Consider the following 72,089-nt stretch of genomic DNA (forward strand, 5'->3'; position numbering starts at 1 on the left):
AGGGGGCGCCAACGTGACTTCCCAACGGGATAGCACATCTACAAAAGGAAAAGTGATGGCGTTACTTTGTGAATCTGAAGAGAATCTGGGAGAAGCTTCTGCTGGCAGCTCATGCCCTTGCTGACATTGAAAACCCAGCTGATGCCAGTATCACATGCTCCAGGAATCTGGCCATTCAGCCAAGCTGTGCTGAAGTTTGCTGCTGCTATGGAAGCTACTTCCATCGTGGGGTGTGTCATCCACTCCTGTAATCATCACTAACCAGATGCAGGCAGCTTCTGCCCTGTCTTCTGTGCTTACAGACCCCAGGGGTGACCACCAGTCTCACAAAGGCGTCTTACAGCAACCCGCCTACTGTTGCTCCAGGTCACACAGACTTTCCCCTGTGCTGTGTGGACACTGCCACCCCCACAGCAAGAGGGGAGCTCCTGGGGTCTGATGTGGCCATACTGGCCTGGGGATTCTGCACCTGTGAGGCTCCATCTCAGGTGCGCACTTGTGTGAGGTCAGATCCTGTCTCTGCTTCATCAGGGATCCTGAAGAGACTGAAAAGGAAGAGCAGGTGGCGCTGATAAGTTTGAGACTCAGGAGGAATTTCAGAGTGAATGAATCACTCCAGGTCCCGAGTTTATTTCTACTCAACCGCAGGTTGCAGACAGGTCTGCAGGCACAGATGGCCACAGTGCCTTCCAGCAGCTGCTCCTGGAGGACCACGGTACTCTGCTCACCTCTGAAGGCTGGTCTACAGCTGCTGTGGCTCAGGCCACTGACCCGGCAGGAACAACAACCACAGTGATCTTACACGGCTCCTTCACATACTCTTAAAGAGAAAATGTAAATGAGGTCGGTGGAAAATAAATAGTTTCTTGGGAAAAAAAAAAAGCCCATGAATAAGAATAGCTGATCTGAGCCTCAGAAGGGCTGGGAGCCTAGTATAGTGCCACACAGACACAGACAAACTGTTGTTTGGGTCCTGGTTCTGCCACTTACTTGCTACAGAACTCTCAGCAAATTACCTAGCTATTTGGAAATATCAGCCTCACCTGTAAAACATAAGCTCCATGAGGACAGGAACCATGTTTGAGTTGATCTAATGCCTAGCAAACCTGGCACTATGGTACTTGATGACAAATCATACATAGTATGGAAGCAGTGTACTGAGAAAGAAAAAAGGAACAGCCCCAGACATTCAGAACCTGGCTTGTATTCACAGATTGGCTGGAAAAGGAAGATTAGTTCCTGCAGGACCTGGCAGTTGGCTTGTATGGCTGTGTGCTTAGGAATGTGACAGGTTATGTCCAGGCCAGATCCTGAAGGGTCTTTTTTCTATGCAGAGAAATTTGAATTTTCCGTATAGATAATAATCCAGAGCAGAGACCTTTGGAGGATTAAAAGCAGGGGAATATAACAAGATCAAACTTAAACCTTGGAAGGATGGGGTGTGGAAATAAGAAGGAATGGGGGACTACTTAAGTTCCCTACACAAGACATGGGAGGCCTTCTCTGATCACAAGGTAACCTTGCTTATTCCTTGAAATTTGGGGTGAGAAGACAGAAAAAAAAACATATGGTTGCCCTCTTCAAATATTTGAAATTCTGTCATAAAAGTGATTATATTCTTTCTGAGCTGCTCTAGGATCAAGGTATAAAGTCATTAAGTGCACTATTGGGGAGCACTTTCTTTTTTTTTTTTTAATTTTATTTTATTTTTAAACTTTACATAATTGTATTAGTTTTGCCAAATGTCAAAATGAATCCATCACAGGTATACATGTGCTCCCCATCCTGAACCCTCCTCCCTCCTCCCTCCCCTGGGGAGCACTTTCTAATAATAAGTGGTCTTAAAATAACATAGGCTTCTTCACAATTACTTCTTACATTTCTTTCTCATCTATTCAACAAATATTCATTGGAGCAGTTATGATGTGACAGGCATTAGGCATATAACGGTGAGCAAAACAGACAAAGGCACTGCCCTCAATGGAAGTTACTCTAATTTCTTTGTGTAATGTGGTGCCGTGAACGGATAACTTTTATATAATCATTTAACCAAGAAGCAAGCTCCCAATAGGGATATCTCAAGAGTGGCTTCGAGTGAGCTCTGGCCAAGGAAGGATGATAACCCAATAGTAAAAAGTTATAAAGTCTGTGTTAAATCTCAGGAGTCATAGGACGAGAGAGCCCCCTATCTCCTCTCTTGGATCCATCCCACCCGTTCGGCCGGCGCTCCGCCCAACGTTGCCCAGCGCCTTCCCCTTCCTCCGCCCCCACCCGCAGCTGTGAGTCTCGTCTCGCGACTCGCGGGATTTCGAACCCTTCTATCGCGTGATCTGCACTGTACCGGCGTCAGCTCCGGCGGCTGCTCACTGGGCTACTGAAGCTGGTCTTGCTGCAGATTTTGAGCACGTTTGGGTCAGGCCCAGTGGTGTTAAGTAAGTTCTGGCGGCCGAGTTCCGCGCTGCAGTCTCGAGGGTCTCTGAGAAGAGACCCGGATGGACTCCCTGGGTCGTGGGCCGACTTCGGGCCGCTTGGGCGCAGCGTGTGCGCCGCCAGCAGGAACTCGCGTGAGGTCTTACCGCGGGGTGCGGGGTCAGGTCGGGGTGGGTGGCCCGCAGGCCCGGTGACACCGCCCGCGGACTTCTGCAGTGGGTTCTAGGCGCGTCCGCAGCAGGGTTTGGGGCTGGTGGTGTCCGGGACGGCCCCGGCCATTTCTGGCCCCTCCTTGAGTTCGCCGGGGTTGGCGCCCAAGTGACACCTGAGGTCAGCGCCCAGTTTCCTGGCTCCGAGGGTCTTGCATATGGGATCCTCCGCCAGTCGCTTCTTTCTGTTACTAAGGAAATTACTTCTTCCAGAGATTGCAGGTGGAATGGGTTTTTCTTATTTGCTGCTGTACGAGGCTTGGCTGTCTTATACAGAAAAGGCAGAAGGAAGATTTGTATAAAGGAGTGAATAGAAAAATGTCTAAATTTCACTATTCTCTGTCCTTGAAATCAAGGTGTACAGAAAAATGGAGTATATGACAGACCCCGTCAAGCACACACCTGGACATATGTGAGTCGCGTCCCTTTTCCCCATCCGCACTAAATTTTAAAACGTTAAAATGAGTCTAAAATTTACTGTGGGGAAAAGCTTTTCTTTTAGGGGGATTCTTTTGTCTTAAGTGGGAAAAATGAAAAGCCTTGTTTCCTGGAAAAAACGAGTTCGTTTTTCGCCAGAAAGTTTGTTGTGGTAAATACTGTTTTAAAAGTGTTAAAATAGTCTCTGTACACTCTTCTAGATTGGCATCAACCATTGGCCATATGTGGCTTTTTAAATTTCAAGTAATTAAAATGTAATAAAACGATTCAGTTCTATTACCCACGTTTCAAATCCTCAGTAGTCACATATGCCTGGTGGCTACTACAGTGGACATTAGTGATCATAGAACTCTTATTTTGGATAGCTCAATGATTTTTAAATACTTTGTTCCCAATACACCTAGGGTTATGATGCTGCCATCAGTTATACTGATACTCTTCCATCCTTTTTACATTTTGGCAGTCCTGGTGCTATATTGAGACTTTAAAAAAATTCTTGCCTTTGGACTATAAAGCTGTCTAATGAGTACTGTTAGTTATTTAGATTCTCTAGACCTTTTTTTTTAACCTTTTGTATATCAGTCATATCTTGAGGCTTTTTGGAATTGTGGCCATATTTTTTTTTTCCCTCAATAATCTAAGGTTTTTAAAAATCTAGTGCATCTTTGAAGATTGCTCTAAGTCAGGTTTTTAAAAAGTGCAGAGATACTATGGCCTAACTTGAAGACTTTGGTTGGTTTGTTAATTTTATTATTACTTTTTATTGAAGTATAGTTGATTTTTCAGTGTTGTGTTAGTTTCTGCTGTACAGCAGTGTGATTCAGTTTTATATATAAACTGTGACTCAGTTATATATATATATTTCATATTCTTTTCCATTATGGTTTATTATAGGATATTGGTTATAGTTACCTGTGCTATACAGTGGGACCTTGTTTATTTTATATATAGTAGTTTGTATCTGCTAATCTCTGTTTGATAGTTTTTAAATCTAACTAGTACACTCATGAAATGTAACTTGAAAAAATGTATGCTTTATTTAAGCTTGTGCTGCGATTGTGGTGTCCCAATTAGTCCAAATCCTGCTAACATTTGTGTGGCTTGTCTGCGAAGCAAAGTAGACATCAGCCAAGGCATTCCGAAACAAGTCTCTATATCTTTCTGCAAACAATGCCAAAGGTATAGTGTGATACTTTTTTATCCTACTTAAAGTTGAAATTCATATATAGGAGAGCCACTAGAATATAGTGAGATTAAGATACATATACTAAAGTGCATGTTACTGAGATTTAAGTTTTATTTATGGTGTCAAAGCTAGAGATTATAGAATTTGCAATTTTGTAATGTAGTTTTCTAGTTTTCCCTGCTAATGTGGTAAAAGTTAGTATAAAGGGATTGAATCTGTTTTTTTTCTGTTAAGGGATTAAAAGGTTTGATATGTATAATTAATACATAAAAGTTCATGTTTTCAGGAGTGAGAGCAGATTTTAAAGACATAACTGTTCCAATTACCATGAAGTTTTTGTTTTTCCCTTCAATCACTCGAAGCCATATATAATAAAAAGCACCTTATATTTAAAAGTAATTTGGCAATGTGTTTTAAAAATCATATGTTAATGTTCCTGTGTAACTAAAATGACTATGGCTAATGGAGAAAAAGCTCAGTATATCATGTCTAGGATGATCAAAAATTTGAAGGCAAACTTAAGTTAATGTTTTTTATATTCTTTAGCTGTTGCATAAATAGCTTATGTCTAGTCTGCTATTGAGTAATACAAAACTGCCCATTGGGGCTACCCATAACGTTGTATGTCTGTGACTTCCCAAGTGGATTAGGACTCTAGTGGTGCGTAACTTTTTTGGGAGGGAGGGGTTCATGAATCCCTTTAAGAATTTAAAAAGTGCATTTCCCCAGAAAAATACATAAAATATGTACATAAATATAAAAACAGGAAACTTGTATTCTGTTTCAGGGAGATTATAGTTTGTAATCTTGGTTGATATGAGGCTTAATCTGTAATATTCTCTATTCTTTATAGCGATGTGGAGTGAGAAAAACACTAAATTCCTCATGAACTGGGTCTCTGAAACTTGGCCACTTAACCTCTCTAATGCCTTAATTTCCTCATCAGAATGAGGGGGCTTTATTAGATGACATATGAAACATTTTCTAAATCTAAAAACTTGGCTTATAACAAAGGGACCTTTGTAAGTAAGGTATTTCAGTGAACCTTTAAAAGTGAAAATCAGAATATTTACTTAACGAGTATGAACAAAGCATTCACATAATACATTTAGAAGTATTATGTATTTAACAAACATTTGTTGAGCATTTACTATATGCTAAGCAGTGCCCTAACTCCTTGCCTGGTTGGGCTACAAGACTTCAAGTACATACATAAAAGATTTTAATTTAGTCAGGTTTTATGTAAGATTTTAAATTTTAAAATTTAAAATTTGAAAATTAAAATTAAGATTCGTGTGTTAGTCATTCAGTCATGTCTGACTGTCTGTGAACCCATGGCCAGTAGCCCACCATGTTCCTCTGTCCATGGGATTTCCTAGGCAAGAATACTGGAGTGGGTTGCCATTCCCTTCTCCAGGGATCTTCTCTACCTAGGGATCAAACCTGGGTCTCCTGCATTGCAGGCAGACTCATTAGTGTCTGAGCCATCAGGGAAGCCTGAAAAGGGATTTGAAGTACGTGAGTAGTCTTGAGCTCTTATTTATATATAGTATTAGGTACTAATTTACATTTTTTTGGGTATGTGAGAAATAAGCAGTTCTTAAGCATTTTATTTGTACACTATAAACCATTTTAATGCTATTTTGAGATGAGTTTTTATCCATGTTTCAGAACATAGCTTCAGGAAATTCTTCGCATTTTGTCATCATAGTAATTCTTATTGGTGCTTGAAGTAATAAGACCTTTTAATAAGTTATTACAGATTGACTTTCTCAAATACTCAGAATTTCACCTTTTTAACTAAACTACCGGTCTAATTGAAAGTTTCTGAACCTATTAAAGTATGTTTGGGTTAAGTGCCTCAGATCAACCTTAAGTAGTAGTATATCTGGTTAATAATCATTGTTGTGTCTTCATATTTAAATGAATTTTTTTTTTTTTATTTGCTGAGAGATACTGAGTTTCAATATGGTACCTTTTCTCCTAGGTATTTCCAGCCACCAGGAACTTGGGTACAGTGTGCATTAGAATCCAGGGATCTTCTTGCTTTGTGTTTGAAAAAAATCAAAGCCCCTCTGAGTAAGGTAGGTCAAATAGCTAAAAATCAGTTTTTGTAGGTGTATGTGGGTGTGGGTGTGATTTAATGTCTCATTTTCAGATAATCTTTGTGTGAGTAGATTTTAGAAAATAACTGTTAAATACTACTGTAGGTAAGCACACTACTACACATGTTGTTTTCATCTTTCAGTTTAGTCGCTCAGTCGTGTCCGACTCTTTGCGACCCCATGAATCTCAGCATGCCAGGCCTCCCTGTCCATCACCAATTCCCAGAGTCCACCCAAACTCATGTCCATCGAGTCGGTGATGCCATCTAGCCATCTCATTCTCTGTCACCCCTTTCTCCTCCTGCCCTCAATCCCTCCCAGCATCAGGGTCTTTTCCAGTGAGTCAGTTCTTCTTATGAGGTGGCCAAAGTATTGGAGTTTCAGCTTCAACATCAGTCCTTCCAATGAACACCCAGGACTCATCTCCTTTAGGATGGACTGGTTGGATCTCCTTGCAGTCCAAGGGGTTCTCAAGAGTCTTTTCCAACACCACAGTTCAAAAGCATCAATTCTTCGGCGCTCAGCTTTCTTCACAGTCCAACTCTTACATCCATACATGACCACCGGAAAAACCATAGCCTTGACTAGACGAACCTTTGTTGGCAAAGTAATGTCTCTTTTTTCAATATGCTATCTAGGTTGGTCATAACTTTTCTTCAAGGAGTAAGCGTCTTTTAATTTCATGGCTGCAGTCACCATCTGTAGTGATTTTGGAGCCTAAAAAAATAAAGTCTGACACTGTTTCCCCATCTATTTCCCATGAAGTGATGGGACCAGATGCCATGATCTTTGTTTTCTGAATGTTGAGCTTTAAGCCAGCTTTTTCACTCTCCACTTTCACTTTCATCAAGAGGCTTTTTAGTTCCTCTTCACTTTCTGCCATAAGGGTAGTGTCATCTGCATATCTGAAGTTATTGATATTTCTCCCGGCAGTCTTGATTCTAGCTTGTGCTGCTTCTAGCCCAGTGTTTCTCATGATGTACTCTGCATATAAGTTAAATAAGCAGGGTGACAATATGCAGCCTTGACGTACTTCTTTTCCTATTTGGAACCAGTCTGTATATATTCTTTAATGGAAATGAAAGTCCTTTTGCTTTAAAAGATTTAGTATAGAATCAAACTTTTTAGTTGATTGAGAACCTCTTTTGTGCAGTTATCTTTTATGAAAATATATACGACCATCACTAAACATAATTTTGGAGACTATAATAATATTAGGGCTATGGTTTTCAGTTTTTAAAAAAATTTTCATTACTCTGGAAGGAAGATACCTGTACTTATTATTTAAAGTCAGTACATAAACATCTCCAAAAACCAAACAGGGTTAGTTAGTCTAGTTAGCCTCTCTACATAACGCTTTCAGTTTTCTTTATGCTAAATTTTATGAATTATTTCCACCAGCTATGTTTTTAATTGAAATGGACTCTTTTGGTTTGAAGGCCTTCAGATTCTCTTATCCTCTGAAAAAATTTCGTGTAGTAGTTCTTTGAAGTTTCTCTCTTTATTTCCCTTGTTTCTTTCTCCCTGGAGTTCTCATTAGTCAAATGTTGGCCTACCAGCTTAAAACTTTGTGAAGTGCCATTTTGCCCTTGTATTGTCTTTAATCCTTTTTTCCCTTGTGTTCCTGGCAGTTTCTTTTATCTTCTAATTTTTGTATGAATTTTTTTCAGTACTAATAGTTTAAGTTTAGAATTTTTAATGTTCTTGATTCAGTCTGTTGAATATTTCTGAAAGTTTAATTGTTGTTTTTATACTTTCCTTCTGTTCCCTGATTTGTCTCAAGTTTTTCTTTTTTTTTTTTTCCCCCTGGAGTCAGTTTTTTGTGTAACTTGGTCTTTTGCTTTGATTCCTCAGGCTTTTGTCAAATGTTCTTTAATAATTCATTAGCATTTCACAGATGTTTATTAAGTGTCACCCTTGGGCCAGTCTGCTTGTGGTGTCAGAAATATGGCAGTGAATGAGAGAGGAAAAATCTCTGTCTTAAAGACCTTTTATTTTGGTTGAAGGGGAAGGTATGGAGTGGGCAGTAAACTAAATAAATAAGTATATTAAAAGGTATAAATTCTGTGGAGGAAAAATTGAGGAAGGGGATCAGAACTGCTCACGAAGAGTTGCAATTCAAAATAGAGTGGTTAGAGGAGACCTCATCGATAAGGTGATCCTGCTGCTGCTAAGTCGCTTCAGTCGTGTTCAACTCTGTGCGACCCTGTAGACGGGCAGCCCACCAGGCTCCCCCATCCCTGGGATTCTCCAGGCAAGAACACTGGAGTGGGTCGCCATTTCCTTCTCCAATGCGTGAAAGTGAAGTTGCTCATTTGTGTCTGACTCAGCCTACAAGGCTCCTCCGCCCATGGGATTTTCCAGGCAAGAGTACTGGAGTGTGTTGCCATTGTCTTCTCTGAAGGTGATATTAGAATAAACATTAAAAGCAGTAAGGGAGGAGGCCACAGCTTAGAGAAGAGCATTATGGGTAGCAAAATAAGTGTAGAGGCCAGGGACAGGAGCATACCTGTATGGTTAGAGTGGAACTGGGAAGAGAAAGTACTTGGGGGTGAACTAGGGAAGACTAGGTGAACTAGTAAAGTTCAACTAGGGTGAACTAGGAAAGTCCAAGTAGGTCAGGCCTTTTGGGCCCTTTTGAGGACTGGTTTTTACTCTGAGTGGGGCTCCCTTGGTGGCTTAGATGGTAAAGAATCTGCCTGCAATGCAGGTGACCCGGGTTCGATCGCTGGGTCGGGAAGATTCCCTGGAGAAGGGAATGTCAACCCATTTCGATATTCTTGCCTGGAGAATTCCATGTGTTTAGAATAGATATGAGGGGGATGGGGACCTTTAGGAAGCGATTGTAGTAATAATGAGAAATGATATTTGAATCAGTAGTAGAGGTAGTGAGAAGTGGATTGATTGTGGCTCTGTTGTTGAAGGTAGTCAGTAGGCTTTATTGATGAAGCTGGATGTATGCTTATGAGTTGAAAGAGTCAAGGGTGACTTCTATGGCTCTTGAGCAACCAGGAAAAAGTTGCTGTTAGTGAAGTAAGAAAGACTTCAAAAGGAGGAGGTCAGGTGGGAGAAATCAAAACTCATCTCAGGTGGTACTTAGCTGTTCATTAGACATGGAAGCAGAAACAGTGGGGAGCTGGATGAATAAGCAAGGGCATGGTCTAGACTGAAGATAATGAATTTGGGGATGTATATGGTATTTAAAGCTATGAAATTGGATGAGATTTCCTAGGGAGTTTAGAGAAGGAGAAATTTGAGAACTGAGTCCTGGGATCCTTTGATGGTAAAAGTTTGAGAAGATGAAAAAAAAATCAGTCATTACTTCTCATTAGCTTCTCAGTTCAGTCACTCAGTCATGTCCGACTCTGACCCCATGAACTGCAGCATGCCAGGCCTCCCTGTCCATCACCAACTCCTGGAGTCCACCCAAACCCATGTCCTTTGAGTTGGTGATGCCATCCAGCCATCTCATTCTCTGTTGTCCCCTTCTCCTCCTACCCCCAATCCCTCCCAGCATCAGAGTCTTTTCCAATGAGTCAGCTCTTCGCATCAGGTGGCCAAAGTATTGGAGTTTCAGCTTCAACATCAGTCATTCCAGTGAACACCCAGGTCTCATCTCCTTTAGGATAGACTGGTTGGATCTCCTTGCAGTCCAAGGGACTCTCCAAGAGTCTTCTCTAACACCACAGTTCAAAAGCATCAGTTCTTCGGCACTCAGCTTTCTTTATAGTCCAACTCTCACATCCATACATGACCACTGGAAAAACCATAGCCACCGCTTCTGTGCCGTCACAGCCTCATTAGCTGTAGGGAGAGCTATATATATATAATCAGAAGATCTAGAAGGTGAAAGGAATGTTCTGGAAAGAGATTGAGGATTTAGAATGTTCTTTTGTTAGTGAATGTTGAATTCCAGAAGCCACAATAAAAAGGTTTTCAGGATTTGGGGAGGAGTGTTGGATGGGACAGAAAAAGGCATATGTGTTACACATGGAGATTGGAGTGTGGGAGATGAGCAGCTGGCTCAGGTAATGGTAAAAAAAGTTAAAGGGTTCAGTAAGTTGTATTAGTCCTGGTTGAGGACAGATAGTGTGGTGAGACTGAGCTGGGGAATGGTGAAGCAGATCTGTTTCTCTCTCCACTCCTACAGATGGAGATTGGAGGCTGAGGAAAGGGCAGTCTTATACAGGCCCATGAAGCTTCCTTGAACTGCCGCAGATGGAGACTGAGGGAATAAACAGCTCTCTGTCACCCTTTGTACCTGGTGACTTGTCGACTGACTACTAAGCTTTAGTTTAGGGGAGCCAGCCATGTGAGGAGGGTTTTACTCTGGACTGCTGTATTTATACTAGCTTATCTACTTCTCACCAGACAGGTCTTGATAAAATTATTATCTGCCTGCTGATGTCTCCCAAACCTGTTATCTATCACTCAGATTTCTCCATAGAGCACCAGAGCAAATGTGTATATTTCACTATCTCCTGAACAGCTTCACTTAGATATCTCAGATAAATCCTCTTGAACCTAAGTGTCTGAAACCAAATACAGCACATTCCTCTGCTATATTTCTCTCAGTCCTCAAATAATCTCTTTTTTATTTGTGACAGAAAAATAGTGTTACCTTGGTGTCCAAGCTGGATCCTTGACTATCATTCTAAAATCTTCCCATATCTATTTGCTATTAAATCCTATAGATTTTATCTCCCAAATATCTCTTGGCTTGGATCCTTCTGCTGCTATTATTTTCAGCCCCTCAGTTCAGGTTACCTAAACTCCTGCTCAAATTAATGAAACAATTTCTATTTTTTGTTCTCGAACCTCCTTTATTAAAACACTCATTTTAGCCATATGAACTGCATTGAGTTTGTCACATAGGGCGAACTGTTTTTGGCTTTTGCTGACTGCTGATTTTGCAGTGAGTTACCATTGTGGATTCAGTAATCAGTGCGTGAGACTCCTTCTGAAGAATGAATGTCCATATATATTTTTTAAGCCACAAATTTACTATAGAGAGAATAATAAAAGTAGAAACCTTTGTTCATGAGATTTCTAGTAGATGATCAAGTCATCAGCTCTTTGTTTTCTCCTAAAAAGTGTACTTTGAATTAGAAAAACTACTGTTTCTAGGGGAAAGGAGTTTTTTTCCTTTTTAATTTTTGCTTGAATTATTTGCTTTAATATAGTCACTAGATTTTCACTTGCTCTTTTTGTTGCCATACCTCTGATGGTTTTTTTTTTTTTTAATTGGTGATGTTGGGTAGATTAGTCACAGGATTGCTTAAGCGTCTATGAAGTCTTTTTATTTTGAGTTTTTCTTTCATCTTTTTTCTCTTCAGAAGGGAACTTATGTTTCTTTTTGTTTGTGTTTTATTGAAGGTACGGCTTGTAGATGCAAGCTTTGTTTGGACTGAGCCTCATTCTAAGAGACTTAAAGTTAAACTGACTATTCAGAAAGAGGTAAGCTATACATAATTTTTTCGGCATGGTTAAAGTGTAGGTAGTGAAAATACGGGGCTATTGGTAAATTATGACTTGAGAGCTTAAAGAGAAGCAAATAACATTCTTAATTTTAATTCTTTGTTTTGTTTTGGATCATCTGCAGAAATGATCAGGTCACTAGTAGGACCAGCCTTTGTTCGTGATTAGTGGGCTAAGTTAATTTTCTCAAAGTCATTTTTATTTTAAATAAGATTGAAGTAAAAACATGAGCTAAGGCAGTGCTTCTCAAACTTGGCTGATGATTATGACTCACAGTGACTGAATCAAACTGGATTCACCTGGATATAAGACCCAGGAATCTATAAAACTTCCCAGGTGATTTCTGATGATTGGTTAAGTTTGGGAACAATTAAGGAATGACTTCTTTGAGAGTTTTCTTTGTCTCCTAAGGATGAATTTTATACACACACGCATATATAGGTATAGTGAGAGTGAAGTTGCTTGGTCATGTCCGACTCTTTGCAACCCCATGGACTGTAGCCTATCAGGCTCCTCTGTCCATGGGATTTTCCAGGCAAGAGTGCTGGAGTGGATTGCCATTTCCTTCTCCAAGGGATGTTCCCGACCCAGGGATTGAACCCGGGTCTCCCGCATTGCAGGCAGATGCTTTACCGTCTGAGCCACCGGGGAAGCTGAAAAATGTGTTTGCAGGTATGATTACTTGCAAAGTGAAGTGAAATGAAGTCGCTCAGTCATCTCCGACTCTTTGCGACCCCATAGACTATAGCCTACTACACTCCTCTGTCCATGGGATTTTCCCGGCAAGAGTACTGGAGTGTGTTGCCATTTCCTTCTCCAGAGGATCTTCCTGACCCAGGGATCGAACCCAGGTCTCCCGCACTGTAGGCAGACGCTCTACCATCTGAGCCACCAGGGAGGTACATATATATGTATATATAGCTTTAAACAATTTTTTTATATATATATATGTGTATATAGCTAAAAAAAATCTTCAAAGAATATCTTACAACCACTTCAACCCAAAGATATATTTGAAATGTTAATCTAATAAATCCTATGAATTAAACCTATATATGTTTCTGGAAATAGTATAACTTAACGACTTTAAATGTAACTTATTTATTACTAATGTCCTCAAAGCATTCATAGAAAAAGATTTTAAGTTAAATATTAAAGGATCTTCTTTTGAGAAAGGAAAGAATGAAGAAGTGGATTGTTTTCTTTGTCAGGTGATGAATGGTGCCATCCTTCAGCAAGTGTTTGTGGTGGATTATGTTGTTCAACCCCAGATGTGTGGAGATTGCCATAGAGTGGAAGCTAAGGATTTCTGGAAGGCTGTGGTTCAAGTCAGGCAAAAGGTAATGAGAGAAAGATGATATGTGAGTCCTCCATCTGTATTTTGCCTTTGTCCATTATAAATAGTGGGTAAAGCCTTCTCCTTTCCCTTCTTTCCAAGTTTAGTTCAGGCACCAAGGATATTCCAGGTCTTTGGGACATTCACCTTTAGAAAAAGATCACTGCCACATTTTAGATAATCTTTAGATTGTTTTAAAAATTATTGTGCTATCCTACATATAAAGGAAATCTGGAAAAAAAAAAGGGATACATGTATGCATATAGCGGATTCACTTTGCTGTACAGTGGAAATTAACACAACATTGTGAAATAACTGCGCCAATAAAAATTAAAAAAAATTAGTGTGCTATCTGTAGGTGCCTTTTTTTTTTTTTTTGCATTTCATCTGTTAATCTAATAACTCATTTATGTTTAGACTTTGCACAAAAAAACTTTCTACTATCTGGAACAGTTGATTTTGAAGTATGGGATGCACCAGAATACACTTCGTATCAAAGAAATTCATGGTGAGTTAAAATTTAAAGCATTTGAAATGATTTCAGGTTTTACCTATCTTAAGGAGTCTTTTATCATTACTGATAATATCTAGAATAGGACTGTCCAAAAGAACTTTCTGTTAAGAAGAAAAAAAATCTGAATTCTTTTTCTGCATTATCCAACTAATATGATAGCCACTAGTCATAAGTAGCTGTTGAATATTTGAAATATGATTAATTTTTTAGATAAAAAATTTTAATTTTTTTTCTATTTTAGTTTATATTTACACTAAATGGCTACCAAATGAGTAAGCCAGTAACTGCAATAACAGAATGTAAAGTGGTAGAAATTTATCAAAAACTTGTTTTATGCAGAATTCAGTTTCTTCTTGAAAAGAAATTATTTTTGACATGTGTTGTAATATTTTTGTTTTTCATATGCCTAGTGGCATTTGTGATGCATACATTGAATCAGAAGGGTAAACTCAATAATAATAAACAGTGATATACAAATGATATAATTAGATTTCTTGAAGGTGGAATTTTAAAATACTTGCATAGTTTCATAATGGCTCCTCAGAGTGTGTTCTGTCTTAGCACTTATTATTTATTAGTGTAGCATACTTACACAGACTAGTTGATGGATGAATATTTCTTTAATAATAGAAAATGTAAGTATTTAGCAAATACTTCAGTCTCTTGCTAAAAGTGAATGTTTTTAGTTGTAGGACATGTACATAGTTTTCCTAGTTGTTACAGTACGGGTTTAGAGATAGCTTTTCTTGAAGGAATGACCAGATTCTTGTGCTACTTATTTTAAAAGTGTAAGTTCCTCTTTTACTTACTGATGTGTTATTCATTTATCTCATATGTCTTGAAGAAAGTACTTAAAAGTATGGTTTGGGGTCTCTTAAATGGGGTGAAAAATACCAGTTTTGTCACCTGGAGAAACTCTTTTAAACTTTGTATCTGATTTGAGTGCATTACCAGACATAAGGTTAATAGTCAAAATCTGTGGAATGTAGCAATAGCAGGTAAAGTACTTTGCTACCTGTTTAACATGGTGTCTGCTATTTGTGGCTAGCCATCAGGCAAAAATGCACTTTTGTTCTGAGTAACTTGGAAATTGGGATCCTAATATTCTAGCAAAGGAAACAGAAAACTCGGATTATTGTTCATCACCATGGCAGAAATATCCTCACTTAATTTTTTGTAGCGAAAGACGTGGATACATTCTGAGACATATTTTTGCAGTCACTTTCAAAACCAAAAATGCTGGAAGTGTAACAATCCTTTTTTTCATCCAGAATTAAATCTGTTTTTTTTCCTACTGGTTCTTGGTTTGATGTAAATTAATGTTTTGTTAATTTGCTTGTAACTGTGTTTTTAAAATCATCATAATTATAAAAATTCATAAAATTTTAAATTAAAAATTCTAAAAATTATAAAGAAAACAAGCTTTTATGAATAAAGGACCTCTGTTCCATTTATCCACTTGTTATTCCCAGATATAGCCCCTTAAAACAGGATATTACAGTGTTTATTCTGTATATCAATTGTGATAACATTGGTTTCTCCTCATATTTGAGATGGTTCTGTAACATTCTATGACTTGCCATCTTACTATATTTAGAAACCCTTCCACATCATTGCATATAATCCTGTTTCATTATTTTTAACTCTGTGGTTGTATATTTGTTAATCATTGTGTTTTTAATTATTTAGTTGTTTCCTATTAATTGGCTTACAAGATGTTCCAGTTTTTTGCTACTAGAAGCAGTACTGTAGCAAACATCTTTATGTTTGTGCATAGCTAGTAATTTTTCTTTGGGACTGAGTTCAAGAATTGAAATTACTGGACAAGAGTTTGCAAATGTTAAATTTTTACGTGTGCAACTAGATTGTTTTCCAAAATAGTCCCATCGCTTGTGAGAATTTCTGTTTTACCAAACACTTGCCAGTACTGCATAAGATTGTATTGGGCTTTCTAATTGCTGTTCTAATGAAGAAAATAATGGCATCTTGTTTTTATTTTCATTTCCTTGATTACCGAGGGTTAACATTTTCATATGTATTGGCTGTTTATCTAATATGAATTATTCTTTATATATCTAATTTTTCCCTGTCTGTTATAGAGGATATCAATCTCATGATGTGTGTATTTATATACAGAGAGAAGCATGCAGAGCATGCCCTTGAGTGTGAGCTGAGAGAGCAGATACTTACTGTTTCATGTCTTCTCTTATCTAAGCTGTTCATATTTTAGTCATATGAAGACATGTGAAAGTCACTCAGTCGTGTCTGACTCTTTTTAACCCCATGGATTTTACAGTCCGTGGAATTCTCTAGGCCAGAATACTGGAGTGGGTAGCCATTCCCTTCTCCAGGGGATCTTCCCAACCCAAGGATCGAACCCAAGTCTCCCTCATTGCAGGTAGATTCTTTACCAGCTGAGAGCCACAAGAGAAGCCCAAGAATACTGGAGTGGGTAGCCTGTCCCTTCTCCAGTGGATCTTCCCAATCCAGGAATCCAACCGAGGTCTCCTGCATTGCAGGCGGATTCTTACGGAAGCCGATTTTAGTCATATAGCTACTAAGGAATCCCATTTTAGTCATATAGCTATGGCTTATGACTTTCTGTCTTACATAGGATAGAATCTTTCTATCTTTCTTTAATCTTTCTATCTTTATACTCTCAAGATTATTTTTAAAAAGTAGATTTTTGCTTTACTTTTTGGATCTTTAATCTTACCTGGTATGACTTTTTCCCAAAAAGTTAACTTGCATTGTCTCAATACTTACCTACCAAGTAGTCTCTTCTTTACTCACTGATTTAAAATATCTCCTTACTTATATATACTAAATTCCTTAATACACATCCCGCAGTTCTAGTTTATTTTGTCTCATTGCTTTTATTACAGTATGTAAATTATACTTCATAATATGTACCCTCTTGTTAATTCTTTGGTAAAACTTGGTTGATAGTAAGAGCATTAATTGTGGAGCCAGATTTTGTGAATTTGAATCTCTTTCCCACCATGTTTTTGCTGTGTGACCCTAGGTGACCTGGTGCATAATCATGTTTTTTCATTTCTTTTCTGTATTTCTTTGGCATAGTTTTCCTCATCAAGATTTTGAATGATTCTCACTTTTTTTTTTTTTCCCAGAGTATTCTATACTTTTAGTTATTGGGGATGGCGGTTTTTACTACATTTTCTGTCATTATTGCTATTATTTTCGGGAAGCTCTTGATTTTATAGGTTGATCTTTCTGAAATTTCTTAATATAGCACTAATGGTTTACGTTATATTCTTGTGTTATTACATAATACTCCTGGTTTACTAGGTAAATTATTATTTGTATACAATGATAGTTTTATTTCTTCCTTTATGGTATTATTCCCTCTTTCTCTCCCCTTTCTTTTTTCCCTCGTGTCTAGGAGTGGAGAACAGCATTGAGTGGTAATGTAACAGGCATTATTGTCTGTCTGTGTTTCATCCCTAAATAGAATATTTATTGAGATTTGTATTTGGTTCATATGCATACATAATTATATTTAAACTGTTCTCTCTAATATTGCTATTTGTTATGTTAGTGATATAGAAGCAGTCAGTTTTTTCTCTTTCTGCATGGTGTTAATCAACATCTTTAAGTTTAATAAGTACCAGCCCATTAAGCCATTCAGTTTGGTATGAGGAGAGGGAGGAAGCAAAACCTTTTCAAATCCTTATGTTAGGATGTTAATTTTTTTCAGGTATTATACTGCTTCTTGAATCAATTTTAATAGCATTTTACAAGGAAATACATGTCATTTGGGTTTTCACATACTTGGCATAGAATTGAACATTGGGTGTGTGTATGTGTGTGTGTGTGTGTATCATGGTCTTAAATCTCATCCATAACTCATCATTATATCTTCTTCATTGTTGCCAATGTTTGTCTTTTCTCATCTTCTTTCACTTCCTCTCTCTCCCCACTCCTATCAGATTTGCCAGAGTTTTGTCTATTATAGTAGTTTTTTCTAAAGAGTTAGCTTTAGTTTTATCAAAAACACAAAGTCTTACTTTTTTCTTAATTTTTGTTTTTATTACTAACTCCTTCCACTTAAAATTTTTTTATTGAAATAGAATTGTAAAATTCACATAAAACATTAGTTTCATGTATGCAACATACTGATTGGATATATGTGTATATTGTTGACTGATCACCCTATGTCTGCTTAACATGCATTGCCATACATAGCTATACAATTTTTTTCCCTTCTACTTTCTTTAGTATTTTTTATTTAAATTAATTGAAAGCTTAGCTTATTTTAAGTTTCTAATATATAGATTTAAAGTTAATAAATTTTCTTCTGAGTATCATATTGGCTCTGTAGCTGGTACTTAAAGCTATATTTTTCCATTTTTTTCTCAGCAAGCATTAAGCTATTTTATTTTCTTGAGTGCCTACCTAGGTGTAGAATTGCTGAGTCATATGGTAAATTTGTATTTATCGTTATAAGAAGCTGCCATTTTCAAAGTGGCTGTATCGTTTTATATTCCTGTCAGTAGCCTTTGAGGGTTCCAGTTTCTACATCTTGACATCACTTGCTATTGTTTCTTTGTATAAATAGCTATTGTAGAAGGCGATGGCACCCCACTCCAGTACCCTTGCCTGGAAAATCCCATGGATGGAGGAGCCTGGTAGGCTGCAGTCCATGGGGTTGTTTAGAGTTGGACACGACTGAGTGACTTCACTTTCACTTTTCACTTTCATGCATTGGAGAAGGAAATGGCAACCCACTCCAGTGTTCTTGCCTGGAGAATCCCAGGGACAGGGGAGCCTGGTGGGCTGCCGTCTGTGGGGTCACACAGAGTCGGACACAACTGAAGCGACTTAGCAGTAGCAGCAGGGGATGAAGTGGTGTATCATTGTGGTTTAAATTTGCTTTTCGCTAATGACTGATGATCTTAATTGTCTTTTCATGACCTTACTATCATTTCTGTATCTTTTTGGTAAAACAAGCAGTTTAAATTTTTGCCAGTTTTGATTGTGTTGTTTGTCTTAAGTTGTAAGATTTATTAAAATGTACACTAGATTTAAGCCCTTTTTCACGTAAGATTTGTTAATATTTTCTCCTGGTCTATATTTTCATTTTCTTAATGGGTTCTTTCTTTCTTTCTTAATTATGATAAGAACACAACATGAAGATTACCCTCTTAAAATTTTAAGTGTATGGTAGTGCATAATACCTTATAGTTGAGTAGGTATAATGTTATATAGCAGATCTCTAGCTGAATCATCTCGTTTGATTGAAATTTTATGCCCATTAACTAATCACTCCTCATTTCTCCTTTCTCTCTGGCAACCATAGTCCCACTCTTACTCTATGCTTTTGACTATTTTACATACCTCATATAAATAGAATCATGCAGTATTTTTCTGTGACTGGCTTATTTCACTTAGCACAATGTTCTCAACGTTCATCCATGTTGTTGCACGTTGTAGAATTTCGTTCCTTTTTAAGGCAGAATAATATTCCTTTGGAGGTATATATCACAGTTTATCCATTCATCTGTTGTGGAAACAAGCTAAATGTCCATTTTCTTAGCTATAGTGAATAATACCTCAATAAACATAGGAGGTCTTGATTTCACTTCTTGTGGATAAATACCTAGAAGAAGGATTACTGTATCATTTGATAGTTCTGATTTTAAGTTTATGAAGAACGTCTGCACTGTCTTCCATAGTGACTGTACTGTTTAATATTTGCCTTAGTAGTAGTGTACAAGGGTTCCAGTATCTCCATGTTCTCACTAGCATGTGTCTTTTTTTTTCTTTGATAATAGCCATCCTGAAGGCAGTGGAGTGTAAACGCATTGTGGTTTTGATTTGCATTTCCTTGATGATTAGCATCATTGAGCTTTTTTCATATATCTGTGCCATTTGTACATCTTCTTTGGAGGAATGTCTTATTCCTTTCCCATTTCTTATTGGCTTTTCAGGTTTTTTTTTTTTTTTTGCTGATGAGTCATAGGAATTCCTGATAGATTCTGGAGATTAACCGCTTTTCAGATACATGGTTTGCAAATATTTTTTCCCATTCTGTAGGTTGCCCTTTTAATGTGGTGATTGTTTCTTTTGCTGTGTGTGAGCTTTTTTAGTGTGATGTAGCCTCAGTTTATTTTTCTTTTTGTGTCATCCATGAAATCATTTCTAAGACTGATGTCATGAAGCTTTTTCCATATTTTCTTCTAGAAGTTCTACAGTTTCAGGTCCTAGTTTGAGTCTTTTTAATCTGTTTTGAGTTGATTTTTGTTAATGATATAAGAGTTCAGTTCAATCTTTTGCATGTGGATATAGAGTTTTCTCAATGTCATTTGTTGACAGTATTATCATTTTTCCACTGTGTATTCTTGGCACACTTGTTCACGATCAGTTGACTATATATGTGTGGATTGATTCTGTAGACTTGCCTTTTTGTCTCTACCACACTGTTTTGATGACTGTAACTTTGTAATGTGTTTTGAAATTAGGATATGTGGTGCCTACTTACAATAATGTCTTCTGAATCATGAAAGTTTTAAAATCTTTGTATGTGAATATTTTATGAATATTCTATCAATTTTTTGAAAATAATAGGTATTCTTTCTTGGACCATGTTCTATAATCTCAGTTAAATCAACCTTGATAGTTGGTTCTTCAAGCTCTTTGTATCCTTCCTATTTCGGGTCAGTTTGGGCTTCCATGGTGGGTCAGATGGCGAAGATTCCGCCTGCAGTGTGGGAGACCTGGGTTCGATCTCTGGGTTGGGATGATCCCTTGGAGGAGGGCATGATAACCCACTCCAGTATTCTTGCCTGGAGAGTCTCCATGGACAGAGGAGCCTGGTGGGCCATAGTCCATGGGGTTGCAAAGAGTTGGACACGACTGCAGTTTGGCACAGCACATTTTGTTTTTTGATCATTTTGGTTTTGTTAGTCTTATACTAGTCTCCCTCAATGATTGCATGTGTTAACATTTGTCAGTTTTTTCTTTTTAGTAGTTTATGATTTCTGTATCTCAACACTATGCTATTACATGCATTTCTGTTGTTTTCATGGTGGATTGTTCTGTTTATTACATAGAATACCCTTTTTTGTTCTGTTTAATATTTTTCTGTTCCCTTTGACCTTGAATTTTGTCTGAAGTTTAAGTTATGAATCTTGTTTTGTTTTGTTTGCTTTTGTCTGATTTATCTGTCCTTTTGTCAGAGAAATCTTAAGTGATATGGCATTCCTAGTGTGCTGTGGCAAGAAAATTATAATTTAATTATTTAATATGCATTTAATTTGTGATATAGTCATATTAGTAGAAGAAAATCTTTACAGTATTACTTTAATATGGCTTTTTTCTTTAAAAGATGGTCTGGATTTCTATTATTCCTCAAAACAACATGCTCAGAAGATGGTAGAGTTTCTTCAGTGTACCGTCCCTACTAGGTATGTTCTGAAACCTACATGTGATTAAATCCAGGCAACAGGGAATGAACGTAGGTCACATCCATTCTTCAGGCTTAGGCAGCTTACCTTAAACTATGTAAAACTATAGTAGGATTACTTACACAATTAGTAAGCATTTGTTGGATAAGCTACTTTTAACAGAAGTATTAGCCAAAGAGCATTAAGAATCTTTGGGGAGCTAGACTCAGTCTGTGATAGTAAGCACTGTAGTCCTGAACCACTGATTCAATGTATTTAAATAAGAAAAAACAAGAACAGGGTTAAAGGACTTTGGGGAGAAAATTTATGGAGTTGGAAGGACTTAAGCTCCTAAAATGGGGAATTTTCGAAAGTAGTGTTTGTGCTGAAGGGTGAGATTAGTGTGAACAGTGACTGGGAGTGGACATTAGTGTGGACTTTAATGGATGATAGATATAGACTTGCTTGGTCTAAGCCATGAGCATGTTTTGGAGGTTTTGAGTAGATAAACTGGAAAACAGATAGAGTGCAATCAGACTGGTGAAAGTTTATAAATGAAGTGGATGAACTGAGACTTCACCCTAACTGGCATCAGGAAGCTGTTTCAGACCTTGGACAGTAATGATTCAATGAAAATTTATATTCCCACGATTAGACAAATAAAAGACCTTTGTCTTTTTATAATGGTGAACTTTTTCTCTTAACAGATACAAAGCCTCACAGAGACTGATCTCTCAGGATATCCATAGTAATACATATAATTACAAAAGCACTTTTTCTTTGGAAATTGTTCCAATATGCAAGGTACTTTTTCTTATTTAATTAATCCATGTCCTTAATTGGTTTATATGTAATTATTAGCTCCTGATTTCCTTCTGGGATTGGTTAAACATTTAGAATAACTTCTTAATGATTTCTGACACATTTTAGTCATGTTAAAAAGATTTAAGAGTAATCATGCTTAAAATTATAAATTTTTGGTGTACTAATTAAAAGGCCTTATTGCAGTTTTAAGGCATATATTCCTTAAACTTTGCAGTTATCATGCAGTGGACACATGATAGTTCTGTGAAACTTTGAATATAGGAAATTACTTATCAGTGAGCCACTTTGTGGAATGTGTGCAAACTGGATTTTGGCAAGATAAAATTAAAGAATATTATGGAAGGAGAGCATTGAATTATTTTTGTGATTTTAAAAATATCTGAATAATACTTAAGATATAGATTATCATTTTTTAATGACCATCCATTATTTTATATAGATATAGAATTAGAAAGGAAATATTTTTCTCCTCATAAGAGTATTTACTCTCTTTACAACTTTCATACATAACATACAGGTGTATTAATTGTGTTTATCATGTTGTGCGTTATATCCTTCATAGTCATTGATCTTGCAACTGGAAGTTTGTGCCTTTTGACTACAGTCATCCAATTCCTCTTTCCCCTTGCCCCCACCTCCACCACTTCTGGTAGTTGCAAATCTGATCTCTTTTTCTAAAGACAAAAATTGTCATTTCATTAATTGTACTAAGGTAAAACTCTGCTTCAAAAAATAGAAATGAATTAAAACTCAACAAATAGTTACTGGGAATCTGTTGTATAGAAGACTGTGTATTAAGGACTGTGTCCTAGATGTCTCTGCTGCATAGGAACTTACATGTCCATGTTTAAATCACTAATAATGATAAGTGCTATAATTTATTGTGAGCATTCTACATAAAGGGACTTTCTGAGTACTTAAGTATGTTTCACCTGTTTAGTCTCACAACTACTGGAGTAAATCATACCATCATTCTGAAGATGAGTAAACTGGTGCTTGGGGAGGTTAGATGATTTGCCAAAGTTAACAACAAAAGGCGGAGAAGGCAATGGCACCCCACTCCAGTACTCTTGCCTGGAAAATCCCATGGACGGAGGAGCCTGGTAGGCTGCAGTCCATGGGGTTGCTAAGAGTCAGACACGACTGAGTGACCCCACTTTCACTTTTCAGTTTCATGCATTGGAGAAGGAAATGGCAACCTGCTCCATTGTTCTTGCCTGGAGAATCCCAGGGATGGTGGGGCCTGATGGGCTGCTGTCTATGGGGTCGCACAGAGTCGGACACGACTGAAGTGACTTAGCAGCAGCAGCAGCAACAACAAAAGGAGGCCAGGATTTGTACCTAGGTCTCTGACTCTAAGGCTTTAAATCTGTTATCACTAATTGTGGTTTAGTAACTAGAAGAAGCACAAGCTGGAATCAGGATTGCCAGGAGAAATATCAATAACCTCAGATATACAGATGACATCACCCTTATGGCAGAAAGTGAAGAGGAACTAAAAAGCCTCTTGATGAGAGTGAAAGAGGAGAGTGAAAAAGTTGGCTTAAAGCTCAACATTCAGAAAACTAAGATCACGGCATCTGGTCCCATCACTTCATGGGAAATAGATGGGGAAACAGTGTCAGACTTTATTTTTGGGGGCTCCAAAATCACTGCAGATGGTGACTGCAGCCATGAAATTAAAAGACGCTTACTCCTTGGAAGGAAAGTTATGACCAACCTAGATAGCATATTCAAAAGCAGAGACATTACTTTGCCAACAAAGGTCCATCTAGTCAAGGCTATGGTTTTTCCAGTGGTCGTGTATGGATGTGAGAGTTGGACTGTGAAGAAAGCTGAGCACTGAAGAATTGATGGCTTTTGAACTGTGGTGTTGGAGAAGACTCTTGAGAGTCCCTTGGACTGCAAGGAGATCCAACCAGTCCATTCTAAAGGAGATCAGCCCTGGGTGTTCATTGGAAGGAATGATGCTAAAGCTGAAACTCCAGTACTTTGGCCACCTCATGCGAAGAGTTGACTCATTGGAAAAGACTCTGATGCTGGGAGGGATTGGGGGCAGGAGGAGAAGGGGACGACAGAGGATGAGATGGCTGGATGGCATCATTGACTCGATGGACGTGAGTCAGTTCCTGGGTGAACTCCGGGAGTTGGTGATAGACAGGGAGGCCTGGCGTGCTGTGATTCATGGGGTCGCAAAGAGTCGGACACGACTGAGTGACTGAACTGACTGACTGACTGACTGACAGTACCATGAAATGATGGCTTAAACAGAGTCAGCAATTTTTTTTTTTGTAATAGCCAGATAGTAAATAGTTGCAGTTTTTAGGTTATATGGTCTGTTTTGCAACTACTCAGCTGTGCTCTTGTTGCACAAAATTGGCCATAGATATGAAGGGCTGAGGCTGTGTTCCAGCAAAACTTTATTTACAAATGTTTGCCTCAGGGTCTTATTTTGCAGACCCCCAGTTTAAATAAAGCAGTGAATCTAGGTGAGAGGACATATTTAGGCCTTGTGTATTAAGTGCTTTAGTGATTCATATAGGTAGCTGAATGAATACAGTGTAAAGAAGTTTTTCCATTAATCTTTGGAGAATCTTAGTAAGTTTCAGGAAAAAAAAAAGGACTGAGCTAGATGCCAGTAAGGATGTACGGAGTGTCCTTTCAGTGAGGGAGCCTATGATTGTGAATAGATACAGCTTAAAATATAATCCAGATCCCTTTTATATTTTAATAACATTAAGAACAGACAGCCACATCGGTGTTAGTATGTCCTGGTGCACACATAGGCATATGTGCTCTTGGGGGGTCGTTAGATCTTTGATTACACATTGGTACATGTAGATGAGAAGGAGGAACATATGGCTCCTCTCAAATTTTTATGGAGAGTAAATGAAGTCACGCTATATTCAGTTCAGTTCAGTCACTCAGTCGTGTCCGACTCTTTGTGACCCCATGAATCGCAGCACGCCAGGCCTCCCTGTCCATCACCAACTCCTGGAGTTCACTGAGACTCACTTCCATCAAGTTGGTGATGCCATCCAGCCATCTCATCCTGTCATCCCCTTCTCTTCCTGCCCCCAATACCTCCCAGCATCAGAGTCTCTTCCAATGAGTCAACTCTTCGCATGAGGTGGCCAAAGTACTGGAGTTTCAGCTTTAGCATCATTCCTTCCAAAGAATACCCAGGACCGATCTCCTTTAGAATGGACTGGTTGGACCTCCGTGCAGTCCAAGGGACACTCAAGAGTCTTCTCCAACTATATTAACACAGAGTAATAACCAAGCATTCACACTTCAATAAAATTGAAATGAACTATGGGGAAACAGTGGAAATAGTGTCAGACTTTATTTTTTTGGGCTCCAGAATCACTGCAGATGGTGACTGCAGCCATGAAATTAAAAGATGCTTACTCCTTGGAAGGAAAGTTATGACCAACTTAGATAGCATATTCAAAAGCAGAGACATTACTTTACCAACAAAGATCTGTCTAGTCAAGGCTATGGTTTTTCCTGTGGTCATGTATGGATGTGAGAGTTGGACTGTGAAGAAGGTTGAGTGCTGAAGAATTGATACTTTTGAACTGTGGTGTTGGAGAAGACTCTTGAGAGTCCCTTGGACTGCAAGGAGATCCAACCAGTCCATTCTGAAAGAGATCAGCCCTGGGATTTCTTTGGAAGGAATGATGCTAAAGCTGAAACTCCAGTACTTTGGCCACCTCATGCGAAGAGTTGACTCATTGGAAAAGATTCTGATGCTGGGAGGGATGGGGGGCAGGAAGAGAAGGGGACGACAGAGGATGAGATGGCTGGATGGCATCACTGACTCGATGGACATGAGTCTGAGTGAACTCCGGGAGTTGGTGATGGACAGGGAGGCCTGGTGTGCTGTGATTCATGGGGTTGCAAAGAGTCGGACACGACTGAGCGACTGAACTGAACTGAAACAGAAACAGCTTGGTGACTAGGATCTTTAAAATACTTCTAAAAGCCATTTTATTAAGACGGTTATCTCCATCTTAAGGTATGGCTTATTTTCTGTTTCTGCAAAGTCGGATTCTCTTAAGCCATCTGTTGATACATAGAATTAAAAATGACGTTTTGGTTTGATCAGATGCACTTTGATCAGGTTTACATTGATGGTGTTTATCAAGACTTCTACTTAAAATTTGCTTCACACTAAATGTTAGTTCTTATTCCTAGGATAATGTTGTTTGTCTGTCTCCAAAACTGGCACAAAGCCTGGGAAACATGAACCAGATTTGTGTGTGTATTCGAGTGACGAGTGTCATCCACCTCATAGATCCAAATACCCTACAAGGTAAGTTTTAGAAACTGCCTTGACACTTCCATTTAAAAAGCAGTAATAATTTGTTATGTTAATTTTATGAAGTATTCTCAGTAATACTGTTTTAAAAAATTAGTTAAAATTAATGCTGTACAGTTTTTAAAACACTGGAATTTAACACTTTTGGTAAGTTGCTCTTGTATTTTTTTTTTTGAGGAAAAATTTATTTTAATTTTAAAGTTTTTATTAGTCTTATCCCATTAATTTCTACTGAACTGGACTTATTTACCTCTTTTATTTTTTATGACTAATTATTTAGGTTCATTATTAAATTTTAGTCTGGAGCATATGTTTTACATTTTGAAACATTTGACTTAAAAGAAGACCCTATATTGATAGGTGTCTCTCAGTACTTGGTTGCATCTCCTACTTGATCTTTTTCATATGTTTACTGTAATACACGTTTTCTTTTATAAAACATTGAATTTATTTTGATATTTTCTAGAAAGTCATTTATTATCCTTATCAATTAGAATTCATCAGTCAAAATTCTGTTTGTAGTATTGGGATGAACATGTGTCAGGTAGAAATTTATTTCCCGTAAACTAAACACCTGAGATGGCTGATAATGTGTCAAATAAAATGCTAGCACACGAAACAGCTATACAGCTGATGGGATCCAATCTTATTTTAAAGGCACTTGTTGGTAGCTACTTAGGATATTTTTGACACCTGGTATTTCTCTTACTCTCTGGGAAATTTGGGGTTGATGTATAGGAATAAATGATGTCCCCTGCAGTGAAAGTTGCCACTCTGGTTTCTGTTGACCTGATGCTTCTCAGTTCACTATATCAACTTCTTCCTAGTTAACACATTTGATGGCTTTTGAAATACTTCAGTTCTTTCGTTCTTTAATGTTCTGTGTTTGCTCTTAGTTGCAGATATTGATGGGAACACTTTTTGGAGTCACCCTTTCAATAGTTTATGCCATCCCAAACAACTGGAGGAGTTTATTGTTATGGAATGCAGCATAGTCCAAGATATAAAACGCAGTGCAGGTGCTGGAATGATATCAAAAAAGGTAAGTTCCATCCTGTTCACCTTCCCCTAATCCTAACTTACTGTTTTAGTCTCCCTCTCTCACTCTTTTTTTGGTTTTAATTTGTTAGTAATTCCAAACTGTGGTTCCAAATAAGCTAGCACCACATTCAGTTAAAAATGGGTTTTGTGTTTGTATGCCATTTGCTTTTAACATGTGGCCATTGTGGTGAAAACTATCAGACTTACGCTGTCTGGTAAGTTAATTCTTTCTCTTTAATATTAAAATGTTATTATGAAAAAGTATTTCTTTTACTTTTTGTACAGAAGGAGCAAATGAGAAGTTTAACCCACTTTCACTTTTTAAAAAATGTCAAACATTTTGAATTAAATATATATATATTATCACTAAATACTGAATACTTCAATATGCATCTGTAAAAACTAGAAACCTTTGCTACATAATCAAAGTATTATCATACATATCAACTACATAGCTTGCCAAATTTCTTCATTTGTCCCAAAGTGTCTTTTATGGTTTGTTAACACCAGTACCTATCTGGGGACTGACTGTACCTCTTAAATATTAATAATAGTACCTGCTCTTTTTTTCTAATTTTTTTTTTTTTATGATACCAACTTTCTAAGGCAACTAGGCCATTTATTTTGTGGATTTATATTCTCATTTCCTCATGATGTTATTTAACTTGCTTCATAATCTCTTATATTTCCTTTAAAAGTGGATCTGAAGTCTCATTTAAATTTAGGTTAATTTTTTTTTTGGTCAGAACATTTCAGAGGTGATGATATGTACCTTTTGTGATATATCAGGAAGCAAGTAATGTTTGATTGTTTGATAGCCAGATATCTTTGTTGAAATTTTTGAAGTTTTTCCCTTTGTTCCTGCCTTCTCCCGCCTCCTTCCTTCCTTCACTGCCTCCCTCCCTTCTACTCAGATTGCCTCAAATGTAGCCAGTAGCAGCCTCTTCAGAATAGTTTCTGTCCTTTAAAAAAGTTGTTTTTTTTTTTAAAATAACTTTTACTTTTTTGGGGGGCGGGTAGGTGGGGGGGCTTCCCTGGTACCTCAGATGATAAAGAATCCACCTGCAATGCAGGAGACCAGGGTTCAATCCCTGGGTCGAGATCGCCTGGAGAAAGATTTTTTTTAGAGCAGTTTTAGGTTCATATCAAAATTAAGATGCGATAAAAGATTTCCTGTATACCCTTTGCCTCCACACATTGGTAGCCTCCTCCATTGTCATTGCCTTTCCCCCACCAAAAGAGTGGTACATTTGTTACAATTTATGAATAGATTTATGGACATACAGTTTATGTCCACGTTGACATGTTATAATCACACAAAACGATTACATATTTGACATTACAGTTCACTCTTAGTATTGTACTATCTATGAGTTTGGACAAATGTATTAATATAATGACATGTATCTATCATTATAGCATCCATCATTATAGTATGCAGGATATTTTCATTCCCTTTAGAACCTGCTGTGTTCCCTCCTAACCCCTGGCAATCACTGTTTGTTTGTTTGTTTGTTTTTTGTAAATACTATCTTTATAGTTTTGCCTTTTCCAGACTGTCATATAGTCTTCTCCTATTGGACTTGTGTAGTCTTTTTATATTGGCTTCTTTCACTTAGTAATGTGTGTCTAAGGTTCCTCCGTGTCTTGGCTTAATAGCTTTTTTTTTTGTAAATGCAAAGTATTATCTTGATATCCCACAGTTTACTCATTCACCTACTGAAGGACATATTGGTTGCTTCCAAGTTTTGGCAGTTATGAGTAAGTTACTGTAAAGATTCCTTTGCATGTTTTTGTGTGGACATAAGTTTTCAGCTTCTTTGGGTAAATACCAAGGAACATATTTAATTCTGTAAGAAACCACCGAAGTGCCTTCCAAAGTGATGGTATCATTTTGCACTCCCACTAGCAGTGTATTGGAGAAGGCAATGGCACCCCACTCCAGTACTCTTGCCTGGAAAATCCCATGGACGGAGGAGCCTGGTGGGCTGCAGTCCATGGGGTCGCGAAGAGTCGGACACGACTGAAGGGACTTAGCAGCAGCAGTGTATGAGAGTTCCTGTTACTCCACATCTTCACCAACAGTTGGTGTCAGGATTTGGGATTTATCCGTGTTTAGGAGTTGGGCCATCCTAATAGGTATATGATAGTATCTCATTGTCAATTTATATTTCCCTGATAACGCATGATGAGGAGTATTTGTTCATGCTTATCTGCTATCTGTATGTCTTCTTTTGTGAGTTGTCTATTAATGTCTTTGGCCCATTTTTTTAATCAGATTGTTTTTTTCTTATTTTTGAGTTTTAAGAGTTATTTATGTATTTTGGATGATGTCCTTTGTTAGATGTGTTTTCTGGAAATATTTTCTCCGAGTATAATTCATCTTCTTCTTCTCTTGACATTGTCTTTCATAGAGCAGAAGTTTCTAATTTAATGAAGTTCAGTTTATCAACTGTTCTTTCATGGATCCTGCCTTTGTTTTACTTACAAAGTCATTGCCAAACCCAAGGTCAGCTAGATTTTTTTCTTTTGTTATCTTCTAGGAGTTTTATAGTTGTGTGTTTTCCACTTAGGTCTATGATCCATTTTGAGTTAGTTTTTGTGGAAGGTGTAAGGTTTGTGTCTAGATCGACTGTTTTTTTTTTTTTGCATGCCAATATCCAGTTGATCGGGCTTTCCTGGTGACTCAGCAGTAAAGAATCTTCCTGCAGTGCAAGAGTTGCAGGAGACATGGGTTTGATCCCTGGGTTGGGAGCATTCCCTGGAGGAGGGCATGGCAACCCACTCCAGCATTCTTGCCTGGAGAATCCTGTGGAGAGAGGAGCCTGGCGGGCTATGGTCCATAGAGTTGCGAAGAGTCAGACATGACTAAAGCAACTTGCATGCATGCATCCGGTTGATCAAGCGCTATTTGTTGAAAAGACTGTCTTTGCTCCATTGTATTGCCTTTGCTCCCTTGTCAAAGATCAGTTGACTGTATTTATGTGGGTACACTTCTGGACTCTATTTTGTTCCATTGATCTATTTGTTTATTCTTTTGTCAGTACCACACTGCCTTGATTACTGTAGCAGTATGGTAAGTCTTAAAGTTAGGTAGTGTCATTGCTACAACTTTATTCTTCTCCTTCAAAATCTTGTTGACTATTCAGGATATTTTGCTTATCTATTTAAACTTTAAAATCAGTTGTTGATACCCACAGAAAAATCTTCTTGGGATTTTTGAAAAATTGAAACGTAGTTGATGTACAGTAGTTTATTTTCTATATACAAGTGATTTGATATTTGCATAATATTATGAAATGATCACCATGGTAAGTCTAGTTACCATCTGTCGCCATACGAAGGTATTACAGTATGACTGACTGTTTTCTTCATGTTGTATATTATACCTATGTGGCTTAATGTGGGATTTTGATCAGAATTGCATAAATCTATAGGTCAAATTGGGCAGAACTTAAATCTTGGCAATATTGAGTTTTCCTGTCTATGAACATGTAACATCTTTGTGTTTTATTTCTTTGATTTTGTTCATGAGAGTTTTGTAGTTTTCCCCATACAGATCTTATAGTTTGTTAGACTTAAGTTTTGGGTGCTAATGTAAATGGTGTTTTAACATTTCAAGTATCATTTTTTGTATTGGTAAACAGGAAGATGACTTTGATTTATAACCTTGTATCCTGTTACCTTGCTAAATATATTCAGGAGCTTTTTGGTCCATTTAAGTTTTCTTTGTAGATGACTGTGTCATCTGTAAAGATAATTGTATTTTTACCTTCCTGGTCTATATACCTTTCATTTCCTTATCTTTTGTATTAGCTAGGGTTTCCAGTAGAATATTGCAAATGAGTAGTGAGAGGGGACATTCTTGCCTTGTACCTGATCTTAGAGGGAAAGCTCCAAGTTTCTGACCATTAAGTATAATGTTAGTTGTAATTTTTAAATAGATACTCCTTATCAAGTGAAGGAAGTTTTCCTTCTATTTCTAGTTTACTGAGAGTTTTTATCATGAATGAGTGTTAGATTTTGTCAAATGCTTTTTATGTATTGATATCATTGTGTGATTTTTTTTGTTTTTAGCTTGTTGTTAATGACTGATGGGCTCCATTAACTTGATTTTCAAATATTGAACTAGCCTTGCATACATGTGTTAAATTCCACTTGATAATGGTGTACAGTTCTTTTATATTTTGTTGAGTTTTAAATCTATGTTCATGAGAGATTGGTCTGTAGTTTACTTTCCTTGTAATGTCTTTGTCTGGTATTGATTTTAGGGTAATGTTGGGCTTGTCAATGAGTTAGGAAGTGTTCCCTGTGCTTCTGCCTTCTGGAGAAGATTCTAGAGGAATGGTATATCTCCCTTAAATGTTTGCTAGAATTCACCAGTGAATCCATCAGGGCCTGATGCTTTCTGTTTTGAAAGATTATTAATTATTGACTCAGTTTCTTAATAGCTGTAGGTGTATTCTTATATCCTTTGACATGACTTTCTTTACTAGTCTTTGAAAGCATTGTTATGTTTTGGGATAACACCACAACATTTAGGTGTTCTAAAATCACATTGTATAGTTCTTACCCCAGTATCTGAAATCATATATTTCTTCAAGCATGTCAGTCCTATTTCTTCTACTATGAAAGCAGTATTTAAGAGCAGACACTTATCATTTAAACACCACCACTTCTTCTCCAACATATATAAAGCTAGATATGTTTTTTTTGTTTTCAGAAAATACATTGTTAGAACTTAGTCTTTTCCTGGTAATTTGCTCCCCTCCGTCCCCCCACCCCAGTTTTCCCCTAAATCCAGGACCTGTTAACTTCAGTTTTTTCCTCTATCTTTATCTCTTCTTTTTAACTCTTTGAGATTCTTTAATTCTGTCTATAATTCTTAGTGTTTTGCTCTGAATCCCATTTTACTTGGGTTTGTTTTTGTTAAGGTATTGGCATGGCTATACTTAATTCAGCCAGGAAATTTGAAATGTCATTTACAATTGCTTGTAAAATTCCATGTTGGAAAGGGCCCTAGTGGTTTTTTGCTTAAAAAGTTCAAACTTGAGATGATGTTTCCGTGATAGTTTTTTTAAAAAGTTATGCCTCAAAATAGTAGACATTCAGAAAATTAATTTGATGATTTGGATGCTGTTGTGGCAGTGGTGTTGCTGGGATTGTTAAATTATTTTCTATGAACTCTGGTGTTTTTAACCTTATGTGTAAAACATAAGGTGTTACTTAAGATATTTGCTGTATTTAAATGAAGATTCCCCTGCTTTTTTAGTAGGTGGCTTCCCAGATGTGCAGTGGTAAAGAATCTACCTGCCAATGCAGGAGATGCGGGGTTGGGAAAATTCCCTGGAGAAGGAAATGGCACCCTACTCCAGTATTCTTGCCTGGAGATCCCATGGACAGTGGGGCCTGGCGGGCTACAGTCTATGGGATCGCAAAGAATTGTACGTGACTGAGCACACGCATGTATGAATGTACTTTATTCTTTTTGCTCAGTCTTTGTTGGATGATCTCCCTGTGAATACATTTCTTTTGAAAGTTCTACATATGTGTCTGCTTTGGTGACAATGTTAATGTTTTTAGAAGCCTTGAATAAAATCTTAACAAAAATATTTATTTTATGAATTACTTATGAGTTTTTCTCTACTCATAGTTCAGTAATTGGTTAATTTTGACAGTGTTTCAGAGGTCTGGAAAGTCAAACACTTTTAATTCAAAATGAAAATCAGAAACCAAAATCAACATTGTATTTAACTTTTCTATGAGATACTTTTAAAACTATGCCTAGATTATTGAAGAGTTCATTTTCTTCCCTGTTAAGCATACCCTCGGGGAAGTCTGGGTACAGAAAACATCTGAAATGAATACAGATAAACAGTATTTTTGTCGCACTCATTTGGGACATCTTCTAAATCCTGGAGACCTGGTGTTGGGGTTTGTATAATTTTATATTATTTTAAACTGCCCAGTAGCATTGCAAATTTTCTCTGGGAGCCAGCAGAGCTATCTAAAATAAAGTTGTTTGTCCTAAAAAGAATTTAAGAATTCTTAGGAGCTATATAGCTCACTTTGTTATTGATAATAAGTTAAATTACTGATTGGACAGAAGCTTATAATTATTCCATTTTGGCCATTATCTTAGAGTGATTTGTTATAAGATTTGAGTAATTGATCCCTGAAATTGTATGATAAGATTATGTGTATAGTTTTTTGGGGAGCAAGTGGTTTTTTGTTAGGCATATGCTGTTAAAATAAATTTCACTGTTAAAATATGGCAGCTATATATGTAAGGGGTCTTTATGGGCATAGGATAGCCCATTCTGATGCAGAAGTTAATAAGCTTGCCTTAAACATTACTTTTGCTCTTGGGGTTTCAGTTCTTTTTACTGGAGAATGAAGGGTGTTTTGTTTTTGTTGTTTATAAAAAATGGAGCCATCTAACTGAATCTTTACATTAGACTGAGATATATCTGTTTTGTTCTTTTACAAGAGTATGGTAAGGTGGGCAATAGTGGATGACTTGTGAAACTTAGAGATAGAATGCATTATTATCTTTACTATGATCTGTAGAAGCCTATTTACTGCACAACTTCTGAATTGGGAAAGCGTATTAAATGCTTGATCTTAGGAGGAACTGTTAGGTGATTATTTATAAAACAACATGGAAAGAGTAAGTGTTTCATTAATTGTTTCATTGTTTTCATTTCAGGTTTGATTTGGTCAACTGTAACTTAAATGATGAGCATGTCAACAAAATGAAATCAGATAGAGTCCCAGATGTGGTAAGGCTTTAGATTTTTCCCCCCTTTTTCTTGTGTTGATGGGGATTAATGTAATTGTTATGGGGAAGATGCACGAGTTCACATTTTTTGAAAATAATAAACTTAGATATTTCTTTTGAAATTGCAGTTAAATTATAATAACAAAATCTTTATGTAAGATAATTATTCTTAATCTCAAAATCCAAGATTTATTGAGTTTTTTGTTTTCTCTTACCAAATTTTCATTCTGTCAAATTGCTTGATAGTACCCATAGAGCAAAAATAAATTTACAGCTAAAAACGATGACCTTTATTCTGTTCATTCTTTTAGGCTCAGTTTATTTCATGCCTTTTTTCTTCATTTTTTGGTGGCAGCTCATATAGATCTTATTAGTTCCCTGACCGGCGATCGAGCCCGTGCTTCCTACAGTGGAAGCGTGGAGTCTTAACCACTGCCAGGAAAGTCCCTCATATATTGTTAAGAAGGCATTTAAAATTAACACCATCATTCAGGTTTGAATATAATTATTAGTTGAAAATAATCTTCACAGTATTAAGTCTTAAGAGAAAGGATGTTACTTCCAGAAAAAAAAAATGTTAATTTTTAACATGAGTTTATAAAAATCAGGAGCAACAGTGAATGTGAAATGTGAAAGGCTATTTCCTGCTTGCTTAACTTAATGTTTTAAAATAAATATTGATCTCTTTAGAAACTGTGGGCAGAAATCAAGTTGTGGCATAAGAAGGACTCCCCTCCTCATCACCCAATTGTGCTTTTATTAATTAATAAATTAGGAAATAGAAATGTAGTTTAGGTGTAAGTCTAAATCGGTATTTTTCAAAGAGGTCATAAAGAGATTAAAATGGTCTTACAAGATTTTGTGAAATTATTTTATCCCCACTTTATTAAATTGTTCTAGGACATATAGTTGTGAATATATATATGTAGTCTATAAGTATTTATTAGTAGGAATATGAGGGAGAAAAATTGTCTTCCTTTGATAATGTTTCAGAATGACTTACATGAATGGTAGCAGAAAACTGAACTTTGATGTAACAGAAGGAAAAAACCACCAGAAACATGAAATTTTTAATATTAAAAAGTCTCAGTCACTGGAAAATTTCAGTTAGTAAATTTAGCAGTTATACACATAAGGCTAAATGCATTCTCATAAAATATTAAGTACATTAATAAAAATGTTGAAAGTTCTGACACTGCTTCTTGATCTGTACTCCTTTCCTTTGAGGTATAACCACTATCATCAGTTGGCGGTCTTTCTGACATTCCCATAACCTTTCATTTAAAAAATTTTATTGGCTTTTGAGGTCCTGTTACTTAGTTCCCATTTTTTGTAATTTTGCAAATATTTCTTTAGGTATTAATCAAGAAGAGCTATGACCGTACCAGACGTCAGCGTCGTAGGAACTGGAAACTGAAAGAGCTTGCAAGAGATAGAGAAAACACAGATACAGATGATGAAAGGTCGCACTTTGTTTATACTTTTTACATTGTCTCAAAGGAAATCCTTTTGATAAATCTTTATGGTTTTTATATCATCAAGAAATAGTTACCACACGGTTGCTTCTTGCACTCAGTATTAATTTTGTTTACTTATTAATATGTTGTTTGGATCACGATGAGCAGATATAATAACCTTTACCACAGATCTAGTTATTTTTTCCTGATTTGTGACCTGACGATTACAATGTTGTTATAGATGATTCATTTGAAAATATAATGAGTTCTTTTGGGTCCAGAGTATAATCCACAAGGTATAATAATAACCTTGTGGCTATCACAGAGAGCAAATGAGTACTTATGACTTAGTGTAAAAGAAAACAGCTCTTTGATACCAAATATGCTGATTTTCAATTTAAGGAGAAATGAAGATGCTGTGTTCTAGAAAAATTTATTGTGTGATTGGAAGAGTGGCCTTAATGATGACATTAATAATATTGGTATCTACGAAAATGAAAAGTTTAAATAAAGTGTCTTGAAATGTGAGTGGGAGACAGCAGTATTTATAAAATATAGTCTCACAGTGTAATTTAAAATAAGTACGTATGTATAAATATATAATATTAAATAGATATTGTAAGTACATATTTGACTGTTTCATCTATAGTCTTAAAAATGTTTGTATTTCAACTTGGCTATACATTTTTTGAGGGAGAGGGTAAAGTATGAAGGGGTCTTCTCATTGTCTTATATTTAATGTCCTCTTATATTCAAGTGGGGCTTCCGTGATAGTTTAGTTGGTAAAGATTCTGCATGCAATGCAGAAGACCCTGGTCGATTCCTAGGTCAGGAAGATCTGCTGGAGAAGGGACAGGCTACCCACTCCAGTATTCTTGGGCTTCCCTTCTGAGTTAGCTGGTAAAGAATCTGCCTGCAATGTGGGAGACCTGGGTTCGAACCCTAGGTTGGGAAGATCACCTGCAGAAGAGAATGGCTACCCACTCCAGGATTCTGGCCTGGAGAATTTCATGGCCTGTATAGTGATTTGGGTCATAAAGAGTCAGACATGACTGAGCTACTTTCACTTATATTCAAGTGTGTATTGTTTCTTATTAATCAGGTAATTTTGAAGGAAAATATTTTTCAAAAACTTGTCAGTGTTTATTTAAGATCCATATTTGACCTTCAGTTATTATTTTTAAAGATTTTAATACTTGGAACACACCTTGTAATAATGAAAATGAAGAAGACATTAACTTCATACTTTTTGGTAAAGGAGAGATACTTAAATGTTTCTTTATCCTTCCGTAGGCAATACCAAGATTTCCTTGAAGATCTTGAAGAAGATGAAGCAATTAGAAAAAATGTGAACATTTATAGAGGTTGGTGAATAAGGATTATTTAAGTTGTATCTTCTGTAAATAAATAATTACTGCACTATGAGTATCTTGATATCTTAAACTTCGATTCCATAAACCACTTTTATTGTATGTTCTAAAACTACTCTATAAACATTTACCCATCTTCCCCCTAAAAAAAAATCCCAAACTTTCACAACAGTAAAATACTGCTTACTTTGCTACATTTATATAATTTGCATCCTAGCATGATCCCTCAATTTGCTGTCCCCTATACAAATGGGTAGTTATTCATACATTTATGCAAGTTCAGTCATTCAATGCATATTTAAATGCCTGCTCTGGATGTGATATAAGTGCTACAGATATAATATGGTTAAATAGTAGTAATGATGGGGAGGGCAGGTATTTACATATTTCTATGTTTGTATTTATTTGCAGTTCTCTTTATATTTTGTCTTAGATTCAACCATTCCTGTGGAAAGTGACACAGATGATGAAGGAGCACCTCGAATTAGTCTGGCTGAGATGCTTGAAGACCTTCACATTTCTCAAGATGCTACTGGTGGTGAAGGTGAATCGATGATGACATGAGATCATGTTGTATATGGTTTCCACATCTGTAGGGTCAGGATGTTGGGCAAAATACTTTTACTGTCTGTTCTGTCTATGCCTTCACATTGAGAGAAGAGAAATTTAGTTTTAAACCTGAATAAATGCAACTATTTCAGTTGCTCACTTGAAGAACTGAAAAGTTGATGGCTTTGAAGGTTTAGATAAAAAATTACAGAGAATGGAATTATTACTGAAATTTAGGCCATTTACAAATAGGTTTATTGGCTTGCTTTTTTTATGAGACATTAGTATTTTCATATATTGTGTAGCCCTGGGTTTAAAAGCTTGCAAGTTGTGATTCCTTGGAGGTTATCTAAACCTTCAAGCACTAAACATGCTTTTACATTCTTTTTATATTGATTGCTTTAGTGGAAGAGCATATGAAAAGTCATTTTTAGGATCAACTTGTAGGGCACTTTAATCTACTTTAGATCATTTTTATATCCTTGGGATAGGAAAATTAGGGGTTCAGTTTATAACTGGACATTCAGTAGAAAAGTTACCTTTTTTTATTTATAGTATCTACATCTTCAAAAGCCGTTAAGATGGGGATAATCTTATTTTTTGTTGCAGAAGAAGATATATGTAAAATATTTACAAATTATATAGCAAACAGAGTATTGAAAGGTTAAATAATAATTTATTCCTGAATTGTTTTGGTCTGTGCCAGCAGCTTAGTGTTGTAGCTGCTTATGTTATAAAAATGTCTTCCTGTCTCTACAAGGGTTTTGCTTTTAAAATTTTGGTTTACAAATTGAGAAGGAATTCTGTCTTTATAAGTTTGTTTCATTGAACACATCACCATCAAAAAGAATGTTAGAATCCAGCATATGGATGATGAAATAATATGTGCTCTTCTTGCTTTATAAAACCATGAATCAGATTTAAATAGGAAATACCTTTCATATCCTTGAAGGGAAAGCATTGGTTTGGTTTTTAAAGTGTTCTGAAAATGAAGTTTTAAGATCCTATTTCTATAAGCAAGACAACTGAGCATGCCAGAACTAAGAGCCAACTCATAAATTCTATATATATATCACTAAATAAGGAAATTGAGTAAGTGCTGAATGAAACACTTTCCTATTTAAGATTTGACTCCTTAATCCTGAAGTTATGAATAAAGCTATGTTCTTTCTAAAGTGACTTCTTTTCTGTCTGTATATTTAAAATTTTTACCTGTGGTCTGTCTTTATCTCTTCCTGTGTCAAGACTTTAAAAAGCATGAAAATAAAAACAATCTCGCCCTTTTTTGTGTCCTTGAAGTGATTATGTTTGTGTCATATTTAAGTTTCTTGCAGTTTTCTTAGATAGAATTAGTGTTTTGTTACTTGTTTTGATGTTGTCTTTATGAGTAATGAAATCTGTTGGTTAAAAGAAAGCTGTGACAAGATGAGGGAATATAGCTAAAAGCAAAGCTGTTAGCCAAGATTGTGTGCACAGTTGTACTGCCTTGCTAAATCTGCCATTTTAGAGGATAGTTCCCAGGCTTATGGATCCCAAAATACTATTGTTGATGTCCCAGAGTTGATACGATTTGAGAAGTGCTGGTATTAATCAGAACCACAGAAACCTGATTTATAACCCAGTTTATAAATATGAATAATTTCTAAGTCAATAGGATTATTTTCTTATAGCCAGATCTCCACGTCAAGCCACTATTTTATAGGCAAAAGGCCCTTGATGAACAGGGAAGCAGTCCAGGGGAGAGGGTTGCTTCAGTAGTTAAGATGCTTAACAGCATCAAGCTAGTTCCTTGCCACAGTAGAACCCAGAATTCCAGGCTTTGTGCTGGGACACTGGTCAGTTTTGGAGTAAGTACTAAGAGCATTTCCATGACTCACATTTAATTTTGTTAAATGTGTTCATGGTGATTCTTACCTTTAGATAACTTGATCTGTTATTTTTAGCGTGAAGGATGTTTATTTTAAAAAATAATTGAATTTTGACATAATTTCAGACAAAAGTTGCAGAATAGTAAAAAGAATTCCTGGAAACCCTTCACTCATATTTGCCAAATGTAAACACAACCTTATTTTTTTTCTTTGTCTTTTAAAATATTTTTTTTTTCCTGAGCCATTTATTAGTACTGCCCTAAATACTTGTTTTTTTTTTTTTCTCTCCAAAGCAAGGAATTTTCTTACATAATCACAGTGCAATAATCAAAATCAGAGAATTAACATTGACACAATATTGTTATGTAATTAGTGGACCACACTGAAATTTTGTCATTTATCCCATCTATAATAAACTCCTTATCTAAGATTGTGTTGTGTGGAGTTCTCTTACTGGACTTCTTTGATCTGAGCCCGTTCCTGAGTTTTTTTAAAGGTGTAATTGGCATTTTTGAGGAGTCCAAACCAGTTGTTTTTGTAGAATGGCCTCAGTTTAGCCTGGTCTGATATTTCCTCACAATGATGTTAAGCCCTTTTAGCAGGATTACCCCAGAAGTAGTGGTAAATTCTCAGTGCATTGCCTCAGGAAATGTATGGTGTTGATTAGTCCAGGTGTTTTCAGACCTTGGGTTATTTTAAGTTGGTTTTCTGTTTGAAGGGATTAAAAAACTTGATCCTTTGCAGTTGTTATTTTAACTTGATTTTTCTTTTTAAATTCATTAATTTTTAAATGGTGAAGCGTATGCTTTGATTTACATTATTTGAATTTTAACATGTAGAGATCCTTATAATTGCCACTACAATTTAAAAAAATCCTGTCATCCTCCCCAGCTCCCCTGAATTCCCTTTGCTACCCTACCCCTTTGTTTTCAAACCATTCACCTATCCTTCACCCCTGCCAACTTCCAGTCTGTTTTTTAACCTTAGGGTTTGCTTTTTCCAAAATATGTAATATGAAATCATACAGTATGTAGCCACTTAAGTCTGCTTCTTTTCAAATAGCATGTGCAGTTGAGATTTGTCTAAGGTGTGGTATATATCAAGAGTTTGTTATTTTTATTTTGAATACTGTTAACATTGGTTGTACCACAGTTTATCCATTCCCCTGTTGAGACACATTTGAATTTCCAGGTTTTGATGATTAGGAGTAAAGCTCTTGTGAACATTTTTGCATAGGTTTTCATTTTACTGGGATAAATAACTAGGGATCTGATTATTGGATCTTTATAGTGTTGTGTATTTAACTGTTTTCCAGTTGATTTGTGCCTTTTTGAAAGTTTCCAACCAGGCTTCCCTGGTGGTTCAGAAGTAAAGAGTTCCATCTGCACTGCAGAAGGTGCAGGAGCTGTGGGTTCGATCCCTGGGTTGGGAAGATCCTCTGGCAAAGGGAATAGCAGCCCACTCCAGTATTCTTGCCTGGAGAGTCCCCGTGGACAGAGGAACCTGGTGGGCTATAGTCCTGGGGTCACACGACTGAAGGGACTTGAGCACTCACACATGCTTTCCCACCAGCAGTGTGTCAGCATCTCAGTTACTGTGTATCCTCACTACCACTTGATGTCATTTTTTTTTTTTAACCATTTTTATAGATAGTAGATGGTGTGCTTTGTGGCTTTTTTAAATTTACATTTTCCTAATGGAGTCGCGGAGTTGCATATGACTGAGCAGGCACACATAGACACACAAGATGGCTTATTATGTTGAGCATCTTTTCATATGCTTACTTGATATATGTATATCTTCAACTGATAAAATTGCTGTTCAAAACCTTTGCCTACTTTTAAAGATCAGATTATTTATTTTCTTTTTGTTAATTTTTTCTATTGATGCTCACGTTCTGTAGTTGGCTAGTGGGTGTACCATCAGTCTGGTTCCTTTGTCCTTTTCACATGTTCTCCTCTATATATTTAATTTTATTCATGGAGGCTGATAATGTAACTCTTTGAGCAAGTTTTGGGTTTCCCTTATTCAGGGCCTTTGTGCAGTCTGCTTTTGGCTTGTTTTCATGATAGGGGCAAATTTTCCTAAAAATAGACCAATTTACTTAAAAATAGGCCAGCCTCAGTTGAGTCATCTTAGGAATTAAGGAATCAGGAAATGGTGTCATAAAAAGCACAGATGTAGGCTGTTCATTCTCAGTTTATCAATTCTGTCACATGTTAAACTAACTTGAGCAGTAAGGTGGTGAGCCTTGATGAAAGCAAGAAATCAGTCTCACTATCTCTCTCTACTTAAAAGTAGTTTAAGGAGAATAATCAGTTTGATACATTTTGAAAGAGCTGCCTTATTGCCTTGGAAAGAGGCATGTTGGAGGATTCCTTCTGGTAAAACAAGATCTGTAATATTTCAAACTTAATAGAAGTAGTTTTGATAGTCACTGTGTTTCTGTATCAATTCTGCTTGTACAGATGGTCACTGATTTATGGTGGTTCAGTTTAGGATTGTTCAACTTTATGATGGTGCGAAAATGATGTGTATTCAGTAGAAACTGTACTTCCAATTTTGGTCTTTTCTGGGCCTGCTGCTGGCTGCTGCTGCTAAGTCGCTTCAGTCATGTCTGACTCTGCGACCCCATAGACGGCAGCCCACCAGGCTCCTCTGTCCATGGGATTCTCCAGGCAAGAACACTGGAGTGGGTTGCCATTTCCTCCTTAGGTGCACGAAAGTGAAAAGTCAAAGTGAAGTTGCTCAGTCGTGTCCGACTCCTAGCGACCCCATGGACTGCAGCCTACCAGGCTCCTCCGTCCATGGGATTTTCCAGGTAAGAATACTGGAGTGAGGTGCCATTGCCTTCTCCATTTCTGGGGCTAGAAATATGCAATACAATACTCTTGTGCTGTTGATCAGTGGCATCGAGTGTAGCTCCAAGTCAGCAATGAGGGTAAACAATAAACTTACGGTCATTCTGTATCCATACAACCATTCTATTTTTCCCTTCAGTATAGTGTTTCATTGTAAATCAACTAACTATACTTCACTTTTAAAAAATTTTGTAAAAAAATATTTGGGGAAAAGTTACAGTGATTTATTTAGCATTTACATTGTATCGTGCTTCACTGGTGGCTCAGATGGTAAAGAGTCTGCCTGTAATGCCTGAGACTGGGTTTGATCCCTGGATCAGGAAGATCTGGAGAAGGAAATGGCAACCCACTCCAGTGTTCTTGCCTGGAAAATCTGTGGAAGGAGAAGCCCGGTGGGCCATAGTTCATGGGGTGGCAAAGAGTTGGACACGACTGAGCGACCAACACTTTCACTTTACATTGTATTAAGTATTTTAAATAAATCTAGAAATGATTTGAAGTGTACACCATGGTGTGTGCAGTGTGTAAATATTATGCCCTTTATCCTTGTAGTTTGGAGCCTCTGGGGTGTCCTGGAACTAATCCTTTGCAGATTCTCAGGGACATCTGTACTAGGTCAGTCATTTATTTAGAGCAACATGGACTCATGAGTACTTACTTTATATTGAGGTTATTAGCTAATACTACTGTACTTTGCTGTTTGAGTTGTTCTAGCTTCAGCTATTTGTAGCTCTTTTGGTTGGTCTTCCTTTGACAAAATCCCATTGGGTTTGTATATGTGTTTTTTTCCCCTTTCCTCTCCTTTCTCCTCCTCCCCTCTCTCTACTTCCCCTTTCCCCATTCCTTGTCTCCCTCGCCCTTCACATTCCCCTTCTCTGCCACCATAATTATGGTACTACAGACTCATTTTGTATATTTACTGCTTTAGAATCAGCCATTTTGCCAAGAAATTCTGGTTTCATTTATTGGAGAATGGTTTTAAAAGCCAGTATCTAGGCACAAGGTATGCTTGTTGCTGCTGCTGCTGCTGCTGCTGCTGCTGCTGCTAAGTCGCTTCAGTCATGTCCGACTCTGTGCGACCCATAGACGGCAGCCCACCAGGCTTCCCGTCCCTGGGATTCTCCAGGCAAGAACACTGGAGTGGGTTGCCATTTCCTTCTCAATGCATGAAAGTGAAAAGTGAAAGTGAAGTTGCCCAGTCGTGTCTGACTCTAGCGACCCCATGGACTGCAGTCTACCAGGCTCCTCCGTCCATGGGATTTTCTAGGCAAAAGTACTGGATGTCATTTCTTTCAGGCCTTGAGTGACTGAAAAAAAGCTTTTATAGTAATCTATATATTAATGTTTTTACTTATTTATATCTGTATTAAGCTAAATATGAGTTCATATTATCTGCAGCTTTTAATTCTTTACATCATGGATCCGTCTAACTTCCATGGTTTATCTGTAAACTCCCACTCCAATAGTAAAAAAAAAAAAAAACAAAAACAAAAACCTAAAACTCTGGTCCTCTCATCTGCCATTCACTTATCTAATTATTCAATAATTCTGGTATACGTGTATAGGCTTCCCAGGTGGCTCACCCAGTGGTAAAGAATCTGCCTGCCAACACAGGAGATGCAAGAGACTCAAGGTCAGACCCTGGGTTGGGACAATCCCCTGGAGTAGGAAATGGCAACCCACTCCAGTGTTCTTGCCTGGAGAATCCCATGGACAGAGGAGCCTGGTGGACCATAGTCCATGGGGTTGCAAAGAGATGGACATGGCTGACTGAGCACACACGCATCTTCAGTGAAGTTTCTGTATATTGGTAATACAGTTAGAATCTCTTCTCACAGTCTGCATTTAATCCCCTGACTTCCTAAATGATTTTTAAAAATTTTCTTAGATTAAGGTTCATTTTCTGCTATAAAGTTCTATGGGTTTTGGTAAATGCATAATGTCTTCTAGTCACCATTATAGTATGATGCAGAATAGTTTTACTGCTCTAAAAGTCCCCTGTACTTCACCTATTCATCCTGAACCCGATACCTTTGGCAGCCACTAATCATTTTACTCTCTGTATAGTTTAGCCTTTCCAGAGTGTCATGTAATTGCAATCATATATAGCCTTTTATATACTGGCTTCTTTGACTTAGCAATATGTCTTTAACGTTATTTTGTCTTTTGTGCCTTGTTAGTGCATGTATTTTATTGTTGAATAATATTCCTTAGTATAGAGGTACCGTACTTTATTCATTCACCTGTCAAAATATCTTGTTTACCAGCTTTTGGTTATTATGAATACATCTGCTATAAACTTTTGTATGCAGGTTTTTGTGTTGATAAAGGTTTTCAAGTCAATTGGATGAACACCTAGGAGCAAGATTGCTGGCTGTTATGGTAACACTGTGTTTAGCTCTGGAAGAGATTACCAAACTGTCTTCCAAAGTGGCATTCTACATTCCCACTAGCAATGTATGAGAGTTCTTGCTGCTTTGCATCCTTGCCAGCACTTGGTTTTGTTTGCTTTTTGGATTTTAGTTATTCCGGAGTTGGTGATGGACAGGGAGGCCTGGCGTGCTGTGATTCATGGGGTCGCAGAGTCGGACACGACTGAGCGACTGAACTGAACTAAATAGGTGTATGGTGGCATTTCATGGTTGTAATTTGCAATTCCCTGTTGATAAAAGGATGATTAGTGTCTTTTCATATTGCTTATTTGCCATCTAGTATATCTTCTGTATATAATGAGGTGTCTGTTCAGATCTTTGGCCCATCTTTTAATGAAAGTATAGTTTATTTACAATGTTGTGTTCATTTCAGGTGTACAACAAAGTGATTCAGTTATATATACATATGTATTTTTTTTTTCAGATTTTTTTCCCTTGTAGGTTATTACAGAATATTGAGTATACGTCCTTGTACTATACAGTAGGTCCTTTTTGGTTATCTATTTTAGATACTGTAGTGTGTGTATATGTTAATCCCAAACACTTAATTTATCCCCCATCCTCTTTGATAACCATTAGTTTGTTTTCTATGTCTGTGGGTCTATTTCTGTTTTGTATATAAGTTCACTTGTATCATTTTTGTTTTAGATTCCACATATAAAGGATGTCATATGATATTTGTCTTTGGCGGCCCATTTTTAAATTGAGTTTTTTTTTCCAGTTTTATTGAGATATAATTGACATGCAGCATTATATATGTTTAAGGTATGCAGTATAATGATATACATCATGAAATGATTATCACAATAAGTTTAGTGAATATCATTATTTCATACAGATTCAGAATTAAATGCATGGAAAAAAATAATTTTCCTTGTGATGAGAATTCTTAGGATTTACACTCTTTTATATATAACATACAACAGTGTTAATTATATTCTTGAGTTTTAAAAATTCTTTGTGTATTTTGTATAAAGGTCCTTTATCAGATACGTATTTTGAAAATATTTTTGCCTATGGCTTGCCTTTAAATATTTGTATGAAGATTATATTCATGAATTAGTTGTGATATTTGTATTTACTTATATATAATTATGTAGAGGTGAGATCATACTGTCTGTATATTTTTGTGCCTTCCTTTCTCTTTAACATTAACATTCTTTTATAAACCTTTTCTAAACCATTAAAATTTTTTTAAACATATTTAATAATAAAACATATTCCACTGGTGGATTACGAAAATAGTCCTAATTCTTTACTATTCCCCGAGTCCATTCTCTTTATCTTGTAATTCACAATAAGACCAAATAATAAACATTTAAGGATTTTTAGGTTGTATGGTCTCTGTTACTACTACACTGCTGTTATAGTGTAAAAAATCTATGGGAAATATATAAATGAAAGGGAGTGTCTATATTCTAATAAAACTTTATTTAAAAAAACAGGTAGTGGGTCCAATTTTGCCTGTAGTCTATAGTTTGTTGACCCCTGATGTAACTTTGTTAGTGCCTTTTTACTCTTTGGGTTTGGTGATTAGAATGAGGTTCTGAGTTGAGGGCTCAGGAGGCTCGTGTCTCTCTGTCGTAACTGAAAACACGCCTAGATGAGTGTCGGAGGAAGAGATGGCACAGACCAGGTTGCCCCAGTTACCCTGTATGAAGCCAGCCAACCTCATACATTGAACAAACCCAGCTAAGATCAGCAGAACTGGTGAACCAGCCTCAACCAACTTGGCATGTGAGCAATAAGCTTACATGCACTTAGGGTTTGCTCTTGTTGCACAGCATTAGACAGTTGGTAGATTGATATGCCAACATTTAATTATCCTACCTCGAAAGTTGGTTGTTGCCACATTTTTTTTCCTTATAACAATCTTTGTTTTGCTCATTATTTTCTTAGGAATGAAATTGCTGTCAAAGAGCATATAAGAATCTCAGGACACATTACAAAAAGTCTTTTCCAGAATGATGCTGTGTGGTACAATTTTTAGGAGTGTCTCTTAAAATCTTACTGTTCTTAATGATTGACCTGTTGTCTCTTTTCATTTAATATTTTCCAAACTTAAGTAGGTTGGGCCCAGTCCATGGTGATCTGTGTGTTGAACTTCTAGGGCAGTTATCATCTCTCTTTAGTTTTTAGATGCCTCCTAAGTTATCGTTACTGTTTTTTTTTTGTATGTGTGGAAGATTTTATTTTTCAAACCTTTAGAGGAATCAACTCCCTTTACTATAACTTTTTGTAAAATGCCACCGAATCCCAGGGATGCAGGTTAAGCCATGCTCAAGAACAGACCCTCTCCAGGCTGAGTCTCCTTAATAGCTTACCTGGAAGTCACAGAGAGGCAGTCTTAGAAGATGACGCTTTGAAAAAGCCAATCTTTCTCCTATTTTTAGATTTGGGCCTGTTTCCAGTATTTTTTTTTTTAACTTTCATATATGAGTTTAACTCAGAGTTAAACTTTTACTTTTCTCCATTTAAAACTGAAAGAATTAAAATGCAGGGAAGAATGGCTGTGTCTTCATGTCTTGACTTGGGGACACACAAGCTCAGACGTGTGTGCGGCAGACTGCCTGCTCAGGACAGACCAACGGGGATGCCATACGCTTCTCTGGGCGAAAGTTCCGCCCACAGCGTTTTGCAGTTGTCAAGTGTGTGGAAGTACAGGCAATAAAAATCCTGAAATAAATGGATGTCTGTAATGGCCCTTTGTAGATGGCAGCCAGTGAACTGAGAAAGGCTGGTTTCAAGCTTGAACCCTCACCTGTTTTCTCCCCATCACAGATATTTCAAACAGTAGTGCAGGAACCACAATGACTGCCATTAAAATGAAAGCTCATTTTTTAAACTAGTGCTGGAACGCATACATATTATAGTAACAGGACAGAGATCAACGTCTGACAGCTTTCACATGATCCCGACACGACTCTTTGTCTATACTCTATATAAATAACCTACCCCTAAGTATACTCCTTAAGTGACATAGCCAGTTTTAGTTCATGAATCGTGGTGTCCAAATGAGCTGGTTAACTTGATTTTTGTCTCTTCGCCTGAGTCACGGTTAGGTCACTTGCAAGTCTCATGCAAAACCGAGAAACTAGATACAGGAGTTAAGCCTCGAAAACAGGTGACATCTTGAAAACATGCAGGAGCGGGTGGTGTGGCGGGGTCTGAGTGTCTAGGCTCCATGGGCTTGGTCAGCAGAAGCCCGACCCAGCCGTAAGCAAGGTTTCCAGGCTCCAGGGCGAGGGGGAGCCTCCTGCCAGGGGCTCAGGGAAATCCAATCGCTTTGCTCAGCCTCTGTGCTGAGTTTTCAAGACATCCTGGATTGGTTTCCTGCCCGGGAGGAGATGCCTCAAGGTGGACTGGTGTGGTGGTATTCTAGCGTCTTTACCAGGTATGGACCTTGCAATCTGTAGCCAATCTTTCTGTAGTAGTTCCTGGTGCTGACCCCTGATATAACAGCTATTTTCCCAGATCCATGTTCTTCTCTGGCTATTCATTCTGCTTCCTCCATCAGCAGCATGCCAAAGCCCTGATGCTGAATTTAGTGGGATCCCGACTGCTTATGGGGACCACACTTCCGTATACGTGTAGCTCTCGGACTATGGACACACCCCCAACCAATTCGAAACGGAATGTCTCCTCTGAACACTTATGTAATCTCAGGAGGCCAATCAAAATGTCCTGATCTGGGTCTTTGTACGATAAGAAGGTTTCCCAGCCTCCATTTGCAACATAATCTCTTCTCACCAATTCAACCTGGTATGGCCAGACTTTGTGATGAATTGCTTGGATTCCAACCTCTCTGGTTCTCACATCATGACACTGTATTCCAAGGTCTTTCATTCTTGCAGATGCCAGCTCTCTCAAGTTTCTGTGCTCCACTCCTGAGCTGACTAACGGCATTGGAATATCTCTCTGCATGCGGTACACTTGAGTCCACGGGGGAACGAGGGCCAGGATCCGGGCCACCAATTCGATCAGATCGCTGGGGGAAAAACTCTTGTATCTTCCTGACTTCCAGAGCTCATAGAGCCTTGTCCCATGAATCACCAGGGTAGGGTAGAGTTTCAAACCGTCAGGATGGAAAGCTGGGTTCTTGAAAAACTCTGTAAACTGTTCAGTGTCTCTCTCCAGCCCCACGTTCGGCAGATCAGGCATCATGTGAGCCACCACTTTGAAGCCAGAATCTTTGGCCAGGTGGAAGGACTCGCACACTGCCTTCACAGTGTGGCCCCGGTTGGTATCCCTGGCCACATCCTCATAGACACTCTGCACCCCAATCTCTAGCCTTGTGCAGCCGTAGGTCAACATGTCACTGAGATGCCGCTTCATGCAGTAATCTGGTCTGGTCTCAATAGTAATTCCTATGCACTTTGTGAGGCTTCTCTCAGAATACTTGACGGCCTCATAAATATTGTTGGAGGTATGTCCTGATAAGGCATCATGTAAATCTCGAATAAAATAATCTCTGTATTCTTCTGGATGGGCCATAAATGTTCCACCCATCACGATAAATTCCACTTTATCCACCCTGTGACCAAGTTGTTTTAACTGTTCTATCTGGTTTCTAGTCTGCAGGTAAGGGTCATACCTCGTATGGATAGCTCACGTGGAGGTTGGCTTATATTCATTGTAAGACTGGGTGGAATATTCAAAATCTGAATCAGGTCCGCCAGGGCAGTACACACATATATTTCCTGTAAAACTGATGTGTGGACATCTGTGGGGTTTGCACATGACAGCCACAGCAGCAATCCCACTGGCAGTTCTGATGGGTTTCGCCTTGAGCTTGGGGACCAAGACCTTCCAATACTGAGGCAGGACCGCAGCGATGATGTCCACCAGGCGGGGCTGCGCCAAGAGCCCATATTTGGCAGCTGTCCTGGTCTTCACCTTATTTAGATCAATGTCTTTTCCCTGTTCGTGAGCTTCAATTAGTTGTTTAATAACATCTCCTATGGTCAGCATCATTAGCTGAGCAGGGCTGAGAGCGCCTTTGTGCTTCTGCCTCATCTCTCTGCTGTCGTAGCAGTCGCCACCCCAGAAAATGTAGATATCTACTCCTCGTTACTGTTTTTATATGTACTTGTCTCTCTAACTAGACTTTTCTAATTAGCATTTATTTAAGGCAATGCAAGTGCAGTGCATAGTCTTCAGATAGTTAATAGTATGATTTGATTGAAGTCAGTATTTTAAAAAATGGGCATAGTTTTAAGTAATTACTTATGAGTTTGTCCATGAAATAAGAAATCAAGCAAATGTACATGGTGTTAGAGAGGCAGTAAATGGGATTTGTAGGGAGAGTTATTTATGTTGGTCAAGACTTCATTTTACTTAAAACCTATCTAATTCTAAGCTTGATAAATTTTATTTGAGTAGTACTGATTATAATTAGTGAACTACAGTATCATCATTAGTGACCTAGTAGCATCACAAACTGATAAGTGCAACACACAGTAAATTGTTTTCTTCCTTCAGGGTACTTTATATAATAGCACAAATGGTATTTGTAAATGGTTATGTGGACAGAGAAGTACAGATGACCTACTCAGACAAGGTAGCCTTTAATAAAAAGGATAAACTATTGGGCTGTATTCAGGAAGTATTAAGTATGTCTGATAGTTCTTTGTTTATGCATTTAGATCAGAAATAATGTTGAAGCGCAGGCTGCTTGACAGAGGCTGAAATAAATCCATGTTCATCTGGAATCTAGAGTGTCCGCATAAGTGAATGCTGTAGAAGTCTCTGGAGAGTGTTATGAGACAGATTCCTGGGATGGTGACACTATGAATAGCCTGGGATGTGGAATTCTGTGTTTCAGAGAGGATCTTAAAAATATCTGTGTTCTGATTGTACAGTTCTGTTTTGGCATTTTGCCTTTTTTTTTTTTAAATTGGAGAATAGTTACAGTGTTGTGTTACTGTCAGTTATATGGCAAAGCGAATCAATTATACATATAAACTTTTTTTAGATTCTTTTCCCGTATAGGCCATTACAGAGTACTGAGTGGAGTTCCCCGTGCTATCCAGTAGGTCTTTTAGTTCCCTGTTTTGTGTATAGTAATGTGTATATGTCAGTCCCAGTCTCCCAGTTCATCCCTCCCCCTCTACCCCCACCTTTCTACCTGGTAACCATACATTTGTTTTCTTCGTCTGTGACTGTATTTCTGTAACATTTTGCCTTTCATTTTGTAAGAATACATAGATTCTGATCCTCAGCAAATTTGTATATTGCAAAAGTTTGTTTGGGGTTGTTTCCCTAGTCCCTTACTCTTTGCCTTCCCTAGTCACGTTGGCCTTTTTTCTCTTTTCATAGGAAATGGTCTGATACTCATAGTAAGGGAGGGATAAATAGTTATGGAGTAAAGTGTTAGTGCTGGGAGTATTTTCATTTTTGTTAGGGACCAAAGGCTTAAGCAAAGACACAGTCAGATGGAGGAAACATTTTGGGAGATAGCAAGTCTTCTGAGTGTGGTAGATTGAATTATTGGTTACAATTCTTAATCCCTCTGTAGGTAATAAATAGCATTCTATTTCCCCAGTTCTCATGGTGATGGAGTGTATTTCTTTGCTCCTTAACTTTGGACTTGGCTGTGTGCCTTGCTTTGGCAGTGAGGTGTTAGTGGATATGGTAAGAAGATTAAAATGCCTTTGCTTATTTGCACTTGTGTTCCTGTCTTTCTATTTTCACCACAAAGAGAAATGCCCTTGATAGTCTCTGCCTCCTCAACTGGGCTCAGAATGGAACATCTGAAGCAGGGTCACGCTAAATAACTGTGTTTTTTTTTTTTTTTCAAGTATGTGAGCACTTTTTATTTTCTAGGCAGCATACTAGCCTCAATGTACAGTGCTAAATATAACAGACATGGGTCTTGCACTCAGGGAAGTCACATTCTAGTGGGGTTGACAGATAAAGTTGTTCAGTTGGTAAGTCATGTCCGACTCTTGGCAACCCCATGGACTGCAGCACACCAGGCTTCCCTGTCCTCCACAATCTCCTGGAGTTTGCTAAAACTCTTGTCCATTAAGTCAGTGATGCTACCCAACCCTTTCATTCTCTTTTGCCCCCTTCTCCTCCTGCCTTCAATCTTTCCCAGCATCAGGGTTTTTCCCAGTGAGTTGGGTCTTCAAATCAGGTGGCCAGAATATTGGAGCTTAAGCTTCAGCTTCAGTCCTTTCAATGAACATTTAGGTTCGACTTCCTTCAGGATTGATTGGTTTGATCTTGTTGTCTAAGGAACTCTCAAGAGTCTTCTCCAGCACCACAGTTTGAAAGCATGAATTCTTTGGTTCTCAGGCTTCTCTTTTTTAAAAAATTTATTTATTTTAATTAGAGGATAGTTATTTTACAATATTGTGTTGGTTTTTGCCATACATCAACATGAATTGGCCACAGGTATATATTCTTTTTGATCAAATTCTCATATCTGTACATGACTACTGGAAAAACCATAGCTTTGACTAGACGGACCTTTGTTGGCAAACTAATGTCTCTGCTTTTTAACATGCTGTCTAGGTTGGTCATAGCTTTTGTTTCAAGGAGTAAGCGTCTTTTAATTTCATGGCAGCAGTCACCATCTGCAGTGATTTTGGAGCCCAAGAAAATAAAGCCTGTCACTGTTTCCATTGTTTCCCCATTGATTTGCGTGAAGTGATGGGACTGGACACCATGATCTTAGTTTTTTGAATGCTGAGTTTTAAGCTAGCTTTTCCAGTCTTTCATCCTCATCAAGAGGCTTTTTAGTTATGCTTTGCTTTCTGCCATTAGATTGGTATCATCTGCCTAAATGGGGTTGTTGATATTTCTCCTGGCAATCTTGATTCCAGCTTGTGATTCATCCAGCCTGGCATTTCACATGATGTACTCTATAAGTAAGGTGACAATATACAGCCTTGATGTACTCCTTTTCCAGTTTTGAACTAGTCCACTGTTCCTTGTCTGGTTCTAACTGTTGCTTCTTGACCTGCAAACAGGTTTCTCGCGAGGTCAGTAAGGTTGTCTAGTGTTCCGTTTCTCTAAGAATTTCCCACAGTTTGTTGTGATTAACACAGTCAGAGGCTTTAGCATTGTCAATGAAGCAGTAGTAGATATTTCTCTGGAATTCCCTTGCTGTTTTCTGTGATCCAGCAGATGTTGGCAATTTGATCTCTGGTTCCTCTGCCTTTTCTAAATGCATCTTGTACATCTGGAATTTCTCAATTCATGTACTATTAAATCCTAGCTTGAAGGATTTTGAGCATTTCTTTGCTAACATGCGAAATGAGTGCAATTGTACAGTAGTTTGAACCTTATTTACATTGTGCTTCTTTGGGATTGGAATGAAAACTGACGTTTTCCAGTCCTGTGGCCACAGCTGAGTTTTCCAAATTTGTTGACATACTTAGTGCAGCACCTTAACAGAATCATCTTTTAGTATTTGAAATAAAGTGAAAGAAAGAGAAGTCGCTCAGTCGTGTCCGACTCTTTGCAACCCCATGGACTAACTTCCAGGCTCCTCCATCCATGGGATTCTCCAGGCAAGAGTACTGGAGTGGGTTGCCGTTTCCTTCTCCTAAATAACTGTTAATGCCAAGTATGAGAATAAATGATTATTGTTAAGCCATTGAGTTTTGGAGTGGTTTCTTATGTGGTATTATTGGCAATAGCTAACTGACAGTCTCATCTTTAAAATTCATTTCATTAAGTAGTTGTTAATGGACAGTACTTTTTCTGATGTAGAAACAGGCAGTCTCCCTTCCCCCCTCTCATCACATAGGGTTACAGTTAAGATGATGGGGGTATACTCCTGTAGATTCCCTTAAAGCAGCCTGAGTTTTACTGCTACTTTCACTGTTGTGAGCAGATATAAAAATTTTATTGGGTTCATTCCCATGCATTCTCCTGCCTTTTTTTTAGGCTTTACTGATTTAAATAATGGTGTCTTGAGCAGATGGGGGAGGAGGCCAAGAAGACCTAGCTCTGGTTGTCCCAACTCATGCTTCAAGCTAGCAACTTCATTTTTATTTAGATAGTTGATTTTCATGTAAGATTTTTTTAGGGAAAAACAGGTATTTTTTACAAAATTAAAAATTGTTGCTTGTAAACAAACTTGTACATTCATACCGTGGGATATTCATCAATAAAAGGGAATGAACTGTTTGATATACACAACTTGGATGGATCTCAAGGGAATTATGCTGAGTGAAAAGAGTCAATTTCAAAAGTTTATAAATTGTGTCATTCCATTTATATAACATTCTTGAAACAACACATTTATATAGAGAATGGCTTAGTGATTGTCAGCATTTAGTGATGGGGGTGTGTGTGGAGGTTGGGTGTGGCTATACTGAGATTGCACATGGGAGCTATGATGATGGAAGAGTTCCGTAGTTTGATTGTGGTGATCACATGGAAACTACATAGGTGATAAAATAGCACAGACAGGTGTGCACACACACATATACATACACATATGTCTGTTAAACTGGTAAAATCTGAATAAGCGCTATGGATTGTCTCAGTGTCAGTTTCCTTATTTTGGTCCTGTACTATAGTTACGTAAGATGTTAGTTACCATGGTGGGAGGATAAATGAAGAATGCACAGGACCTCGCTGTGTATGTGTGTGTGTATATTTATATGTTTTCTACTTCCTGTAAGTAGATTATTATTTCAGAATTAAAATTTGAGAGTTAAAAGCATTGCCATGTATACAAGCTAATAGTGAAAGTGAAGTGAAAGTGTGGGTTGCTCAGTCGTGTCCAACTCTTTGTGACCCCGTGGACTGTAGCCCGCCAAGCTCCTCTGTCCATGGTATTTTCCAGGCAAGAATATTGGAGTGGGTTGCCATTCCTTTCTCCAGGGTATCTTCCTGACCCTGGGATTGAACTTGGGTCTCCTGCATTGCAGGCAGATTCTTTACTGTCTGAGTCATTAGGTAGAGCTAATATTAGAGGAAAAGAAATGATTCTTTCTTTAATAGTAAATCGTGTGTGTGTGTGTGTGTGTATGCTCATACACTCAGTTGTGTCTGACTCTTTGTGACCCCGTGGACTGTAGCCCACCAGGCTTCTCTGTCCATGGAATTTTCCAGGCAGGAATACTGGAGCAGGTTTCCATTTCCTCCTCCAGGGTAATGTGTTTCTTGCGTCTCCTGCATTGCAGGTAGATTCTTTACCACTGAGCCACCAATAGTAAATCATCATAATAAATAAATCAGGTGATTTATTTGAAAGAAATTTAAGTGAATATTGACACATTTTATTAGGCAATTTATTCATTTTTTGATAATTGACATATTCTTTAGAGAAAAATGTGATGGAAGAGAGGGTGCTTGTATGTATGTATGTGTGTTTATTTAGTTCCATCTAGTGGAATTATTGGAGTCCACAAAAGGACCTTTGTTATTGCTGTCATTAGCAAAAGGGAAGAGGAGGATTTTAGGTGAGGGAAAAGAGAGGATCTTCATTTTGAGGTTGTTATTAGGCAGAAGGCAACTAATGAGGACTAGCAATTTTCAGTTTTGGCAATCCAAGGAGACCTTTGTGTTAAATTAAAAGCAGTTTTCTTTCCATTAAGAATGTTCAGATCTATTAATATAAATGTTCACAATACCATGCTCCTTTGCTGTCAGATATTATTATGGAAAGGTTAGCATCAGACATGTAGCATGACTTACGGAACCATATTTACCCCCAAGCATATGAATGAATCTATCAAGAAGGAAGGGAAGTTGGTCATATCCTTTATTATATAACTTTTATTATAATTTCCTTTTTCCAAAGTATGAGGATACAAAATAAATGTTTATTTTAAAGGCCCACAGGTGGTACTCAGCTGTCTTTACCATACAGTCGCATTTTTTTTTCATATGACATCATGTGGAAATACAATTTTTAGTCTACTTGTATGTGTGTGAAAGGAAGTATAGAATATAGTTAAGTGCATAGACATAAGAGATGTCCTGAGTTCACATCCCAGCTGTGATCCTCAGGCAGGTACTTTCCTTCTCTGACTCAATCTCCTTATCTGTAAAATGGGAATTCAGTTTGTTTAAAATTGTGTCCAATGATTATGAAGATAATATTACAGAAGTGTAGTATTTTTGAGATGGTCTGTACACTATTCTGACATAAAGGAGTTGGAAGTGCAAAAAGGAAGACAAGGGGCCTGGAGCAGGAAAAAGGAAGATGAAGGTCAGAAGTGTATCAGAAGAGATCAGAAGTGGTGTTGCCTTTGAGTTGACCTGCTATTGTACTCCTGAAGACACCAGGGTCTGCTGAAGTGGTGTCGCTTAACTAAAGGCTGATGATTCTGCACTGGCTGCTCATCTGGAGTCTATTTCCATAGCAGCAAGTGTCCACCAGCAACTGTCACACACTGGAAGCCAGGGCCTTTCTGCTTCTTCAGGTTCCTCTGTTCCCTTCAGTGCCTAACAGGAAGCCACCCAGCAGGAGACCTTAGAAATATATCAATAGTTTGATGTTTCCCAGCCCCAGATGTTCAGAGTAGCATAAAGAAGGGTAGGTGGGGTGAAAAATAACAGGTAACTAATCTGTGCAATGGAGAAGGCAATGGCACCCACTCCAGTACTCTTGCCTGGAAAATCCCATGGATGGAGGAGCCTGGTGGGCTGCAGTCCATGGGGTTGCTAAGAGTCGGACACGACTGAGCGTCTTCACTTTCACTTTTCACTTTCATGCATTGGAGAAGGAAATGGCAACCCACTCCACTATTCTTGCCTGGAGAATCCCAGGGACGGGGGAGCCTGTTGGGCTGCCGTCTATGGGGTCGCACAGAGTCAGACACGACTGAAGCGATTTAGCAGCAGCAGCAGCAATCTGTGCAAAGACTGTGCACATATCTTCTATAATTAGTAACTGTGTCTGGGAAGAACTTGGGGGCTTGGGCATAGCACTGGATGGATGTAGTCATTTTACTCCTTGTCTTTGGAGTGTTGTTTTTAATGCATTTAGATCCACAGAATTAAGTTGATTTTACTCATTTCAGTAGCATGTTGATCTTGGTTCATGTAATTTATTATGCCCATTCCTTTTTCTCATCACTTAGACCATGTGTGTCTACTTCCCATAAATTCTTTAAAGATAAGTAATGTTATTGATGGGTTAAATTTCAATAAGTGTGCTGATAATATGATTCTTTATTACTTTTTTTATACTTAGTAGGTTTCTGAAGTGAATCCGTGTTGCTGTAAAATAAATTTTGTTCACTTTTTTTTTTCCATGGTATTCTACCATACTCATTAATCACCCTTTCTCTTCTCATCTGTTTTCCCATTGATGGGCATTTAAGTTGCCTGCAGTTATTTTGCATACAGTGCTGCAATGAACAGCCTCATCCCTGTTATAGTGATCTTTTGATAATTCCTGGGGTATATATCCAGTGTGGCAGGCAGCCTCTAAAATGGCTCCCAGTGATCCCTGCCTCCTAATATTCATGCCTTGTGTAATCTCCTCCCCTTCAATGTGGGCTGGTCCTAGCGGTTCTCTTCTAGTGAATAAAATCTGGCAATTGTGATGAGATGCCACATGCAAGATGAAATTTTTAACGATCTGACTCTTGTCTTACCTGCCATTTCTCATCCTCTCTTCTTTGGGGGAAGCATGGAGAGGTCTGTACAGCAGGGACCTTAAGTCTCTGACCAGCAACCAACTTGGCTCTGAGGCCTGGCAACAAGTTTGTAAGTGAGCTTGAAGACAGATGTTTCCCCCAGTTACCCTTGCAGTAACTGCGGCCCCAGCTGACTCTCATATTTATGAACTGCTTTGAATCATCCTTGCCCTGTGTGCTTTCTCTAGTTGCAGGGTCTGCTCTTTAGCTGCAGTGTTCAGGCTTCTCAGTGCAATGGCTTCTCCTGTTGCAGAGCACAGGTCCTCGGGTGTACGGCTTTTAGCAGTTGCTGCATGTGGGCTCAGTGGTTGTAGCTCCCAGGCTGTCAAGTACGCTCAGTAGTTGTGCACGGGCTTAGTTGCTCCACAGCATGTGGGATCTTTCTGGACCAGGGTTCAAACCTGTGTCTTGCATTGGCAGGTGGATTCCCCTAGCCACTGGGGAAGCCCAAGTGCAACCTTTTGAGAGACTCAGCTAAACCACGTCTGATTCCTGACCCACAGAAACTTTGAGATAATAAATATTTGTCCCTTTAAGCGTTTAAATCTTGGGTAATTTATTGTATAGTAATAAGTAGCTAATATAACCAGGAATGTGACTGTTGGGTTGTGGGGTGTATGCATACTTAGTACTGCCCTCATATCAACAATACCTGAGGGCTTTTGTTTCCTCACACTTTTCACTAGCACTTGCTAGTATCAGACTTTTCTAAATAATTTTTTGCCAGCCCAATAGGTGTAAAGCGATCTCTCATTTTAATTATATTTATTTGATAAAATGCAGAATATCCATTAATATCCCTTTTTGGTCAGTGCTTATTAATATTCTTTGCCCATTATTTGATTTTCTGTCTTGTGTTGATTTGATGAAATGTCTTGTAGTCCTTACTGTTTTCAGAAATTACAAATATCTTCACTCCTTATATTAAGCTGTTAAATTTGCACATAATATCCTTCATTAAACAGAAGTATTTAACTTTGATGTAGTTATAACCGTAAATTCTTTCTCCTTAAAGCTGTGCTTCTCTGGATCCTGTTCAGGCAGGACCACTGAAATCTATAATTTGTACTTAGTCACTCGGTCATGTCCAACTCTTTGTTACCCCATGGACTGTAGCCTGCCAAGCTCTTCTGTCCATGGGGATTCTCCAGGCAAGAATACTGGAGTGGGTTGTCATGCCCTCCTCCAGGGGATCTTTCCAACCCAGGGATCAAATCCAGGTCTCCTGCATTGCAGGTGGATTCTTTACCGTCTGAACCACCAGGAAATCTCAAGAATACTGGAATGAATAGCCTGTCTTTTCTCCAGGAGAACTTCCCAACCCAGGAATTGAACCAGGGTCTCCTGCATTGCAAGCGGATTCTTTATCAGCTGAACTACCTGGGAAACCCATCTATAATTTGGATTTTCTCACTAAAGAATTGAAGTGGGTTTAAAGATATGGATAAACACTGTGCTTTCTTCTTGCCCATTTCATTTGAATTTGCTTTGCAACACTACTGCAAATACATATTTTATGTATGTGATAACTTAACCCATTTAAAGTTAGCTCAACCTCTCAGTTGTGTCCAACTCTTTGCAATCCCATGGACTGCAGCACACCAGGCTTCCTGGTCTTTTCACCAACTCCTGAAGCTTGCTCAGGCTCATGTCCTTTGAGTCGGTGATGCCCTCCAACATCTCATCTTCTGTCATCCCCTTCTCCTCCTGTCTTCAATGTCTCCCAGCATCAGGGTCTTTTCCAATGAGTCAGTTCTTTGCACCAGGTGGCCAAAGTATTGGAGCTTCAGCTTCACCATCAGTCCTTCCAATGAACACCCAGGACTGATCTCCTTTAGCATGGACTGGTTGGATCTCCTTGCAGTCCAAGGGACTCTCAAGAGCCTTCTCCAACACCACAGTTCAAAAGCATATACTCTTTAGCGCTCAGCTTTCCTTATGGTCCATCTCTCACATCCATACATGACTATTGGAAAAGCCATATCTTTGACTAGGCAGACATTTGTCGACAAAGTAACGTCCGTGCTTTTTAATGTGCTGACTAGGTTGGTCATAGCTTTTCTTCCAAGAAGCAACCCATTTACAAATCTGGACAAAGATGAAATGTGGCCAGGTTGCAAGTCACTCTGAGTTAGGTTAATAGGTGAATCTCATAGGAGTGAATTAATGCATTGGTCCTCAAGTTACAGAAACTATGAGATAAAGTATGTTGCAAAATAATAAAATACATATAAACTTTTTTTTTTAAGTTAATGGAGAAAGCCTCAAACTCTTAAGTAATAATTTTAAGCTGTAGTTTAAAAATGTCCACCAGGTGGCACTAGTGCATGATAAGTACTTATGAAAATCAGAAGCATTATTCTCACACTTAACGTTAAAATCTGTTGAAATAAGAATGTATTGACAGCGTAACTAAGGAGATAATTTTGGCTCCTTATTAGTCTTCAGGAAACCCTTTCCAAGGCTTCAGGTTGGGTGAGGTGTCTTTCTTTGTAATTATTTACTAGAGTCTATTTCCTTCATTTGGGGCTTCCCCGGTGGCTCAGATGGTAAAGAGTCTGCCTGCAATGTGGGAGACTTGGGTTTGATCCCTGGGTCAGGAAGATCCCCTGCAGAAGGAAATGGCAACCCACGCCAATATTCCTGCCTAGAAAATCAAATGGATGGAAGAGCCTGGTGGGCTACAGTCGATGGGTCACAAAGAGGCGGACATGATTGAGCAACTAACATTTCCTTCCTTTGATGTTGAGATTGGGACATTTTAGCCTCAGTAGGCCATGAATAGTGGAGATTTTATTTATTTTTCTAGTAATCACTAGGTTATGAGTTAAAGCTAGGTTTGGGAGAAGTGAAACCTAAAATGTAGGCTTTCTAATTTAAACATATCTTTCAATGCATATAAAACCTGCTTGTTTGGGAAAAGAATGGAAATATATATATTTAATTGTTTACTTTTATATATTGACAGTGAAAAAATAGCCAAGATTACCCACCTCATTCACTAGACTTCACTGGACTGATATACAAATCCCATGTTCTTTTGGGAAGTAGGCATAGAAAAATTTATAGACCTTGAAAAAATAAGTATAGTACATCCAAGGACCATAGAAGTAATTTCCAAGCAACAACCTGTACTCCAAGTATAAAATTTTCATACCATTTGTCCTTAATGGTACTGATGACTTAGGCTCTGTGTCTAGGTCTGAGTATTCTACAACAGTTTTAATGAGCTCCCTTCCTCTTGTCCTTTTGGAGATATGTTATATTTTCTGTATTACTGATAAATTGAGAGGCCCGGCCAAGCATCAGGCCTTCCATTCCTGGAAAACATATCTTCAGAGCTTTCTTACTGTTGTTCTCTTGTGGCAGGTATTCAGCATGCTTTTACTATTGAATTCAATTTTAAAAAATGATGAATACCATTATTTCTCAAAGTGTGATTAGTGATTTAATAGTCTTTCCAGAAGGGGCTTTGGGAAGTGTTCTGTGATTTAGCAAACTTTTTTTCTCAGCACTGCCCACATAAACTTGTTAAAGACTCTCTGAAGGCCTATAGCCATGATTCTCAAAGGAATGGTACTGCTCCCTAGGAAACATTTTATAAATTATAAATTTGTGGGAATGTTGTCACACCAGTTAGCCCAGAGGTCTTGGATAGCCTGCAACACACAGTCTGTTCTGTAAAAGCAAGAGTTGTCCTTTGCTACCTGGGACTTATTTTTATTCTTGTGGCTTTAAAATCTGTTTATAATTAAGTTCACGACCTAACTCTGTTTTACAGATAAACACAAAGTAGTTGTGATTTTGTAATCCTAGACACTGAGTATCTTAGGAATACATGTAAATTAAGGGAAGATTGTATTTTGTTTTGTTTGGAGCTCAGGATTGTTTACTATTTCAGAAAAGGACATTGAAAGCAAACAACACTGGTTGTGTTTGAGTCTGATATAGCACAACTCCGTAGCCTGTGTTTGCACCTGTTATATTCACCATGATTTTCCATACTGAGGCAAGTTTCTGACTATCTATGTCTTTTGGTTTAGTCATTCCCAAGATTTATATATTAAAATATATATTATGTTATTGTTGGTCTTTTGGGAAATTGTTTCATATGAATTTTGTTTTCAGAATGGTAAAGGAGGTATTACAAAGATACATGTTTACAACAAGGGAATACTGGATCTGAAAGGGTTGGGAACCATTATCCTAAATTCTCTAGAAGTCTGGAGAATTTTCTTAACCCTGCATTTGGTAAATTAACTTTGATAGTTAATTTTAATAAAAATTAACTTTTACTTTTTGTAACATTTGCTAACTTTAGGGAAGGCTATACTAATGCTGGGCTTCCCTGGTGGCTCAGATGGTAAAGTGTCTGCCTGCAGTGCTGGAGACCTGGGTTCAGTCCCTGGGTCTGAAAGATCCCCTGCAGAAGGAAATGGCAACCTACTCCAGTACTCTTGCCTGGAAAATTCCATGGATGGAGGAACCTGGTAGGCTGCAGTCCATGGGATTGCAGAGTTGGACACAACTGAGCAACTTGACTGCTTCACTGATACTCATGCTATACTAGCTATTATTATTGAAACTTTTTATAGTATTTTATACTTCTCAAGATGCCTTCGCATGCCTTATTTCAACTAATTTTCACAACATCTTAATGAGGTACATAGCATAGGCATTCTCATTCTGTATGAAACAGAAGGGCGAATTCAGGTGACTGATCACAGGTCACTCAGAGCCAGGATGAGAGCCCTGATTCCCAGATCTGATTCTCTGATTGCCCTTTCTGCTGTATCTTATAGCTCTGGAAGTTTGCTGACTCTGGCACAAACTTCTCTCCATTCCTTTGTGCTTCTGTAACCAGGGAGTAAGTAGGCAGGGGAGAGGTTGAGCCCTGTGACAAAGCAGTGCTGGGCCAGGTGGAGCATTCCCCTAGTAAGGGGCTGACTAGTCTGGAAGGCACCAGTTTTGCATTTCCTGATTCCTACCTGTTGCTTGGCTTTCAAGTTCATCACCTTTTTTTTTGTATCTCTCGATCGAAAGGATGATCAAGGGGAGGGAAAGTAAATGAAATGACAGCTCACTGGTTAAAATTACCTGGTGGAATGTGTTTTACCATTATCTTTTGTTCTTCCTGAGCTTGTGGTTGGTATTTGCATAACCAATGCTAGTTGAGATCGCAAGCCTATATAGGATGTCTTTATTCTTAAGAGGAAATACTAATAGCGCACAGTGTGTGTGTGCTATTTACAAGTCAGGCATCATTCTAAATGCCTTATGTACATTCATGTAATCCTTTCACAAACTTTATGAGGTAGATAATATTGTTATCTTTATTCAGATGAGGAAAGTGAGGCAAAAAAGGGTTCAATCACATATTCAAAATAGTAAGTGATGGAGAAGGGACAGTATTTTGTCTCAAGTGGCAGAACTGAGATTTGAACCTGGGGAGTCTGGCTTCAGAGAAAAGCTTATGGATTACCAAAGAGGAACAAGCTAGGGTATACTCTAACCTCAGAACATGACAGGAGGAATCTTGTGGTTTTCTTTTAGAATGAATATTGCAAGAACATTTTTGAAGACAATTGACTGAAGAAAAATGTACAACCTAAAATTGCAATGTGTGTTTTATTTGGGGACCTTACTGAGGATTATAGCCTAGGAGACAGCTTCTCAGATAGCTCTGAGGAACAGTTCTGAAGAGGTAAGGAAAGAGCCAGGATGTACAGTATAGGAGTTTTTGCTAGGAGGAAACAAACAAAACATGTAGTCAAATATCAAAAGAGATTACAGCCAATCACAATAGCAGATACCTCAAGTTAATGGTTTTTGTGCTTTCCTATGTGTGGAAAGGTGCAAGAGTCTGGGCTCATTGAAGTTATTCCTTATATATGCATCTTATCTAGGGCCTGTATCCTGTTTTTCTCCATCCTGATTTCCTCAGCAGATACCATTGGGGGTGGCTGCTATGGCTGATGGCTTGTTGGCAGGCACTATTTGTTTGCTGGAATGGCAGGCAACATTTTTTGCCTGCAACTCACAAGCAAGTTTGAGTTTTGTTTTGAAATCTAAGAATGTCATGGTGTAAGAAGTTTCAGAAGGAATTTCCTACCTTTCAATCTCTCCATTCAGATGTCATAGTCTCTTAAATTCTATCCATAAATATCAAGCCATTGAGTTTTCTTTAACTATTAGGAAGATATTCTTAAAAAACTGACATATTAAACTACTTGATGCTATGCTATGCTAAGTCACTTCAGTCGTGTCCGACTCTGTGTGACCCCATAGGCAGCAGCCCACCGGGCTTCCCCGTTTCTGGGATTCTCCAGGCAAGAACACTGGAGTGGGTTGCCATTTCCTTCTCCAATGCATGAAAGTGAAAAGTGAAAGTGAAGTCGCTCAGTCGTGTCCGACTCCTAGCGACCCCATGGACTGCAGCCTACCAGGCTCCTCTGTCCATGGGATTTTCCAGGCAAGACTACTGGAGTGGGGTGCCATTGCCTTCTCTGAAACTACTTGATAGGCAGGTATAACTCACTTAGGAGTTTTGAGCAAAACTCCGAAGAGGTGAGGCTAGAGCCTCCTGGGCAGCTAACTTTCTTCTTCGTTTATTTTGTTCCTTCCCTATTTCCTTCTTCTGTCCTTTGGCTTTGTTTGTAGCTGCAATCTGAGTAATATCAGCAGCAAATATCAACAAAAATACATTTAAAAAGAAAAGCAAGACATTTTTACTTGATGCTTGCTGCCAAGTGCATTAAACTATTTTGCTGGACTTTCTGTATGTTCCTCTGTGATTTTGGTGTAAATTTATTCCCCATCCAACATGTGGGCTAATGCTTCTTTTCAAGCTTGTGCTAATTAATAGTAGAGACCAGAGCTGGAACTCTGACAAGGCAAATCTACAAGTGGAACACTAGATGGGGAAGCAGACATGTATTCTGTCTTGAGGTGGCCGTGAGCATGTGGGTGACCAGAGGTGAGGTGTAGTGAGACCAGGTTGTGAGAGACTGGGGACCAGTAGGCATCTACCAAGGGAGTGCCTGTTTGCTCAGGGTTGGGCCCTGGGCATTTTCCACATAATGGCAAATAGGTTAAAGACTTCACTGGTATCTTTCCTGATTGCTGAATTCAGATTTTAAAATAAGGGAATGTGTGGAGATCTCAGTTGTGATAAATTGTTCCTCAGCACTCCTTAGCATCGTGTCTTATCTACCCTCAACATAGTTATCTAAATTGTGACTTTAGACATGTAAAAGCCTGATATAAAGCTAGTCTGTTTTATATTCCTCTTATTACATGCAAAAGGGAACATGCATCATAAAAGAAAGATGAGGATGATTTTGTTTCAATGCTACTATGAAACCTTTTCATAAAGTATGTAATAGGTATTTAAGAACTTATGTGCTTTGATTGCTGAACAGTCAGGTACAGGAATTCGTCAGAGCAACTCAGATAGAAAGCATCTGACAGATGAACTCTGGAAATGGCTAAATAAGTGGGTCACAGTGGTTTTCCTGGTGGCCATCCTTGGCCAGGATTAGGAAACCACAGGACTGGGAGTCAGCCTTCTTGGGCTTGACTCCTGTTTTGCTGTGAATTCACGGGAGGTGAAGATAACATAACCTCTCTATTAGTGTGTTATCTGCCTATTTCATCAGAGTTTATGAACACCATATATAACAATGATTGGGAAAGTGTGTTGAAAAGTGAAACTTCTGTACTGTTATTGTCATTACTCATTAATCCTAGTTCATAATGCACATAATTTAAATGAGGTTCATTTTTCCTTAGCAAATGGATGTTTTCTCTGTTATAATATTCTATTGGTAATATTTATTTATCAATAATTAACAAAAACATCAAAGAGTCAGACACGACTGAGTGAACTGAATTAAAACATCAGGCATACAATAAGTAGCAGTACTGCAGCTGGAGCTCTGATGACGCTTCTGGGAAGTATATGAATATCCTGATTCGTGGCCTGGGTTGCTTCCTTAGGGTCTTTATGTCACCTGCATTCAATGCGGCTTGGGATCTCATTTCCTCTAACTTTGTGTAGCTAGTTTCTTGCTCAGTGAAGTTTCTATTTTGTCTTCTAAATAATCAAGAGAGGCAACCTGCTGACTTTAATACATCTCCATATCATCTTTACTGATCATGGACTTTTTCTTCCCACATGGACTTCAGTATCTGGGCCTCAGCCTGTATTCTATAGATTGTATAGGTGACTGCAGGTAAAATGATGTCCCTTATTTTATGTGTAGACCAGCCCAAATCTCAAGGGAGGTTCTGTTCTTTGGTGATTTTAGGAGCTGGGGAAATTGCACAGGAGATTCCTTTGTGGGGTGACGACAGAAAGCTAGCCATAGTCTTAGAGACTCAAGTAGTTCCAGGCCATCTCTGAGTTCCAGACTTCTCCATCTCAGCTCTGACCCACCTCGTTAGACTTAGATCCACAGGGCTTGCCCAGAAGAGCCCAGAAACCCTCTGAGAGGGCCTTAGAACTGACCAGTGTCTTGAGGCATCTTCCATGCTGAGCTGTATGGACCACTGGCTGATCTTGGGAAAGTTCTGCAATTGTCTTTAGCCTTCTGCTTGCAATATATGTCCTCAGGGATCTTCTAGGACATCTCCAGTATATCCTAGGCTCTCTGTGATAGAGACTACTGTCTCTGTCATTTAGCTCTGTCTGCCAGAGGGGCACTAGCAGCCCTGAACTCACTCTGCTATCAGGCTAGAGCTGTTCCTCACAGAGTCCTCACTGTGTGATCATTTTCAGTCTCCTCATTATAAGTTCCCCTGAGATACTGCTGCTTATTTCAAGGCCCACCTCATATGTCACTTTTTATTTTTCCTGTAGGCTCCCACCTTTAATAGAATAAATTACTCCTAATAGCACTATCTGTACTCACAGTTCTTTATCCATAACTCTAGTGAAACTCTTAACACAGAAACATCTAAAATGTGTCTGCCTTTCTGCTTAAAGGAAGCTGTAAACTTCTTGAGAGTAAAGATTACATGTAACTCATTTTGTCTATCATATATCTGCAAGGCCTTGCACCATGATTGGAACAATACATGTTTTGGACTTAAATTCCTTTAAAGGACTATCAGATGGAGTAAGATGAAGTCGCAAAGAGTTAAACATGACTGAGTGACTGAACAACGACAACAACGACAACAACAAGATACAGGTCAAAGATAGTACCACTCTTTTCCTAATTAATTATTTCAACAAGTTTATTGAGAACCTACTCACATATTAGACACTGGCATACTCTAGACAGGCAATTATGAAAAAGACACACAATTCTTACCTCTAGGGAGCTTATAGTCTTCTCTACTTTCATCCTCGGTCTCTCAGTTTATTTCTGCTATTCCTGATAAATCAATTGTTGCTTCTGGTGGTGGTCAGCTGAGCCAGACCATTCCTGACACACCCAGGACATGGAAAGGAACTGCTGGTGATGGTGGTAGAAGCAGCAGACAGCCTGGCAGAATTGTGCCGTCCTTCTGACTGTACTCATGATAATTGTAACATGTCCAACCACTGTGTACTGTTGCCCACTTCTTCCCAAGGGGAGCACTAGATAAGCTCAATGGTAGTCTCATGCCTCTGGCTAATGACTAATTTGATCTTCGAACCTAGGCTTGATCTTTTGTAGTAGATACTCAGGATGGATGTGTGTGTGTTAGTCAGTCAGTCATGTCCGACTCTTTGCAACCCAATGAACTGTAGCCTGCCAGGCTCCTCTGTCCATGGAATTCTCCAGGGAAGAATACTGGAGTGGGTTGCCATGCCCTTCTCCAGGGAATCTTCCCGGGGATCAAACCTGGGTCTCCTGCATTAGCAGGCAGACTCTTTACCATCTGAGCCACCAAGGATGGATGGGACCAGTTAATAAGGAGGGGATCAAATCAGAGAAGCCAAGTTCATTTCAGATCCAAAGGACAAGTGTGGAATGGACAATGGGGGGCAATGTTCAAAGTTTAGAGTCAATACTGTATTGGGATGAAGCTGGGAATTGCAGGAATGGAGCTGGAGGTTGAGAGTTAGGTAATTGATGGATCCAAGAATTTTAAAGTAAAGAAATCTGGAATGTCCACATTGTTCCATTCCTGGATTGCTCAGCTTGCTGAAAGATACAGGGCTGGGCTGTTTGGGGAGTAACGTCAAACATATTGCTGACTAAAACATCCCTCGTTTGTGGCCCTCTTCCAACAAAAACTTTGCATCCATCCAAGGACAAAAGTGCCTTTGTGGGAGCTGTGGGATCCAGTGCCATAAACCAAGGAATCCAGGAGAACTCTTGCCCATCCATGCATGCATCAGGTAATAGGCAACTGGACGTTGGTCCTGGCTCTAGACCCTGCAATGACCTGTCAGCTGACTTCAGCCCCTCTTGGCTACAGACCAAGAACCTCTGGAAAACACTGTCTTAGTCATCCATGAACAAGAGAGCCATTGTGGAAGTCAAAAATTTCCAGTGCAGAATGTTCTAGCACACCACTAAAACAAAAACGTATGATGCACTGGAGTGGATAAGACGAACTTGTTCTGTAACACCCCATCCCAAGACAGCACTGCTTAGAGCCAAGAGAGATCTTTTCCATCTGTGATTTCTCCTGTGGGAGAAAATGAGAGTGTATGAATGAGCACCTTGCCCTCGAAGTTTTGTGGGCTGCTCAAAGAGGCTCTGGAGAAGGCAATGGCACCCCACTCTAGTACTCTTGCCTGGAAAATCCCATGGACGGAGGAGCCTGGTGGGCTGCAGTCCATGGGGTCGCTAAGAGTTGGACACGACTGAGCGACTTCACTTTCACTTTTCACTTTCATGCATTGGAGAAGGAAATGGCAACCCACTTCAGTGTTCTTGCCTGGAGAATCCCAGGGACGGGGGAGCCTGGTGGGCTGCCGTTTCTGGGGTTGCACAGAGTCGGACACGACTGAAGCGACTTAGCAGCAGCAGCAGCAGCAAAGAGGCTCATTTCTCTCTCATCCCATCCAGAGTACCAATTTGTGAGCGGCATGACTGGGCAGGTGCAGGGGAAGATGGGAGGCACTGGGCTCTTGTAGGGCATCAAAGGGACACAGATCCTCCTGTGTTGCAGACTCCGTCAAGAAGCTTTCTCATGAGCTGCTGGGGAAACCTTATAGCAGAGCCTCCCAAATAAAAGTCCAAAACCAGATGTGTCACAGGTGAATTCTACCAAACATTTAAACAAGTTAACACCTGGTTTTCTCAAACTATTCCAAAAACCAGAAGAGGAAGGAATGCTTCCAAACTCCTTTTATGTGGCTAATATCACCAGATACCAATACAGACAAAGACACCACCTGAAAAAAAAAAGAAAAGAAAATTGTAGGTCAATATCACTTGTGATCATAGACACACAAATTCTCAACAAAATATTAGCAAACTGAATTCAACAATACATTAAAAGGATCATAAACCATGAAACATGATCTATTGGGCTGTATACCTGGTATGAAGGATGGTTCAAATTCTTCAATCAGTGTGGTACACCACATTAACAAATTGAAGTATTAAGAACACTATGATCATTTCAATAGATACAGAAAAAGCTTTTGACAAAATTCAACATCTGTTTATGATAAAAATTTTCAACAAAGTGGGCATAGAATATACCTCAACATAATAAAGGCCATATGTGTCAATCCCAGGGGTTCCCAGGTGGTGCCATTGGTAAAGAACCCATCTGCCAATGCAGGAGACATGAGAGACACAGGTTCGATCTGTGGGTCAGGAAGATCCCCTGGAGGAGGGCATGGCAACCCACTTCAGTATTCTTGCTTGGAGAACCCCATGGACAAAGGAGCCTGGTGGGCTGCAGTTTTTGGGGTTGCAAAGAGTTGGACATGACCGAAATGACTTAGCACAGGACACATGTAAAAAACCCACAGCTAACATCATACTCAGAGGTGGAAAGCTGAAAGCATTTCTTCTAAGATCAAGAACAAGACAGGGATTCCACTTTGCCACTTTTATTCAGCCTTGTATTAGAAGTTGTAGTTGCAGCAATCAGACTAGAAAAAGAAATAAGAGGAATCCATATTGGAAAGGAAGAAGTAAATTGTCACTGTTTGCAGATGACATGATGCTACACATAAAGTATCCTAGACATGCCATCACAAAGCTATTAGAACTCATCAGTGAATTCAGTAAAGTTCTGGGATACAAAATTAATATACAGAAATCTGTTGCATTTCTATGGACTAATAACACTGTCAGAGAAATTAAGAGAAGAACCCCGTTTACAATTGTCTCAAAAAGAATAAAATACCTAGGAATAAATCTAACTAAGGATTTAAAAGGCCTACTCAAAAAACTATAAGACACTGGTAAAAGAAGTTTAAGAGGACATAAATGGGAAGATCCCTTATGCTCCTGAATTGAAATAATATTGTTAAAATTGCCACACTACTCAAGGCAATCTACAGATTCAATGCAATCCCTAGCAAAATACCAATGTAATTTTTCACAGAATTAGAACAAATAATTCTAAAATTTGTATGGAAACACGAGAGGCCCTGAATAGCTAAATTATTCTTGAGGAAGAAAAACAAAGCTGGAGGTATCTGTCCTTGATTTCAAACTATACTGTGACGCTACAGCAATCAAAATATTATGGTACTGGCACAAAACAAAAGATTAATGGACGAGAATAGTGAGCCCAGAAATAGGCCCATGCCTATATGGTCAAATAATCTATGCCGAAGGAGGCAAGAATATACAATGGGGGAAAAGACAACCTCTTTAATAAAAGATGTTGTGAAAACTGGACAGCTACATGAAAAAAATCAAACTGAAGTACTTTATTACATCATAGAAAGATCCTCTGGAGGAGGAAATGGCAAACCACTCCTGTATCCTTGCCTGAGAAACTCCATGGACAGAGGAGCATGGTGGGCTACTGTCCAAAGGATCACAGAGTTGGACACAACTGAGTAACTGAGCACATGCACATACAAAAATAAACTAAAAATGGATTAAAGACTTAAATGTCAGATCTGAAGCTGTAAAACTCTTAGAAGAAAATGCAGGCAATACACTCTGACATCAGTCTTAGCAATATATATATATATATATATATTTTTTTTTTTTTTTGGATGTGTCTATAGGCAAAGGAAACAAAAGCAAAAATGAACAAAATGGGACTATACAAAACTAAAAAATTTTGCACAGAAAAACTGTCAACAAAATGAAAAGGCAACCTATGCAATGGGAGAAGATATTTGCAAATGGTATATTCCATATATATCTGAAATATATAAAGTCATACAACTCAACTTCAAAAAAGTCCAAATACCATTTTAAAAAATGGGCAGAATATGTGAATGAACATTTTCCAAAGACATGCAGATATCCAACAAACACATGAGAAGGTGGATCAATATCACTTACTACTAGGGAAATGTAAGTCAAAACCACAGTGAGATATTAGCTATTATCAAAAAGATGACAAATAACAGTTTTTGGCAAAGATGTGGAGAAAAAGGAATCCTTCTGCACTGTTCAGTTCAGTTCAGTCACTCAGTCGTGTCTGACTCTTTGCAACCCCATAAATTGCAGCACGCCAGGCCTCCCTGTCCATCACCAACTCCCGGAGTTCGCTCAAACTCACTTCCGTCAAGTCGGTGATGCCATCCAGCCATCTCAGTCTCTGTCGTCCCCTTCTTCTCCTGCCCCCAATCCCTCCCAGCATCAGAGTCTTTTCCAATGAGTCAACTCTTCGTATGAGGTGGCCAAAGTATTGGAGTTTCAGCTTTAGCATCATTCCTTCCAATGAACACCCAGGACTGAGCTCCTTTAGAATGGACTGGTTGGATCTCCTTGCAGTCCAAGGGACTCTCAAGAGTCTTCTCCAACACCACAGTTCAAGGCATCAATTCTTCGGCACTCAGCCTTCTTCACAGTCCAAATCTCACATCCATACATGACCACTGGAAAAACCATAGCCTTGACTAGACAGACCTTTGTTGGCAAAGTAATGTCTCTGCTTTTGAATATGCTATCTAGGTTGGTCATAACTTTCCTTCCAAGGAGTAAGCGTCTTTTAATTTCATGGCTGCAGTCACCATCTGCAGTGATTTTGGAGCCCCCAAAATAAAGTCTGCCACTGTTTCCACTGTTTCCCCATCTATTTCCCATGAAGTAATGGTACCAGATGCTATGATCTTTGTTTTCTGAATGTTGAGCTTTAGCCAACTTTTTCACTCTTTCACTTTCATCAAGAGGCTTTTTAGTTCCTCTTCACTTTCTGCCATAAGGGTGGTGTCATCTGCATATCTGAAGTTATTGATATTTCTCCCGGCAGTCTTGATTCCAGCTTGTGCTTCTTCCAGCACTTCTCGTGAGGTACTCTGCATATAAGTTAAATAACCAGAGTGACAATATACAGCCTTGATGTGCTCCTTTTCCTATTTGGAACCAGTCTGTTGTTCCATGTCCAGTTCTAACTGTTGCTTCCTCACCTGCATATAGATTTCTCAAGAGGCAGGTCAGGTGGTCTGGTATTCCCATTTCTTTCAGAATTTTCCACAGTTTATTGTGACCCACACAGTCAAAGGCTTAATATAAATCGGTGCAGCCACTATGTGAAACTGCGTGCAGATTCCCCCCAAAGTTAAAAATATAATTACATGATCCAGCAATTCGTCTCAGGTATTTATCTTCAGAAAATGAAAACAGTAATTTAAAAATTATACACACTTCTGTGTTCACTGCAACATCATTTACGTGGGCGAAACAAAACTGCTCATTGATAGACAAATGGATAAAGAAGATTTATATATTTTATATCAGTTCAGTTCAGTCACTCAGTCATGTCTGACTCTCTGCGATA

At 38.3% G+C, this 72,089-nt stretch overlaps 1 protein-coding gene and 1 pseudogene across 7 annotated transcripts; one reads left to right on the forward strand and one right to left on the reverse strand.

Moving 5' to 3' along the window:
* The first annotated feature begins 721 nt into the window (after positions 1–721).
* NMD3 (NMD3 ribosome export adaptor) lies at positions 722–38,732 on the forward strand. Of its 6 annotated transcripts, none has more exons than XM_086393235.1 (16): positions 722–843; positions 2,996–3,051; positions 4,122–4,256; positions 6,251–6,347; positions 11,745–11,825; positions 13,058–13,186; positions 13,600–13,690; positions 21,045–21,123; positions 21,810–21,906; positions 26,128–26,245; positions 27,148–27,293; positions 33,114–33,226; positions 34,002–34,074; positions 35,430–35,536; positions 36,824–36,894; positions 37,334–38,732. In XM_086393235.1, exons 2-16 carry the CDS (start codon positions 3,008–3,010, stop codon positions 37,462–37,464), a joined length of 1,512 nt encoding a protein of 503 aa, XP_086249361.1. In that variant the 5' UTR covers positions 722–843; positions 2,996–3,007; the 3' UTR covers positions 37,465–38,732. The 6 variants fall into 6 exon arrangements, 4 of the variants coding, with proteins under 4 accessions (XP_086249361.1, XP_086249329.1, XP_086249350.1 ...); XM_086393203.1 differs by lacking the exon at positions 722–843 and adding an exon at positions 1,402–1,514; XM_086393224.1 differs by lacking the exon at positions 722–843 and adding an exon at positions 2,346–2,569.
* Positions 38,733–47,962: 9,230 nt separating this feature from the next.
* Positions 47,963–51,705, reverse strand: LOC147379440 (elongator complex protein 3 pseudogene; annotated as a pseudogene). The gene has a single exon (XR_015169585.1). The product of XR_015169585.1 is annotated as an elongator complex protein 3 pseudogene (transcript).
* Between the last annotated feature and the right edge of the window lie 20,384 nt (positions 51,706–72,089).

Source organism: Bos grunniens, chromosome 1 (genome assembly GCF_055505025.1).
Source record: "Bos grunniens cultivar Pamir isolate PY7600 chromosome 1, Bosgru_T2T1.0, whole genome shotgun sequence".
Lineage (NCBI taxonomy): Eukaryota > Metazoa > Chordata > Mammalia > Artiodactyla > Bovidae > Bos > Bos grunniens.

What these genes read in the sequence shown, in the direction of transcription:
- NMD3 (XM_086393203.1), top strand. Translation starts at nt 1,458, where the DNA reads ATGGGGGACTACTTAAGTTCCCTACACAAGACATGGGAGGCCTTCTCT. An exon ending in TCGTATCAAAGAAATTCATG is followed by an intron (nt 13,691 to 21,044) that starts GTGAGTTAAAAT and finishes TTTCTTTAAAAG; the next exon opens with ATGGTCTGGATTTCTATTAT. An exon ending in AAATGTGAACATTTATAGAG is followed by an intron (nt 36,895 to 37,333) that starts GTTGGTGAATAA and finishes ATTTTGTCTTAG; the next exon opens with ATTCAACCATTCCTGTGGAA.